Genomic DNA, 71,026 nt, shown 5'->3' with positions numbered 1-71,026 from the left:
TTTTGGCGCTGGCTCTTCCCCTCCCACTTCGCTCCCTGCAAACCGAAGCTGCTTCCTTTGAAGGTCATCGCACTAGAGACATAAATAATCTATTCGCCAACATTTGTTTTCCCCTTCCAAAGAGCTCTTCCCAAATTCTAATAAGCCAGAGAGAGAAACACTTTTTGGGATGTAAATGCGCATACATAAATGCAGTGTATGTGGACCATTTTTTAAATGCCGTGGGCAAAACTGTTCTGAATATATTCATCCAGTTGTAAGGGAAGAGGCATTTGAGGTAGCGGACACAATTCCACACTTTGTCCAAGTTTCCAACCAGATGGAGTGGTGAAAATGAAAGCCTGGTTTTTGGGGAGGGGGTGAGGTTTTTTACTTTTCCCTCCCACAACCCCTGCCAACATTTGGGTTGGAAATCAGCACTAAATTAAAGAGGGCAAAAGAAATTAATTCTGCAGGGAGTTTTTTCTTTTATTCTGGCAAGATGACATTCTTTTATTCTGGCTTTACATATGCTGGGATGGCATCATCATCACAGTGCATGTATATCCCACCTTTTTTCCTCTTGCAAGGAACTCAAGGTGGCCAACAGAGCCCCATTTTATCCTCACAACAACAACCCTGTGAGGTAGGTTAGGCTGAGAGTCTGTGACTGGCCTGAAGTCATCCAGTTGGCTCCATGGCTGAGCGGGGACTCGAGCCTGGACCTCTCAGGTCTCCAGTCCTACACTCTAACCAGTCACCCTACAGGAAGTGGTCTGCATTCATATAACACAACACAGCAATGCTGGTGCAAACAAAGAAGTCATTGTCATCCGAACCGGGCCACCATGGGTTATTCAAGGGTTAAACAACCTTCCTACAACCCTCTATACACCTGCTAGGAAACCGTCTAAAGATCTGCCCAAGCCTACACCGTACCACGGTGACATACAGGCTTAATGCAACATGCAATTCTGGGAGTTGAGCCTTCAGGAATGAGCAAGATGCTGTGGCTTGGCAGGCAATCCTGGGGAAGATGTTGTTTCAGGAAGCAAGTCCAAGACAGCGTGATCTAGTTTTTATTCCAAGGTCTTGAAACTCCAGAAGAGACTGAATAAGAAAGCAGTTTTGTCAAAATATGAAGAGGTTTGATGAGGGCAACTACTAAATCCACACGCACCCGATTAAAGAGTAGCGGCTTTTATTTTGCCCAGTAAACCTTGTAACTCCCCTTGAAAATGTGCTAATCATCCGATTGTGCTTAACTTTTGCAATCATGGTACAGCCAGGATTCCTTCCTGTGGTTTTGTTCAGTGACATTTTCCATTTGCCTTCAGTCACTGAATTACATGTGACCCATGGAGACCATCGCCAGCCCATTATGGCATTCCCTAAGAAAGGACCAGTTTGAGTAGATACCTGGAAGCATTGTGGCATTCCTTGGGATATTGTGGAGCAGGAAAATGTCAAGAAAAGGAAAATTAAGGAAATGATCCCGTGACCCCTAGAAATTTTCTGAGAATTCACGGGAAAGTTCAGTTTCCCAGCTGAGAGGGTGGAGACAGCTCTCTGACCTCGGAGCTAGGAGCTACAGCTCCGGCCTTCTTCCACCGTGTCCCTCATGACCAGCGCAGAAAGAACTGCACCAGCTGCTCTCCAGAGTCAGCAAAACAAGCCCCTTTGGGAAAGGGACTGAAGGTGGGGTTTGGTGGAATGGAGGAGGGGGGAGAGTGTAGCGGCCAGGAGAAGAAGCACCCTGCAGGTTCCTTCCATTCCTGTTTGAGATGCCATCACTAGACGGCTTGAAACATCCATTAGTGAAAGTGCAGAGCAGGAGGAGGAGAGTGGAAAGAGCTTCTTGCCTCCACTGCTCCTGAGTTTGGGGGTTCGGCTCCACTCCATGCCCAAAATAGAAATATTTTGATCACAGGACTGGCGCACCATCCCAATGCTAAAAGGATAAAAGGCCGCAGGCTCTTTTAGCTTCAGAAGAACCTCTTTCTCTTTGCCGGCCTATTTTCATCTGTGAAATGGGGGAATTCCGTGAAGCTTTCGGGGGCCACATGTCATGGAATGGCCGCTGCCAAAAAGATATGGGGCAGGGCTCAAAAACTGAGTTAGGTTCAAAAATCCTGGTCCAGCCACTCACCACAGCACAGGGTGATTGTGAACATAAAAGGTTGCAGTGAAAGGACCGTGTGCATCTTCCTGAGCGCTGTGGAAAACGGGCAGGCCAAAGACACCATCAGCAATTAGTCTGAAAAGAAGTCTCTCGTTGCTCCACTGAGAGACTATAGCATGCAAGCTGGCTAGAAATGGCAGGTCCGCCGAGATGGTTGATATGCAAGCAGCTGATAAGCAAGGCCCAATCTAAACTGGTATGTCAAGATGCTCCAAGCTCGATAAAGCTTCCTCCCCATTTCGTCAGCCCTGCCTTATTTCTCATTTCACTGATGCAGTGTGGAGTTGGCATCTCCCCCCCACCAGCCCCCCACCCCGCCTAGGGCTCATCATGTGCTCAGATGGGCAAGCGTTTAAAGAAATAGCGTGCTGCCTTGAAAAGGAGTGCCAAGTTTCCTTCACATACGGAGAGGAGTGGGAGAGGGGAGCAGCTTTTTCTTATCATCTTCCGATAAGGAGGCAGTGAGGATGCTGCAAAGAAATATGTGCCTGCTTAAAACTGTGCTGCATGAAGCTGTGCCTCATGTTTTCTATCCTACTCTTTCCCCATGGAGCTTGGGACAACCTCTTTCATATTTAGAAATACTCTTTGAGTGGGACCAAAGAAATTCTGCTGGGACTGACTGGGGTAGGAAAAAAGAAGAATGCTTGGATGCCCCATGAGGCTGGAGTCTCAGGGTACAGCGTAACACCCCCAAGTTCTTCTGCAGTGAATGGAAGCATCCACAGCAGGGTCATAGACACATAGAGCAAGTCAAAAGGGGCCTCCCAGGCCATCTAGTCTGACCCCCGGCTCCAGCTAGCTGTGCTCATGACATGCCTACCATGTGCATGTTCAGCCTACCATGTATCTCCAGCTGGTGGCAATGATGCTGAGTGGATGGAGACCCACTGAAGGGGCCATGCGCATAGACCCTCAAAGACTGGGCCTCCAGTAGGTTCTATTCAGAGGAAAACTTCCTCTGAAGCCCAGGGATCCCCATTGGCACTCATGGCTGCTTGTCTTTGACAGCCCTGTCTCATTAATGAATTGGTCCAAGTCCTTCTGAAAGCAACCCGGCCAGCATATCTTGTGTCAGCAGACTTCAGAAATTAATTCCATCTCAGCAGGACTGGCTCCAGAAAGTGGCCAGGCTGAGCTACTGCCAGGGCCTCAAACCAGTGCTATTTATATCCTGCCTTTCCTCCAAGGAGCTCCCTGCCTCCTGCCTCTGGGAATCTGGGTTCAAGACTGCCACTTGGCCACGAAAATCACTGGGACGCCTAGCCTAATCTACCCCACAGGGTGCTTGTGAGGATAAAACAGAGAGGAGGCACACCTCGTGAGATGCTGCAGGGCCCTTACAAGAGGAAATGAGGTGGGCTATACCTGCAGTGAGTGAGTAATGAATTAGCAAGCTGATGCCTGCAGTTCAGTAGTTCACCACACTGGACACAGACCCTGCATGCTAGCGGCATCTGCTGGTTAAAGAGAGTAGCACCACAGTTCATGCAGGGTCTCCTCACACATCCTCCTCAGATGCCTGGTAACTAAGCAGTGCTTTGTACTGGGAAAAGATCTTCCCTTATCCTTTGCAGAGATGCAGTAAATTTCCTCATCTCCAGAGGAATCTGACAGAACGGAACAAAGCCAGGGCATGAAATCGTCTGGAACCACAGTGAACGAGAGTGCTGTGTGTGGATATCTGGCCACTCAGGAACATTTCCTTTCTGTTTCAGAACTTACTAACTGTGGTACATGGCTTGGAGATGACAGACCTGGAAAATTTGTGTCATCCCTGGTCACACAAGGGTTAACCCTCCCCCCCCCTCCGGTTCTCATCCGTCAAGGCACCTGTCTCTTATGGAAGATGCATGCCACTTCATTATTGACTCAGGCCACCCTCTGCATAAAAACAGCCCCAGGCCATCCGGTCGCAAAACATTGCTAAAAATTCAATCAGCGTTTAGCCGATGCTTAATTCGTTGTCATGAGCAGGTCAAGGTTCACTGGCCTGTCAGAAAAGGTTTCATTAGCAAGATATGAACTGCCCTGTAATCACACCATTAATTGAAAGAAAACTGGCGCAGCTGCAAAAGCTGGTTGGACAAAATCAGTATGCAGCACTGAGACCAGTGACTTTTTACCAAACGAAAAAGCAATCACCATGAAAAAGGTTCCCCACCGCTGTACCATTCCTTCCCTTTAAAGAGAACATTGACATTTGTATTTTATTTATTATATTTATATCTCACCTTTTTTCTTTCCAAGGAGCTCAAGGCAGCTTGCATGATTCTCCTCCTCTTCTCAATCCTATCCTCACAACAACAACCCTGCGAAGTAGGTTGGGCTGAGAGTCTGTGTCTGAAAGTCACCCAGTGAGCTCCATGAGAGTGGAGACTAGAGCCCGGTTCTGCCAGTTTTCCAGCCCAGCACTCACACCACACAGGCTCAACATGAGTTCGTACATCCCAGGTGCCTCACCTTTCCACCCAGAAGGAGCCCTCGAGTCAACTTAGAAACTTACCTCGGAACAAGTGCAACCGTGGAGGAAGTCAGCAGTGGCAGACCATGTTTGGCCCTTGGACTGCTGCTGCCCCTTCCTCTTCCACATGGTTGCCACCACTGGCTTGCAGACAGCCAGAGAGCAAGGAGGCCGAAGCACCTCCAGATCCTCCTTCCGTCACCACCAGAGCAAGGGGCAGGTAAACCTTCGGCCAGGGTGCAAGACTGAAGAGCAGGAGCAAGCCCAGGGGCCTCTTGTCCTTGGGGACCTGCAGGGATGTGGCCCTTGGCCAGCGCCCAACCCTGCTCTCCTGGAAACCAACCCAGGTTCTTGCCTTGCTCTTCTTCCTCTCTGTTGGTGCAGCACCCAATCTTTGAAGGGCTTGAGCACCATCTGTCCATCCACCAACTTTGGTCACCCTTCCTACAACTCCACCATCATGGCCGCCGGCTGCTTCACTGCATGGCTCCTCAGTCACGCCACTTGCTGGATTGACAGCAGAGACCCAGGGGCAAAGGGGTGTCCTGGCATGTCCTGCGTCTCCCTCTCAGCACCATCCTGGCCTGGGCCAGGCAGAGAGGCTGGTGGGCAAGAAGGTGGCAAGGCTGGGCAGCTCCACCTTCTTCTCAGGGAGCACTGCTGGAGGGCGCCCTCGGCTGAGGCCCAGCCATGCAATCACGTGTAGCTCATAGCATGCAGTTTGATTTGCCGTGAGCGGAGCCGGCTGGTGCCGGAGGTCAGACTAGATGGCCCGGGAGGCCCCTTCTGACTCGCTCTGCTTCTATGTTTCTATGATTAACAGGGAAGTGAGAGACAGAGATCAAGAGGCCTAAATTATTGGGAGGGGGAACTGTTCAATTATTGATCTATGATGGAATAACGGAAGCAGAAATGAGTCTTGCTCCTTCCCTGCCTGCTCCTAAGTACACACTGAAAGCATATTTTAACTCACCGGACATTTTTTGATTAGGGGCTCCAGGTGATCCCTTTTAGCTCTGGCAGTTGTGTGCTGCTGCTGTTCTTATTTTATTGATTGCATTCCAGTCTGATTTGCTCTTGTATCTTCCTCTTTCAGAGCCTGCACTGCACTGAGAATACTCAGGTAAGGAAAGAAGTGATCTAAATACTGGGGAATGAATTTTAAAAAGTGGGTGAGTGAGTAAGGATTGAAAGCTTGACATTTCATGGCTCCAGCCCTTTCTTCAGGGCAACTGAAAATCTAAGAAGGCATCAGCCACATGTAAGTGGCCCATCTCTTGCATGTCAAGGCAGAAGGAAATATTAACTAATGTTAGGGTGGGGCAACCAAAAGATGTACCTGATATTTGCACTGGCAAATGTGTATTGAACTTAACATTTAGTGCAGCCTTCCCTAACCTGGCACCCTCCAGATGTTGAACAGCAACTCTCAGCATTCTTGCCCTTGGCCATACTAGCTGGGACCTTGGACTTCTCAAGTCTAAAACATTCGGAGAGCATCCAATAGTTTGATCTAATCCCTAGGTGATTTGCAGTAAGCACAATTAAAAGACTTTCCCTCTTCTCCCTTGAATTAGCTTACTGAAAATTAGAAGTGGACAAGAAAGCTGGGTAGATTTGTGTGTGAGCTCATTTCTTTCACTCGCTGGCAGAGCTGGAAAAATTTCTGCCTGAAACACTGGAAAAGCACTGCCACTCACTATCAGCTATATTGGGTTGGATGCACCAGTGACTTAGTATAAGCTAGTGCTCCTGGAATTAATTCCTCAGCTGAGATTTGCCCAGGGCCTTCCTATTTCAGAATTCTAAGTCTATGCCTGCCCACCCTCTTAGGTATTGCTTTGAACCAAGCTCCACTTGGTGGGCCTCAAGACAGTAGAAAGCCAAAGCAGATGCCACCAGCTTGATGTCCATCAACCTTTTAGACAGTACGGCGATGGAACCAATAACCTAGGGAGGTCATGTGCTCTCTTACACTGGAGGCATTGAAGATGCAGCTGGACAGCCATCGGAGAGGGATGGTTTAACTGGGAGTCCTGTACTGAGCAGGGAGATGGACCCAATGGCCTTCTTGGCCCCTTCCAACTCTACTGGACTAAGTTTCTCCGAGTCTATGACCCTAACCTGAACTTAAATGAGTCCCTCCAATTGTGATTCACAACATAACAAACCAGCTCAGCTCTAAAGCACTGAGGCATTTCTCCTTCCCACTACTACATAATGGACCCAGCAACTCAACAGTAAGAATTTGTGTTTATTCCTAATGATGCTGCCAAATGAAAAAGGAGGTCTCTCTGCAGATATGCTAGCAGGATGAGAACTGCAATTTATAGCTCATTCTTATTGAAGTTTAAGCCAGGCTCCTCCTCTAAGCCGCTTAGGAGCAGCATTCAGCTAGAAATTTGAAGGCTGCCCCCTGAGATCTTGACCTTCCTCTTTGTGACAGCCTTTGAGGTACCAATAGAGTGATTCTTGTCCCCTGTCAGTCTTCTGTTCTCACTGAGAGACCATGCCCAGTTCTCTCAGTCTCTCCTCATAGGGCAGTATTTCCAAATCTGAGAACATTTTTGCTCCCTTCCTCTGGACCCTTCCTGATTTTTCTGCTTCTCCCTTAAATCTTGGTGCCCAGAACTGGACACAGTATTATGGAATCTTCTTCCCACTGCTATCAGCACTGTCATCTTTTCAGGAGTGGGTTAAGACTGTTTAAGCATTTAATGACATATGATGGGAAATGCCTGCCATTTTAACAGGTCTAGTTTGTATTGATTTTTTTTACTTGTTTAAATTGTTACAACATTACAATAATAAACTTTTATGCCATGTTTGAATGCATCTGTATTTGATGCTGCATTTTTATCAGCGAATCTGTGTTTGACAAGTTGTTATGAACCACCCAGAGAGCTCTGGCTACCTGGAAGCGGAGAAGTGTAAGAAAGTAACTGAATGAATAATAAATGCTGGACTCTTCAGGTGCTACCAAAGGTCCAGCAGGGAGCCAACAAATAAACTAAGATAGTGGAATAAGGCTGTGAGGCAAAGGGAAAAATGCTTCAGTGCTGGCAAACAATTGCAGTTGGCCTGACCTTCTGAAAGCTCCCATTCTGCTCCCTCAGCATCTCCAAGTAGCCAATGTCCTTGCTGGCTGTGGATGATGGAAACTGCACTCTAGACGACCACACAATGGGGCAAGAAGGCGGCAGCGAACACTGAGCATGATGACTCACCTTGGCAGAAGGCGACTTCCTACCTTCCTAGTGAAGATCTCCTGAAGGATGAACTCCTTGTATCTTTGACCAATAATGAGATCTGTTCGACCAATGAATCAAATGGCTACTAGGTCCGGGAAGGATTGCGATTGCTGATGGTTCTGTGCTACCTCCAGGCAGCGGTTCCAGGCACCAGCTGCTGGGGCACACGGGCAGAAGGGGACAGTTGCCCTCGTGCCTTGCGTGTGGGTCCCCACAGCCCCTCGACCTGCTCCAGCATCGGGGCTTTCCTGATGCCCTAAGAGCAGTGGGGCCAGTGAACTGCCGTCCTCCGCATGGTCCTTCCACACAAGATCCTGACACCCCCAGTGGCCGCCATGCTTTCTTCACCAGTCCTTTTCCACCCTCAGGCTGCCATTTCCTTGCAGAGCAGCATGCATGGAAATAGTCGGGTGCAAAAGGGCCCCTGCTTTGCAGAAGGGGGAATCTCAGCAGGGGTTTCTTGCCCAGTGGTTTGAAACTGCAAAAAATCTCTCTTGCACACAGTTATTCAAATGCAAAAACCAATGTTTTTCTTAGCACAAAGAGGGCGCCACGTGAGGGTTCCTTTTCTAGCTCACCTCCTGTTTCCTCTTTCTTCCACTTGAGTTGCAATAGGAACCATCCTTCTCCAATTGGCAATGATGATGCCATCGCCTTTTGTTTGACCTTGCCAGGGATTCCCAAGCCTTGTGGGTAAATAAAACTATTGCTTTGGGAAGACTGCCAGGCTTGGGTGGCTCGGTCTAACCAGGATAGGTTAGGGGCTGCTGGGAGGAAAGAACCATTTCTGCCTATTCTTGCATTGTCTTGCCCCATAAATGTTTCTCTGTCCATGTCTTTTGCCACCCATGTGGTTTGAGGCCATTCTCAGTCCAGAACTCGTAAGTCTCAAATGCACACAGAACATTGCACAAGCATGTCCAGGCCATAACGTAACATGAGAAAAAAAAATCCAGTGGCACAATTGCATATTTATTTTGCAACACATGGAATAACTCATATACCGATTGCATCTTTTGGACAGATGCATGCAAGATTGTCTTAGCAGTTAAGTTCAGAAAGGACGTGTCTATGGCATGCCATTCCTGTTAGGCTGCAACATAATTCATTCCCATGTGATGGCTCTTGAGTGCCCTCCTATGGCTTGAGGCACTGCAGCCGAATTTTCATCAGAGGTTTGGCAGAGTACGTTTCTATTTGTTCTGGTATGACTAAAAGAGCCAGAGTGATGCAGCAGCTAAGAACATAAGAACCTCCCTTTATACAGAACATATCCATCTAGTCCAGTGTTGGCCACTCCAACTGGCAGAAAACTTCCAGTCTCTGACAGGAGACTTTCCCATCACTATCTTTTCCCAATAAGATAGACATATACCAGGAACTGAGCTTGGTAAGGGCTTTGCCACGGAGCTACACACCTTCCCATAGGAACGAAGCTACAGGTCAGGAAGTTCCCAGTTCAAATCCTGCTTCAGTAAAGATCACTGGGTCACCATCCTCTCTCTCTTTCTCCATCTCACTCTCTCACTTACTCTTTGTCCCAGTCCTGCCATCTACCCTATCTCAGAAGACACATATAGCTGCAGATTTTGAAATGATGACCATAGCTTTAATATGACTGCAACTCATCTCCCTATCACAGGGAAGACTGTGGCCAGTTAACCTGCTCTTTCATCTGCATGGTACTGAAGTCAAAAATTACCTAACTGCACCACTGAGTATGCATGAGATTACAGCCTTATTTTTCAATAAGTTGGATTCTTATGCTAAATTCTAACATCCGCTCTTATTGTGAACAAGTTTATTTTCCTCTGCAAAAGGTGTAATATGACCTTGGACTTTATTGTTCTAATGTAGGGGTGGGCAATTTCAGGCCCACCAGAGGCTTTGGAATACAACTCCCATCATCCCTAGCCAGCTTGGAACATGAGGATGATGGGAGCTTCCACCCCAAGCTCCTGGAGAACCAGTTGCCCACCCCTGTTCTAATGGGCTAGTGGGACTGCAGGTTTTTGTTATTCAAGAACTGCATTGTTGCAATCCTGAGAATCCTCCACTAAGTGTCAGCATTTGCTTTTTGGAAGCATGAACTGCAGCAAAAAAAGTCCCCAAGTAAAGCAATTCCAACTGAGAAAGCACAACACATTTGCATTGCCTGTGTGTCTTTGCATGCTTCCGTGTTGGTTTATTCCAACAGCTGCAACTGCATAATACACAGGATTGCAGCGCTCCTGCTTCTGGATTTGCCATCGCAGTGAGATGTCATGAGGGCTCTTCCGCCAAGCTAACGCTTCCCTTTTAAAAATTTATTACAAGCTGCCTCACGAATGTGTCTTGGCTGGCCATTCATTTTATCTGCTCCATTTTTAATCCCTTCAGGCTGCACACTTTTACAAAGTAATAACTCCAGCTTTAAAAAACCCAGTGTTTCCAAAACCTATTACTGGGGCTTGAGTCAACCTTTAAATAGTGGGTCCATTGGATGCCTGCTTGAGTGACAGTGTTTATAATAGTGCCTGGCATGTATAAATTGCTTTTAGAGGGCCCAGATGATAGAGCAACCTGATTCCTTGCATCATTCTTGTCTAAATGACTGATTCGTGTATTAGAAGAATGGAGGAAGAGTCCTGCTGGAGTAGAACAGAAGCCAACTCCATCCAGCATCCTGTTTCCACAAGCACCAAGCACTTGCCCTGGGAAGCCCAAAGAGGACCAGGGCAACCTCAGCCATCTCCTACTGTCAGCTCCCAGTGTCCAGGAGAGGCTGGTGAATCAATGCCTAAGGGACAGGGTATCCACTCCAGCTTTTAGCCTAAACTTTTAAGGAGCCATTCATGGTGTTGAGCCCTAAACCCAGCCACAAATAGGTAACTAGATACCTGTTGACTAAAACAATCAGTTCTGAAATGAAGCTGTTGGCCCCAAATCAAAGATCATAAAGTCAAGGCTGTAGGTTCTCAGAAGCTGTGGGGCAGATTGCTGCTTTCACTATAATTTTCACTGAAAGTTTTTATCTTTTAGTATATGGGGAAGGACTATGAGCCTCCAACCATCCACAGCAACAGTGCTTAACCCCTTTCAGCCTGAGAGCCTAATTCTATTTGGAGAAGCACCCTGAAGCTACATGCTAAGGGTGGGTGGGACCAAAGGCAAAAGGGGTGGAGCTAAACACACTGGAGCCTAGTTTAGCCAAAAAATCTTATTGACAGTGACTCAACCTTGGAAAAGGCATTTCAACCTTTTGGATGGGAGAGAAGAAAGCACAAAAGCTGGGGAGACACCCAGTGTCCATGGTTGGGAGGAAGGGAAATGGGGAGGTGGTGTGGCCATTCCAGAGACCTGGAGGGGCTGCCTTGCACCCCACAAGAGCCAGTTCTGGCTCCATGCCTGAGGTTCTGCACCCTTGCTCTACAGGCTTAATCAGCAGTAAGTCTTATTAAACTCGGTGGAACTCACATCTGCACCAAGATTGCACTCCACATTATTCTGCAGGGCTGGAGTTACATAGAATTGTCTCTATGGTATAAAAGCTTGGATGCAATTATTACTCACTAGGCTTAGGGTTAGCATTCAAGATTAGACCTGCATTTGCTTTTCAGCTCACAAGGCGCACACAAATTTTTCTCTCCAATGCAATGTAACCGTTTAGAATCACAGATGGCAGAGTCGAAGCAGGTCAGAATGAGGACTGCACTCGGCCTCAAAATGCCAGATGAGCAGCACTGTAGCCCCCGGTGTCAGGGGCAGTGTACACATGCTGGGGTTTGGTCTGAACTCTACCTGTGCCGCTGAATGCAGTTTTATGAGAAGATTCAGCACCCTGGAGAGCTCCTTAAAGGGCCAGAGAAAACTGGAATGGATGCATCACCTTGCGGATATCAAAGGCCACCACTGCAGACCAGTATTAAAAAGAGCCACCCTGCTGACCTCTGCTGTATACTTAGCATTGACTAGCATGCCAAGAAGCCATGTGTCCACTCCCCAGAGAGCAGTCCTCTGTTTGAGGGGCTATTTTCACTCCAGTTCTGATCCAGCTGAAGGATGAAGAAACGCAAGAAAAGGAAGTGGGAGCTGCTTTCGCTTGCCCATTTCACTTGCCCATTGCACCTGAACAATGCAAGGGTCACCTGGTCTTCAGGTGAGATGTGCAGTATTGCTTTTGAAAGTATGATCAGTATTTCCCCATCTGCATCTAGACCCATCCATTAGGATTTAGCTGAGAGTCTGTGACTGGACCAAAGTCACATCAATTTCAATTTCCGTGGCCAAGTGGGGACTAGAACCCAGGCCTACTGAGCCTCATGTTCTTAACCACACCACCACACCGATTCTCTATAGGTGTGAAGCACTGTCCTCTCATACAGGCACACCCAATGTCAGGAGTGCGACAGACCTCACAACTGGTAGCAGTTGCTCCGTCTGGCCATCTAGATTTAACCCTGGGGAGGGGAGGAGGATGGTGTGCCAGTTGAAACTGACGTAACTCCACAGCCCCAGCCACCCTCCCCAGTGTTCCAAGGCTTGTATCCTCTGAAACCGACACTGCCTTCTCCACTCTCTTGTACGCCATCCCTTCGTACACGCTCGGGTGCCCTTAGAAAAGAGGACCCTTTCCTTTGAGTGTAAGAAACTTAGCCTGTGCAAAGATCTCCTTTTTCTCCTGGGATCCCAGGGCCCAGAAATCTTTGGTGCCTAGCATGGCCCCTGTATAGATCACTGACTGCTAAGGCTTCCTCTCTCTTCTAGCATTTCCAGTTCATAAAATGGTGATTGCTTTCCTCAACATCTAGGCTATCCATGTCTCAAAGGATGAGGAAACAACACCAGCACGAAAGTCAGCCAGGTCGAAACCTGCCTGGGGTCAGCCAGGAGTCCAACTTCCAGACCGGGGTGGGCGAAACGAAGTAGAAACTCAATCACCTCGAATAATCCTGAGAGGGGATCACATTTCAGCATGAAAGGACGTGAAGGCTTGGCATGAAACATTTGGGGGGCAGAAAGAGAGAGCCCAACCGTATAATGCTGTAATGGCAGATTATGGAAATCATGCATTCAACCTTTTCTTTTCCAGATTGGTTTATGGTGAGTGATGGGCGCACACACGTCCACTCACCTGTCCTAAGGGATCTTGTGACCCTCCCCCAGGGACCAGACCGGCCCTCTGGCTCTAGCAAATAGTCCAGTGCCCTCCGTCGCACCCCTCCCACTCACGGCTTGCAAGGGAAGGCTGGGGCGGGACGACGCCTATTTGTGACCCTGGCGGAGACAGCAGAGTCACTCCTATTTAGAAGCAGATCACAACTGACTCTGTGCAGCCCCGCGAAGGACCCCCTGCCAGGAATTCACAGTTAGGCATTTGCAAGCTATGGCCCAGTCTAGCAGGCACAACCAAAGATTCAATTAGAGGCCCTGCCACACATCCTCATTTGTGCTGCCAATATCTCTGGAAGGACCCCCATGCACACACAACTTGCCTCCAATCCCCCATGGATGTGGCCAAATTGAAGGAGACAACCCTTCCCACCTCACTGGCTACCCCAAAACATCCACTTGGTGATTGCCCAAGGACAGTGTCCTCATCAGTGCCGGGCTCTGGGATCATGTGTGCTTCCCCACCGTTTATTTACCTAGGAAAATGCAGTGGTGGTGATGATGCTTCCTTTGCATTGGTGTGCCTAACATTAACCAAGCACTGCACACGCGTTGCTCCCCAAAAGGCCATCTCCAGCATGCATACAAATAGACACGATGACACAAGAGGAAAGGTGGGCGAGAAAGGAAGAGAGGGACAAGCACACTTTGGTCCCTGTTCTTAGGGCTGTTCTCCTAAGGATAAGCTTGCATGGAACGAGTTCGGGGAAAGAGGAGCAAGATGGCAGCTAGTCCCTCAGTAGAGCCTACGCAGGGGAACCCGCTGGGCAGAACGTGGAACGAGTTGCATGAGAAATGCTGTGGGCAAATTATGATCTTGGCAAGTAGTTAGAAAAGTTGGGTTTCGTTTTGCTTTGTTTCTCAGTGAGCATTACAATATGCACCACGTTGCATTCCTTAATTTGATTTTGAAATCTAATCACTAGAAACATAGGAAAAAAAGGTTTTAATTGGATGATCCTCTTGCATTGCAGGGGTGGAAGAGCTCAGTCCACAGGCAAACCCAGCCTGCCGGGGATCCCTATCTGGCCTTTCCCAGCCCACTCTTTCCCCCAACCACTGATTGTTTGGCAATTTCCCAAGTTTTGTGCAGCTGTTGTCCGTTTCTAATGTTTAGCCTGGAGATGAGATTATTGGGACCAACAGTAGCATCCTTCAAACATCGGAAGGGATGTCATGGAAGGAAAGATGGTAAGGATTTATTCTCTGCTGCCCCTTTGGGAAGATGAGAAGGATGAGTGGGCACAGCAGGGACATGGGTTCCAGCCCAAGATGAGGCAAGACTTTCTTAAGGGTAAGAGCTCAAAAAGGGAGCAGGCCTGCTTTGGCAGGTGGTGGGCTCGCCTTCACTGGATATGCATAGGCAGAGGCTGAGTCAGCCTCTGGTAGAGACACTGGAGCTCATGAAGTGCAGAACCTTCATCGACCAGAAGGTTGGACATGTGAGATCTCTCCCAGCTCTGCGATTCCTTGGGTCTGAAGTCAGTCACAAGGACTCAGAGCAGCAGCTCCGGTGCCGCTATTCCAGCGACATCTTTTTCTTCTTGGGCAAGCAATCCCAGCCCAGTGGGGATTACCTAGTGAACAGGATGATATTGCAACTTCAGGAAGCCGTCACATTTGGTTTTGAGCCAATTCTGAGCAAGGGCAATGCTTCTGGCCCTCACTCAGAATGGGAGAAAATGTTTCTAACCATCTTTTCTCACCCCCAAAAAAGAATCACCTAAAGGAAAGATCATGCACATATGCACAGCTGGTGGGGGGCAATGACTGACTTTTCCTCCCAACAAGAGGTGCTTGGTGGCTGCTTCTCTGAAGAGGCTTTTTGAGGGTTCTGGGAAGGAGCTGAAAAGTCTCTGTGTGTGAAACTTTGGGATCTAGGTGATCTGTTAGATTAATCAAACCTACCAAACTTAACACTTCGCATGCATTCCCATTGTTATCTCTGCAACAACCCCCAAGATAAACTGGTATTATTATCATCCATTTTGCAGATGGGGGACTGCAGCAAAGAGAGGGAGGGAGAGAGAAGTGTAAGAAAGCAGCAGGGAGCTGAGATTCAAAGTTGGGAGTTTGCTGATTTGTAATTTAGCCTGCAGCCATATACACACTTCCCCGGGGAGCAAGCACCCTTGAACTCAATGGGCCACCTGTAAAATAGACACAAGCAGAACTGCACCATTAAGCTCTCTATCACTCTGCTCCATCAGCCCTCTAGCCCAGAAGTGGAAACAAAAACATGATGCCATTTCTCGCCATGGCACCAGCGACAAATCTTCCCCCTGGAATCTAGCCAGAATGCCTTGTTTTGTTGGGATGATAGACAGCAAAAGAATGTGCAATATTAGAAAGCCGCTCGGTATTAAACACAGTACTGCTCTCGCTCCTGGAATTCACTGGCTGGTTAATGGCCGCATCCGCTCGTTGTTTGGGGCACAGCTCATTCTCCTGTCCGAGCTCCTCTGAAATGAATAGAAACAGTACAAGACCACAGCGTTCTCCCCACATACCAATCTCCTTCTCCCCCTCCTTCTCCCCCCTTCCACTCCCCGCTGCCTCTCTCTCCACATATCAATGCTCCCCTGCCGGGCCATGCCACAATTAATCAAGCTTTCTAGGTTTTAGGAAAGTGCTGGACCCCAATAAATTGGTTTGTCCTGGCTTCAATCCAGGCCTGATAATTTCACAGTCTCATGTATTCGTGCTGGACATTGTGAAGAGGGAGGCAAGGCAACATGAATCAAAGCAACCGTTGTTGGATGACGGGTTCCTTAAGACCAAAAAAGCCACTCTGGAGAAAGCGTTGCTGACTGCGGCCATCTATTGGTCTTCTCAGGACAATTGTGTATGAGTGTTATCATCCTGAAACAAGTTTTTATATCCTTGCTTGCCACCAGTTATTTATTTAATTTCTATACCACCCAATAGCCAAAGCTCTCTGAGCTGCATTTCAAGAGTCGGAGTACCTAAGGTTGATCAGCGCCAACAACACTGGAAGTTTCAAATCCCGACAAGAGTTGTTGTGACGTGCCATCCAGGCGTCTTCAAGGTCAGGCCCCCTCCAGAATCCCCTGTCCTTGACAGTCTGGCTCAGCACGTGTAAACTCAAGGCTTTGCGAAGCTGATCACAGGTGGTCCTCCTCCTCTTCTGCCTTCAACTGCCTGGCATGATTGTCTTCTCCAGTTGGTTGCACCTTCTCTTGCCGTGCCCAAGGTACGTCGGCCTCCATTTCATCATGTCTGCTTCCAGAGCAAGTTCTAACTTGAACTGATCCAAGACCACCTGGTTAGTCCATAGTCAGTCAAGGTTTCCTCTTGAAAAGGCCATTTTAGGGTGCAGTCCTTTGCATCTTCAGAGAGAAGGAATTCTTGCATGTCCCAGCTCTCCATCCCCAACCATGTTGGCTGGGGCGTGCTGGGAGTTCTCTCTAAGCTTGCATAAGACTGTGCCTGTAGGGGGCAATCCTCTTCATGTCATGATAAGAAATATGGCCTGCAACTCCCAGTATACCCAGTCAGCCATACTGGCCTTGCTGTAGGCATATTTCTAGCTCAACATGCATAGAAGCAGGCTCTCAGTTACAAAAGTTTGGCCCAGACTCAATCAGCTCCAAGTTCCATTGTATGTTCTTTTAAAACAACTCCACAGCAGGTTAACAGGTTTTAATTCCAAGTAAGATATTATAAAAACATAGAAGCAGAGTGAGTCAGAAGGGGTCTCCTGGGCCATCTAGTCTGACCCCTGGCTCTAGCCGGCTCCGCTCACGACATGCCTACCATGTGCATGTCTAGCCTATCCTTGAAGACCCTCACTGATGGGGCTTCAACCACCTCCCGTTGAAGCCCATTCCATACCCTCGGGGTCCTAACCATCAGGAAGTTATCAATGTTATCTTCAGAGGATATCATTTATCACAGAGACTGGCATGATCAAACTGGGTGTAAGCTAGGGGAGACTCTTACTGAAGAAGAGAAGTGCTGAGACATGGATTCTCACTGATCCCAAGTGGGCTTTCTCTGGTACCACATTCCATGGTGCTGGAATGGTGACCTATTAAGCCATATATGGCTCAGGACTGCAGCATCTGACTAAGCACCTCCCCTGGCACGAATGTGTTCCTACCGTCTACACTGTGCCCATCATCTGACACTGGCCTTCAAGGGAGGCTTTGCAGCCATGGGGAGGGCCTTCCCATGGGTCCACCCCAGGCAGGAGACAGTCTCCGTGGTGACGCCACCTGGCTGCAGCGTTGTTAGGTTTTGGAGCCAGGTTAAGACCTTCCCCTTTTCTCAGGTATTTGGCTGCATACAGCGAGGCTTTAATCAGGTTCTGGATTTCTCTTCTTGTTTAAACATTGTTTAGATATCTCTCTATGTGTGACCTGTCCACCTATCTATTTATGTGTAAATTGTCTTTGTACTATGCATACTGCATCTCTATAGGCTTTTAGTCTTAGTGAACTGCTTCAGCTATTGGGTGGTAGTGAAATGCAGTCACTGAAAAGATAAATGAGCTGTATTTATATCTGAAATGGAGTCAAACAGCAGCCCCTCATACCCAATAATTCTCCCTTTGGTTGGAAATTTGCCGGCATTCCCAGGACTTTTCTGACCTGATGGATTTCTCTCTCTTTCTGCTATGATTCCATTAAAGCCGGTCATTGAACCACTTTTACCTAAGGCCCAAATCCCATCTCAGCCAGAAGTTAGGGAGAAAGATGCTGATCTGATCCTCAAAGAGAAAAACCTTCCGAACCTTCTCCACACTCAAGGTAAAATATAGGAGAGATTAAAAAATTTCACAGATCTGTTGTACTCCCAGTGTGCCTACAATCAAAAGACCAAAAAGAATCAGAACATGGATATAATTTTAAAAGATGAGGAAGATAAAATTAAGTCCATGAAGGTGGCCTTGGGCTGGGGAATAAAAAAAAAGAATAGGAATATGAGGGTTTGGACATTTTTGGAAAGGAACCCACCTCCCATTAATGAGGCAGAGTACAATTTTATTTTACCTGCCCTTAATCCAATGTTGGGGGGGGGGGGAGTAGATGTAAAAACTGGTCCTAGAGCCAGAAGAACTGGCTGAATCTATGTCCAGAGTCAAAAGTCAGCTGGACAAGGGGGTCTTTGGGGTTTGGGCATCACCAAACAGAAATATGCATGTGAATTAAGGAGGAGAAATCAATCAGAGTGAAAGAATGGACTGAATAATTATACCACAGGCAGGTATATCAATCCTGAACAGGAATTGTTGAGCTGGGCTATAGGGATGAACTGGAAGAGTGTGTTTCGGAGATGGGAAGTCTACATCCCTCTGGTTACATTTTGGCAGCAGGAGAGTTTGACGGATAACTGGTGATTATTCAGTCTGTAATTCCAACTACAGGTGTCTGGGGAAAGGGAAGGATGAATAACAGTACAGCGGTTTGGAGATGAACTCCTATAGATGAAGTTGCAGCATCAGAAAGGGCCTCCTGGCCATGATGCCTGTAAGCCCTAACCATGGAAGCTCCTGGCCAGCTGTCATGTTCTCTCACCTTGCTTATTCCTCTGGATGGGCCTTTTGGTCAGAACAGCTGGGGCATTTCAGAGGGGAAGGGAAGGAGGCTGGAGGGCTCCCAGGGAGCTCTGAAGGCTCTTCCTAACCCTCTCACCAGAATACCAGTTTCCCCCTCCTTAAGGCCACCTTCCCAACTGCAGAGAGTGGCTGCCATGGCCCTGTCCTACCTGCCCAGTGAGGGAGGGGGGCCTGACCGCCTTCTTCCTGAGGGACCAGCATCCAGGGTTGTGCAGAGCCATACCAAAGGGATGGGGCCGAAAAACCAAGCAACCCCTGGTGTGCCAGGAGAGGCACTTCAGCCTTTGGGACGGGGTGGCACAGAGCGGCCCACAAGACAGGAAACCATCAAACCGTCGGTGGCCAGGGAAAATGAGGTTGGGCCAGGGGAGGGAGCACGGTGACCCCCGGGGGACCTTGCAGAGTCATTGGGAGCCCACGGAGGCTGGATTGGGGTTCCGTGCCCTGCGCTGATGTCATCACCGTCCAGTCTTAACCATCCCGGACTCTTTGCAGTACAATCCTGTGCATGCCTAGACAGAAAAAGGCTTGCTGTCCTGCAAGGTGCAGCCCCTTTTCCATCTAAAAATGCTTCAGGGTGCACCTAGAGTGAAATGCTCAAGGACAGGTCAAAACAGCAACTGAAACCCACCACTGTCGACCTTCTGATGAGAAAATTGAAGTCCACCTTTTGTATCCCTCGGGGGTGAGGGGAGGAGATGGGCTGTCACTCATCAGCTGCATATTAATCAGCAGTGCTCCTAAGAGCGAACACACGTTGCAACTTAGGAGAATCTCTGCATCTCAGAAGCTGGATTTCTACACTCTTGTTCGGCGAGAAGCCAGAAAGCGATAAATGCAGAGTGTCTCCAAGAACCATCTGTGCAAAGCTGAGTGAAGCTCAAAATGGGCCCAGGTTGTGGGGAGGAAATATTTGAAGATACTTTGCACCAGAACACACATTTTATTGTGATGTGTGGGAACGGTGCAGTGGACGCTGAGAAGCACCTGTTACGTCACTCAGTTCTGCTCCCGTGGATTTTAATTGCCCTGTACAGTATCTCGCTTGTGCTTGGTTCAATTAATGGTTTAACTTCCTGTGATACAAGCTGTACACTGTTCATTTTTATTGTCCTCTCTTGGGGTCAAGAGGGGAGGGGGCTTCCTGACCTAGCAACAGCGTTAAGCTCTCCCATGCCCCTTTTACCAAATGAAGGAGGAAGGGCGGGGGATAAACTGTCAGTTGTTTCCCTCCAGACAATGACGCCTTTTTAATATCTTCTCACCCTTTTTTCTCAGATCATTGCTCAAGCATTCTTTGCTGATCTCTTCTTATTAGTTCCAAGGGGCACATCAAGCCCAGAAATGTGAAAGGCTGACCAAGCATATAATGGAGACAGGAGTTTAAATCAAGTCCTCCCAGAATGTCAAGGTGACCCTGAAAACTTCCCACAAAACGGGCAATAAGGAATGGAGAGGGTGTCCATACCAGGATGTGTTGAAACCAGCAATTCTTATACAGAGCATCCTTGCTTTGGCATGGGGGGTGCTGAAGTTTTGGCACCCCTGGTTGGATCCCAAGGATCAAACAGAGGTGGGGCAGTATATTTTAGAGAGCAAAAGGCCGCCTATAGGAGGCGTTACTGTTTGTAGCATCTATACTCATGCCATGTTTGGAGAAGGCATGGATGACTCTGTCAATGTTCATTTTGCTAGGTTTTTCATTTTGCCAGTCTGAAGTTTTGTTTATCCTGCTCTTGGACAAGTTTTCCATCTTAAGTTTGAGGTTTGTTTTTCCTTTTTTAATGTCCATGAACATGCATGCTCATCTTTGTGCACAGCTGTCCTTCTAGATGAGGTTTGTTTTGTATACAAAGCATCTTTAAATGCTATGTTTGTATGCTTTTTTAAATAAGAGAATCCAATGCAACATCTAAGAATGGCACAGTTTGAAGGATGATCAGGTTTTTGGTTTGCTACCTGGTTTGATAATGTGAGATTTTCCCCTTTTCGGATATTCACATGGAAGGAATGCCCCAAGGGAGCATCTGCCCCAACCTTCATTGCCCCCTATGGGGAGTCACTTCAATGTCTGCAGTGCCTAAACAGGCAAATGGGATTAGGAAGTGATCCATTAGGGCTGGAGCCCCACAGATTTCTTTGGGAGCCCCACATCTCTGAGTGGACACCTGCCCCCCTCCCCTGCTGTCCCTGGATACTTGTTAAAATAAAGACCTCAGGATTTCTTCTGCCCCGTAGATTATCTGGCTCTTGGTCCATATGTGGGTCACCTCCTGCCTCCATTTAAACCTTTCTGCTGATGGCGTTTTTGTGGGGCAATCAAATGTTCTTCCCTGTCCATATATCCCCTTTTACAAATAGAAGGGTCCTTAAAAAGGAGAGTACTTAAAGAGAGATTTTAGGGCATATGGAAATTAGCATGTGTAAACTTTTGATTTTTTCCCAGCTTTCTCTATTTAGGCCTAAGCCCCAGATCTTGTCAGTACCTAACAATGACTGAAAGCACTTTGGGGGCACAATGCCCCAGAGCACTTCTGGAGTAGTGCTCCATGGTTATTGGGCCATAATCCCTGCAGGTAGCTGAGGGTCAAGGAATATTGTAGTCCGGCAGTATCTGAAGGGCCACAAATCGCCCAGTTCCGTAGAGAGCTTGCGATAGACACATAACAAGCACGCACGTGGGGTTACTTTGATGGAAAAACCTCTGTGCTGCAAGCAAAACCTTCTGGCATAGTCCTATTGCTCCAGCTGTCCACAGGTTTGGGGTGTCAGTGGACAAACGTGGAATTTGCAGAGAATATTGTGGGTTCACTTGCGAATGGTCTGTTACCGGGTCTTGCCCATTCGTGCCATGGCGACAAGGGGAATCCTGTCCAGGCACATGGAACTTGCCCAAGAACCGAAGTCCAGGGCAGAAATGGGGCCTGACCTCTAAGCCACAAACCCGCCCGTCTGAACCCCAGCAAAGGCAGTGCCGGAGGTGCCGTTCGCTCCGCAGACCATCCGCCGCCTGGCTTAAAAAATAAGAAAAGGCACTGGTGGCAAAGCCATCGCCAGGACGGAGCTTGGCAAGTGCGAGGGGAGGTCTCCGGCTGCGCGGGGCCGCCGTTTCGAAACGGCGCGGGTCTTCCGCGTGTGCGCTTCGGCGCGCGCACCGCCGCCTTGCGTCTTGGCAGCCCGGGATGCGCACGTTGCCCTGGGGCGAGACAAAAGAAGCTTCGGGGCGCGCTTTGGCCCTCGTGTGCCTCTGGCGCACGCACCGCCCCCCCCCCCCACCCGCCCTCCGCCCGGGCCTCCCCCAGCCCCCAAGAATGTGAGAAACTCCGCCCGGTGCTACCTCCGTGTCGAGCGCCATTTGCGTGCCAAGGCGCAGAAGCGCGGGTGGGCGGCGCATCCGCTCGACCGCCCGGCCGCGCCTGCAATTCCGCTCCGCCAGCCGCGGCCGTCGGGGCGCATGATCCGCGCAGCAGGTGTCCCCCGGGCGCCCCCCCCCCCACGCCGCCTCCACCCCTGCTTTGGGCCCTCCCGTCTCTGGCAACGCCAGGAGCTGTTGGCAAGAGCTCGCCGCCCTTCCAGCGCGCTTATTCTTGGAATCGGGCGAGAGCCGCGCCTTCTCCCTCCCACCCCCTCCGTTTTCCCCGCTATATATTCCCCGCACTGCCCATGCGGGCAACGTGAGGAGGCGTAACTCGCCCCTTGAAGGACCCGGGAGCAGCCCGCGTGTGCAGAGCGCAGCCTTCCTCGCCCTCGGAGAGCTGCGCAGCCCGCGCCTCCCTGCGCCCGCGGACGCCCGCGCCCCACGCCTCGCACCCCTCGGCCCCGCGGGAGCCGCGCACGCCGTGCCGAGCGCAGGGCAGGAGCGGCGCGCTTGGAACCGGTCAGGTAGGTCCGTGCGGAACGGTGCGCTTGCCCTGCCTCTCCTGCCCGTGGGCCAGGCCGGGCCGCTTGGCCACCGGGGGAGGTTGCGGGGAGCCTGCGCTGGGCGAGGGAACCTTTGCACGCCGCCGTTCCACGCGCGTCCCTGTTCCCGAGGGGGCCCGCTCAGGTCAAGAGGACATGTTCCGGGCAGATGCGTCCTTGCGGCCGCAGTCCGTCGGCTTAGAAGATTTGCAGACGGGCAGCCGGTCAGGCAGCCAAAACCGCTGCCTTGCTGCTCCTTAAAAAACCAGCCTTTTCTTCTGGCAAAACCTTTCATGGGTTCAAGCCCGCTTCGTCGGACGTGTCCATGCAGAGTGAATTTCTGGCTGGTCATGTCTCCTCCGAAGTTCCCCGCACTGAGCTGAGTGGGCATTACTCAGGTTTGCAGCCTTACATTATAATCGCAATCCCACCCACGGACAGCCCCACGCTCGCGGCTCACAAAGACGTTCCCCATTCCCTGGCACCTCCTGCCGAACCCTGCGCCCACCAGATCACCCGTGGACCCTTCTAGCTGCAGGGCTCCCATTTCTTCTGAGACAAACTAGCCAAACTGCCCATGTGAGTTGAGCATTGCTTCCCGAAGGTGAGTGCCGCTTGCTTGCTTCCTTCATGGTGGAACTGTTCTCCTTTGAACATTTCTGTGATGCATTTACTAATAAATCTTGCACTTACCTGGGAGCCCCTTCTGCGTTTTTCAATTAAAAATGAGTAACTGTATTTACGCAACAATAACAATGCTGATAATAAATCAATCTGTGGTTGCCTTCTCACCATGTAAATTTGGAGCACCTTCGGGCTGCAGACCTGTGTGCGCCTCCTTGGAAGGAAGACCAGTGGAAGGAGCGGTCCACGCTTCTGCATAGAGATGGCTAGGATGTGGCTGTAGGCGTTTTAATGTGATCATATGGACCGTTTGTCCAGATAAAGAGAAAGGTGCCCACTGTGGCTTTTCAACCCACTCTGCTTAGGAATTTGTTCATCCTAATCCTAGATGTATGGACACTAGTAGCAATGAGTTGAAGGTGTGGGAAAGCCCCCTTGTACATGACATGTGCTACAGACTATGGATTTGCATGTTCCAGAGATAGGCCTTGGCTTAAAAACCCAAGAAACAACAAACCAACCTGGCTCCATGGTGGAGTTCTTTGGCCCATGGCTGCAGTCTATCTTACATTCAGTCTTTTGTTCTGCAAGCCCAAGGATATTTGGTGAGCCTGGTTGCACAAACTCAATGGCAAAGGAAAGGAATTCATAACATAAACCCTACCAAGTCCTTCGGAAACAACTCCTGGACAGAATCCAGCACAAATTTAAGCTTTGGAGGTTAGCGTGGGAGATGGACAACCCTGGCTCAAAGGGAATAGTTGGATACATATTTGCAATTTAGTTGTATATGCATCTTTGTAATTCACATTTGCATCTTTTGACGGGAAGATTCCTTGTTCTACCCAAAACAGCTTTCAATCAAAAGCCAGCTTGCTCTTTTGCTTCTTGTTGTTGTTGTTGTTGTTGTTGTTTAAATAATAATGGTCAAGCTTTCGTCTTAGTAATCTTGTAATGGGATGCATTTCTGAAAGAAAACATAGACAAAGGGATAAGCGATTGAACAGCTTTGCCTCTTCAGCATGTTTGTTTGGGGATTTGTTTTTTGGTGTAATGTTTGGCTTAAATTATCTAATAAGAACGTGTCACTGAAAGAAGATAGCAAATAGCCTAAAGTGTGGTTTCTGTCCTAAATTGTAGGCAAAGCTTTTTTTCTTTTCCATCTCTCCATAGAAATGTAGATTGGTCATTCTATTCTTATTTACTCATCATGACCAATTAGAACCTGTTTCTGTGTTGCTTTCGCAACACAACGCAAAGTGCTCTACCATTCATTTCTCATTTATTCTCAGAGCGAGCCATTAAATTAGGAAGGTTTAACTAGTCCAAATCCACTCCCAAGTATTACACAATCCCTCCTATGGATGACAGCAAGCAGTTTGCCCTCAGTAGCACCCTGTCCCAAGGCCCATTGGGATGGGAAGGGCACATCGTCCAGTGCTTTGTGTGCCAAAGAGCCCAGGTCCAGCCCGTTTGTGCCCAGAGAGGGCCGACTGGGAAAAAGTCTCATCAGAAACCCAGAGGGAACAGCAGCCCTGCAGTGCTGGCTCATCAGGGACGCAAGGGACCTGCAGTCCTGTCTGGTAGAACGTAGGTTCTTATGCCCCTCCTGGTCATCTCAATTCGTTGCAATGTTAACTGAGCCTTATGTGTGCATCTGTGGACTGATGGGATGCTGGCTAGTGACGCTTTGGTAAGCACCACCCTCTGCTTCCTGCCGTGCTCCCTGGCACCCCTGGATGCTTTCTGGTGCCTCGCAGCCTATGTAGAAAAGTGGTGTGATTTGTTTTTGACATTCTTAATAAATAGAGTTGTAAAAAGTGCCGATGCTTTTTGAAAGACCCTCGTATTTGCTCCATTGTTTCTTAAAGTGCGTTTACCCACATGGCATTCTCCAGGTGTCTGTGCTACAGCTGCCATCAAACTTGACCAACTTGCTAGGCCTGAAAGGATTTCTAGTCCGAAAATCTAGAAGGGAACAGGCTGGGGAAGACTGTCTTGAAGCATATCCTTCCTGAACGCTTCTGATGTTGGGGCTTTTGCAATATCCATAGCGGTTTAGCAACGGCCTCCAGTCCTGCATTGACTCTTGCCTCCAGTCCTGCCACACCCTGCTTAGCATCTCGTCCTTGGCAGTTCCTGACCTTCCCTTTGTCTCGGCTCCTGCCTGCCTCGTGGGTCAGTCTAAGTGCGGCCAATAATGAATCCAACCCTTGCTTTTCTCATATGCCATGGATGGGCAATCTGTGCCTCTCCTGACATTCTGGCCTGCAATTCCATGGCTCCCCCACCACTGGCTATCCTGGCTGGGGCTGTTGGGAGCAGTGCACCAAAGCGTTGGGACACCCCAAGTGGGGCATGGCCGTCGTGCGCCATATTGGTCTGCCTTGTGCGCTGTCATTTCCAACATTTCTAATCCAATTTTTTGGAAGCGGATGTTTGCCTCTGGTTTTAACTATTGTGTAATTTTAAACAGCCTCGTAGTGATGCTAAAAAGGGCAACACCCTGGGAACAATGGCATTCACAAATTAACACAGGAATTAAAGAAGCTGTTGCTCAGAGGAAAAATTAAAACATGCTTCTTATTTTTCCAAACAAAAAAGTCTATTTATAGTCAGACTGGAAACTTCCAATTAAAAAAAGAATCCGCAATGGACATACGCAGGATTATGTTTTGGAAATGCTTTTTTTTTCACCTCATTCCAGCCCTTAAGTGGCTTATTTTAGGAGAATAGGATTAGAGGATGCATCGAAATCATAAAACAAAGCAAACAGATTGTCTTCGTTTAAAAAATGTAGGTGTTGCTCAAGGAATGAGCATTCCATTTGTTTTCTCTTTCTCTCTCAGATTAAAGAGAGAAATTCTTTACAATGTACACAAGCCGGCTATGGAATTAACTACCGTGAGATGTTCTGATGACCACCAAATTGGATGGTTTCCAAGGTGGTTTATACCAAACTGTGGCAGATCAGGGTATTGGGGGGACCACTGGTCTCAGACAGCATGCTTCTCTATGCCAGCTGCTGGGGAACATGGGTAAGAGGGTGCTATTGCATTCATGTCCTACTTATGGGTTTCCCATTGGCGTCTGGTTGGCTACTGTGTGCACTGAATGCAGGATTGGACAAGCCTTTGGTCTCTTTCATCTCGACTCCTCTTCGTTCTTAGGTGTGGCTGCTGCCCAGCACATTGCGAGAGCTGCTTATCCCGCACGCCAGGATCCTCTGCCACATGCAGGGATTCCCACGGCACCCGAGCCCATGTAGCAAGACTTTGCAGGAGTTGCAAAACTGCCGCATTAGCAAAAGATCTCTCCAGATTTGCCTCTTGTTCTGCAGTTTTGCTAATCTGAGCCTATCTGCCTTGGAAGAGGGCACTGCCAAGGGCCTGGCCCATCTGAAGTAACCACAAGGTCTTGTTCTCCCACAGCTCTTGCGTCCTCTCCAGTGAAGGAGGTTCACTTTCCGTTGATTACCCAGCCAAGATGAGGAGAAGGTGGAGGCTGGAGAACTTCCGATTGATTTTTTTCTCTGTGCTCTGCCTCCTCTTCAACGAGGGCACGAACACGGAGCAAGGAAAATGTAAGTAAATCCTTCCCTGTTCCCGATCTTGTCAAATTCGGTGGCATCACTTTCCCTCCTGGGTAGAAACGGTCCTCTCTGGGTTCCGTGTGTTCTGTGCTCACACAGAGCCTGGTGCACACATGAACGCATGGACTTCTGCCCATTGGCCACCAAGCTGAAAGGGGTTCCTAGGGCCAGCAGGAGGAGCAGAGCTCAGGCAACAGTGGTGAGGAGGGAGATCAGGAGATGAGCATCTGGGTGTCCCTGCGATGGAGTACATGTGCGTGCGACAGTGATGCAATGGTGAGCATTGCAATGAGGCATTCTTCCACGTAGTCCCATAACTGTGCCACCAAGGAGCTTCTAAGAATGCAAGCATCTGTGTTGGCCTGGGTGAAAGGGAGAATGTGTGCATGAGAAAGAATAGTTTATTAGGAGTTGCTGATTGCCAGTGCACTGAAAATGGAAAGTGCCAGGTAAATGCCCATTCTGGACCAAGCTCCCCCACCTGCCACAAAAAATTCTTGGCACTATGACAGAAAAGGTTCACCACTTTGGCTGTGTTCGGACAACTCAATAGCCTACACTCAAGTGTTTAGTGTGGGTCATCATTGAACTGTGGAGTCACAACAAGCCAAGATAACAAGCCATCACTTGGTAACCCAACCTATGAAGAGGACCCATAGTTATTTTCCATGGTTGTTAACCTTGGCTGGGTTCAGAGAACATCGTAACTTGCATGTCAATGCCAACTCTCAGTTCCAGGACAACCTGCACTCAACCTTTAAGTGTAGGCTATTGTCTGAATCCAGCCAATACATTACTTCTGAGAAAATCTGTTCTTCCCAAAACCATCTACTGTGTGAATAGCAGCTAAGTTCAGATGGAACAGTGAAGCTTGAAGGACCTGGGAGATGTTACCCATCTTCCTTCTGGTCAGAAAGTCCCAGTGCTTTGTCCCTTTGAGCCCTGGCACCACTACAAGACAGTCTCTCTGATTCCTGGCAAACGATGACAAGGTCCACCTCTCAGATCTCTCCCTCAAAGGAAAAGGGGCAGGCTCTGGGAGCAGAACACCAGCTCTGGTTCCGATTTCCTGAGGCCAATTGCAGAGCTGTTGCTGCAGTTGCCGGCACCCCCATCAACGCCGCTGATTGCAATCCAGCAGCGGCCAGGGATGGAATATTTTCCTCAAAAGAAATGCTCTGAAATGCAATGGAAAAATCTTCTGGAAATTTTTCCACTGCTATATTTTTCCATGGAAAAATCTTTCTGCTTTTAGAACTAGTTCCATCATAAAATTAATTAATAACATCATGAATAAGATATAGGCCAAGTTGAGCAACCGGGATGGGTACGATGCCAGTCATACATGAAATCAAAGCTGAAAAGAACTTTTTCAGGTGACTATCCCTAAGAGGCAAATTTAATTGTGTGTGCAGCTCTTCAGAAAAAACATAGAACATAGAAAACACAGAAAACAGAGCGAGTCAGAAGGGGTCTCCTGGGCCATCTAGTCTGACCTCTGGCACCAGCCGGCTCCGCTCACGACATGCCCACCATGTGGACGTCCAGCCTATCCTTGAACACCCGCACTGATGGGGCCTCCATGACCTTTCGTGGAAGCCCATTCCACATCCTCGGGGTCCCGACTGTCAGGAAGTGCTTCTTGGCATCCAAACGAAACCTTGGCTCCCTGAGCTTTGCTCCGTTGGAGCACATCCTGCCTTCCTCTGCATATTCAGGCAATATGTGTGGTGATGCCTTTGAAAATAAACCTTCCAACTTCTAGAAAACAATTCAAACTAGGACAGCCAGATCTGGGCATATTAGGCCAGTACTTCTCCATCAGTGCTGATGATCAGACCTTTTCTGGCCTGATTCAAAGTGCTGGTATTAACATGCAAGGCCGAAATGGCTTTGGGGCAGGTTACCTGAGGGATTGTCTCTTCCCATTCATACCTGCTCAGGTGCTAAGGCTGGCCTCAGTGCTCCTTCTGTAGGAGATCCTGCAGGTGAAGGCCTTATTTTCCCAGAACATTTCCCAGAAATTGTAGCTTACCTCCACAAGTTGCCTCTTTGGAGATGCATCAGACTGGCAGCTGTTCCAAAATGGACATGGGGCTTGAGGTGGCTCCCAACCAAAAAGAGGACAGGTGAGGATGCATACTTCATATAAAATCCGAATATGCTAATGTTTGTGTGTAGATGCGAATTTAGAATAAATGCATGCCAATCCTAATTTAAATGGAAATACAATGCATAATTTAGATGGATATAGAATGCACCTCACTGTAGCATGGAAGACTGAGATCATCCGCTCGTCCTTTAGCCTAAAGAAACAACCTATGAATAAACCACAGTTCCTGGGATGACACTCAACAATACTCTGTGGATTAAATAACTCAGAGTTCCAAACCCAACAACAAACCATGGTTTCTCTTTCTGAGTTGTTTGTGTTTGACAAACCATCAAACCGTGGCTTGTTAACACAGTGATATTTGTGCATCATGACAGCCCAGTGCAATATCCCAACAACCCAAGTGTGAACCCGGCCAGTAAAAGGTGTCCTGGCTACATTCGAGGCATGAAGTGCTGTGTGGCATTTGGCTCATGTCCCTTATCCATCCATCCATTCACAGCTTTTCCTCTCCGTTGCAGATTCAGAGACATATTGCGTGTTCCAAGATAAAAAGTACCGTGTAGGCGAACGATGGCATCCGTACCTGGAACCCTATGGAATTGTTTACTGTGTTAACTGTCTTTGCTCAGAGGTATGGCTCTTGATACGGCTTCCTTCATTTTCGGCACTGATGCACTGGAAGGTCATCATAAGTCAGAGAAACCCACCCCGTGAGATGCCGGCTAGGCAAAAAGACGTGGTCCTTCTCACTTTTGGAAGCATCCGTCCAAGAGTGCCCTGCATCCCCTTTCTGCACATTTCTAGCACCAGCGGAATTCAGGAATGGGATGCCTGAGAACAGGGCATTGCAAAGCCAGAGGTGGCCATGTTGGAGGGGAGTTTGGCTCCATGCCGCTTGCCTGGATCTAACCCCCTCTGTATCCCTTCCTGCAACCTGGAGCTAAAGTAGCAATTTCCCCCTCCCAACGATTTTAAACATGTGGGACATTCCAGAGAAGAAGAAAAGAAGGTGGCAGGACTTTGGAAGACATGACTAGTCTTCTACGCCAACTTCCTCCTCAAATCCAGTTTGGTTTACTCATCTACCTCTGATAGAAGGCACATGGAAACGACTTCTATCAAAGATCTTAATGCTAAGCATTAGCCAAAATGAATACCCTCAAATTTTGCTGTTGTTGGTGAATTTATGAGTCAGTGTTTGGCCCATGTAGGCAGTTAAACCAGAGCAGAACAGGAAGATGTGTTCTAGAACCTTTTATTCAATCACAGAATGTATGCAGCCATATCCATGCCATGGACAGCAGCCTTCCAGATAGGCCAACACTTGCCTTTATGATAATTGTGGGTTGAGGCTTCAAGGAAGCAGTTTGTTTAATGCCAGCCAGTGAGTTGATGACTCAGAGGAGAGTTGAACAGTTCATTCTGAGCTCTCGTCTTTGGCTTGGGAACTAAATACATGCAGAGCGCATACGTGCAGTGTGCACCGTATCCAATGCGAAGGGAGAAGAGGTTTAGAATAGCTTGCAAGCTGATGTAAAATCTCTGCACCTCCACAAAAACTTGGAAGGCTGTGTAAGGAAAGCTTGGGAAGAGGGATTCATGCCCACTCATGGAATCCTGCCAAAAACTCGCATGCATAAGCATTTGGCAGACTTGGTTCTCCATCCACAGAATGCAAGGTTGTCATGAGGTCAAAGGAGGTGACCTTAGGAGAGTGCTGAAATACTCAAGTGTTTGTGGAAAAGAAAACTGACCCTTTTCCTTGTCACCTTCTTTCCCCCAGAATGGGAATGTGCTATGCAACCGCATAAGGTGCCCGAACTTGCACTGTCCCAGCCCGATCCATGTGCCACAGCTGTGCTGTCCACGATGCCCAGGTAACGTCTGTCTCAGTACTGCCCGGCTCCCTGAAATGTGTCCTGCTAAGATGCCAGAGCAGAGCAAACAGACAAATTCCCTGTCTAAGAATAACAATGAACGCTTTCATGCAGCAAACCTTGTTATACACTCCATTTATGACAAGAGAGGCCCGTGTGCTCAGGGGATGGTTGGACGGGGGCGGCGTGGAGGGGACCCCAACCCCAACCCCGCCACCAGCTCCGGCCTTCACTGCCGCTGCCTCTGAGGCCTCCGTTCATTTTATTGGAGCAAGCTGGGAGCTGACACCCTTTCAGACGTTCTGCTACCCTCCTCTATGAATGCAACACTCCGTTTTTTATTTATCCGGTGCTAAAAATGGCCTCTTTGTGGTGCTTTGGCTGGCACAATGTTTGTCTTGGGTGTTGGATTTCAAAATCTGAAAGCTGGAATTCTTTCCTTTTCTTTTAATGGCATAATTTGGAGAGGGAAGTACGTGACCATGCAAATGTACTGGCCCCTAAATATGGGCAGGAGCGTCTCTGGACCATAAGGAAGAAAGTATTCTGTAATTAACTTATCAGGCAAGGCATGCAAGCAGCCAGACCTTATGGAAAATCTTCAGTCTTTGGGCATATTGCTTCCAATACTCCAGACTACGAATGGGGGTTTCTGACCCACATCATTTTAGTGGGTGTTCATTCTGTCCATTATGTGAAGTTTTCCCACCCATCTGTATTTTTAAAGCATAGATCGACATTATTTTCAGCCTATCTTCACGTGTTTGAGTACACATTCTTTCCTGAGCCATCTGATCTCCCGCTAACCCTGTTACCCCACACTGATCACTCTGCAAAACACCCCCGAGCTTTGCGTATCAGATGGGTGGAGAGCACGAGGACAGAGGAAAGCATTAAGAACAGAAGAAAAGCCCTTCTGGATCAGACCCGGCGTCCATCCAGCCCAGCCGTCTGTTTGCACAGACACCCACTGCAAGCAGAACGTGGGTGCAACAGCACCCTCACCCCCATGTTGCCCAGCAACAGGTGTGCACAAGCACACTGGCCCTGATCCAGAGGTAGCTTAAAGCCCTCCACGCACAGCCTTCCTGAGAGGAGGCCAAGGCCATTGCTGAGTGAGGAGAGAGCCAGGGAATACCGAGATCTGCGGGGCTTCCTTCTCACAGAGGGCTGGACCGAGAGGCCAGTGAACAAGCAAGCTACAATTCCAACGGGGCTGCTGACTGTGGACCCCCGAAGGGCTGGCGGCTCTTCCGCAGCCCCACTACACCAGTTCTTGAGGCAAGCCTCCCCTTGTATTCGTGTTGCTCACACCCAACAGAAATTGAGAGGAGACACCATCACAAGGGTTTGGCTGTCCAACAAGTTTCTGCTCTGGTTATGGGCATTGCCCAGGCCTCTCGCTTTCCTATGGCTCTTTAAAACAGACTTGGCTGGGACAGCCTTTCAGAGAGAGGAAACCTTCAAATAGAGGGCTGTAAAGCAGGGTACATGCCCCCCCACCCCAGCGCAGGGGTGACTGATTCCGCTTCCACTGCGTGCTTGTGCAAAGAGAGCAAGGGAACTGGGAATGAGGCCAGGGGATCCTGGTGGTGGCATGTGGGCCTTGACCAGGGTGCAGCAAAGCCAGCCCCTGGTGCTGTTTCTAGTGAAAAGTGCCCTGCATGAGCAGGCAATAATTCTGTGGCCAGCAGTATGTCTTTCCAGCACCTTTTGCCCAACCAGGCTTGGGTTTCCAAGGTGTCTGTTTTGTTCTTTCGGAGTGGCGCAAAGGCATCGGCTCTCTGGGCAGCCTGCTCCCTCGAAGCACTTCTCCTTTCAGCCTCACATGTGCAATTTAAAACAGAGCTATGAAAAATGCCTCTTTGATGGCTCACACGCGGGCTTTCATAGAGCATTTGCTTTATGCCACCGCATTTTGGTTCAAAAAGGAAAGGAAAACACCGGAAATTAAGCCATATGCCCAGAGCCACAAACGCGTTGAAGAGGGGCAAAGTCTCACCCAAGAAACCCGAAGAAACCCGAGCATCAGAAGTGAAACTTTACCATTAACCTGATACAGTGGGAAAGCAGGCGGATCAAGTACCACCCCACTGATTTAATCACTTCGAGCCGTGGGTGATCTCGCACGTGCTACTGGCCGGCTGTGTTGGAGAAGAAGTCGTTGGCTCGGGCTGGCTTTTGCGAGCTTAGCAGAGCCCTTGAAGTTTCTTTCAAACAGCATTGGGTAGCATAATGTGTTTGACACCTGCCTCCCAAGGTTGAGCGCACATATGGATGCACTTAGCGTCCACATTCGCAGTTACTTGGTGGTGGATTCCTTCCCAATCCCTTCTCGCCGCTTTCAACCACTGCTCCAAGGTAACATGGTGAGCTGAGTTTGGAAAGAAAATCTTGAGCCCTCGCCCAAATCGCTTTCTATTTTATTTAAATATTAAATTACAGTCCACTGAAGGATTTGGGGCTGAAACGGCTGAAGTCCAATTGATCTACAGATGGATTCTCAGTTTTCCTCAAAGTACATTTAAGTCCTTGGAAAGCTTCCCGCTCTCTTTGAAAATAACATCACCCAATAGTTCTGACATTAATTCTTTCTAAAAAGAAAGAAAAAAGTCTTGTGTTAAATAAGAAGTAGAAGTATTCTGTGCCAGGGAAATCTATGGCCCTGGTTTTCATAAAATGCCTCCTTTCATTGTTTGAAAAATTGCAGCTTTAATGTTCTTAGCATTTACAATTTTAATCAGATTAATATTGAAATTTGCAGCTTCTGGCCTCCGTGCCCTACTCCAGATAGTGCGCTACTATCAGTGTGTTGTTGCATCTCCATTTGGCAAAGTTTGGATCTGGGGAAACTCAAAGCTTGCTTCTGTACCGGGAACCCAAACCACATTCAGGCTGCAGGAGCAAATGATGCTTTGATGATTAATGGGATGCCAGCCGAGAAAGAGGCCACAGCTGAGTGGCAGAGCCCCTGCTTTGCACACAGGAGATCCCAGGTTCGATTCCCAGCATCTGGAGATGCTTCTGGTGGAGATGCTCCTGCCAGCAGCCCTGAGAGCTAGATGAACCACTCCTGACCTCATCTAAGAGAGCTTCCTCAGTTCCCAGACCTCTCGGTGCTTGGGCGGAAGCTGAAGAGCCAGGATGTGAGTCGTGTAGCCCTTCTTCTTGGCTGTCCATGTTCATCGGAGTGTTGCCAGCATGTGCTCCAAGGAGGCACAGATCAGCACTTTGGACCTAGGCTGGAAAGAGCTAGTGAGGAGTAGCAGAGTGCCGGGCTGCTTGGGGGCTCCGGGTTCAAAGCTTCACTCAGCCCCAAGGTCCTCTGGGTGACCTTGGTCAAGCACTCGGTTTAACCTGCCTCGCAAACTGTTGCAAGGATAAAATGGTGTAAGGAGCATGTGAGCTTCTGGGGCTCTGTTTCAATTCAGTTTCCCCCCAGTTAGGATTCCGCCTTTCATGCTTGTATGTTTGATCACTGACAAGTGACGGAAGGACTGATTCATGAGAAAAGAAGGGATCCAAGACGAGATAAGAACGGGCCATTTCTGGCATTAGGTAGGTGCTGGTCACCCGTTCGGACATGCAAGCCATTGCCCGATGATGCAGACAGTGATGGGGGTGGGGGGTGAGAGAGATGGGGGAGAGAGGGAGAGAGAACAAGAATGCAGCCTGCAGACTTCAGATGTCCTCAGTGGCTGGTCTGGATGCCATCCCTTCTAATGGAACACGCTCTTGGAGGCGCATGGCTTCCGCCCATGGAAGGTCTCAGGAAGCCCCTTTCATGTGGTCCTGTCAGCAGCGATGGCCAGGCGCCTGCTCGGCACATGTGTCAGCCTTCCGCCAGTCGGTCCTGGCCTCCGTGGGCTGGAATCAGCGGAATTCTGTGCAAACCACATGAGTGACTCAGTCTTTCCCTTCCCCATGTGCTGGTCCATGTGCACAGGGCCCTGTTTCAAAGCACACGCCCCCCTCCCCCCAAATTCTCCAACCTGTTTTGTGTGCATTTAGCTCACAGGATCCTTTTGTGCCTGCCTGCAACTGAATCCCCCTCCCCTCCCACCACCATCTGATGCTCACAACAGCCCTCTGAGGTAGGGTGGGCTGAGAGGGAAGGATGGACATAAAGTCCTCTAACAGGCTTTTGGGCTGAGTGGAGATTCAAACCTGAGCCTCCCTCCCTTGAAATGTGACCTTCGGGGTGAGATGCCCCAGTACCTTCCCTAGTACCCTCCAGATGTCCTGCAAAGCCCATCAGCCCCAGCCAGGCTGCTCTAGGGTTAGAGCATTCAGTTCCTCGATTTGGTCCCCAAGATCTTCAGACTGGTGTGGAAAAACATGAGATCCGTGGCTGCCGATCCGTGTTGACAATATCAGGTTAGATAACGATGGTCTGACTTAATGCAAAGCCATTTCCTGCATCTCTTCTGTCCTCTCTTCCCCTGAATTCTTTGTCCCTTTCCAAAAATTGTAGCAGCCAAGCATTTCTAAATATAGCCAGTTTTCCACATTTCCGTGATGGATTGTGCAGCTGTTATTAAAAGCACGGGCATTGTGTAAAACAGGCTGCTTCAAAACAGGCTGGCGGCTAAGATTGGCCGTGCTGCTTGTTCGTTTGGCATTAGAAATGTACGTCCTTGGGAGGCAGAGTTCTTTAAAGATGCACACACATCCCTTAAATTTGCCCCACATTTTGTCCGGAGGGCTTCAGATCTTTTCACTACCCAGCACCACCCCGACATGCATACCACTGCCAAATGACTAGATTGCCACTGGCTCAGGTTGGGGACTTTTGGGTTCTGGTATCAATACAACAGGGACCACAAGGTACACTTCACAAGCCTGGAATCCTCCTGCCCTTGGCTTTGGCACAAACTAAAATGACTGCTCACCGACTTCGTTTTGCAACATCTGCCCCAACGGACAGCAAACGTCCAGTGTGAACCAGCCTGGAGTCCTCCAGCAGTTTGGACTCAAATTCCCAGCATCCCTTGCCTTTGGTTGGGCAGGCTGAGGCTGATGGGGAATTCCAAGCTGGACTGGTATGGAGAGCAGCAGCTGGGAAACGCGGCTGTGCTCCAGGGATGCAACATGTGGCATGTTCTACACATTGCGCCACTCAGAGGTGCAGACTTTTCCTTGTCCTCTTTCTTCAGGGTTGTTCAAAGGGTTGTTCTTTCTGCAGGCTTGGGGGACCAAGCATGCCAAAATCAAGGGTTTACACTAAGACCTGAGAAAGTTGCCATTGTGATCATGTGCCTACAATCTGAAACTTCTCACTCCTTCGGTTGAGGGCCCAGCTTGACAGATGAAACAACAACAACAGCCAATCCGTCCAACATTCCTCAGTAGCTTAATAATTCTGGAAAGTTTTTTTTACATGGTATTGTGCTACAGATGTGAATGGACTGCAGCCATGCATGAATTGTGCAGGTCAAGGAAGACACTGTGCCTCCAAACCCTTGTGCATTCCTCACATGCCAATTGCTCATGTTCCAGCAAACAAACACTTTGTTGATCATTCCATTTTCCATAATACTTTTTTTGACCAAAAACTGGCTGTGGATGAAAGGGAACATCTTAATGTTCCCAGGACTAATGTTACCGATTCCATACCAAGTAGGCTGACCACTTCGGCCTAAGTCCTAGGCTGAGCGTGCTTACTTGTGAGTAGCCACACAGAGGATGGTTAGTTTGAATGCTGTTTGAAAAGGCTGCTGAGTGATTTAGTGCTACTGACTTGTGAACAGACAGACAGATGCTTCTCCTGCTTATTTCTAAGGAGATGTAAAATTGGCAAGAACCACATTTTGGACTTGCCTGTTTTCCCTTTGACAGCACCTGCAGATGGAAAACCGCCTCCAAGTCCTTTCCCAGGTTAAAATTCAGCACTTGGAGCGAAAGGGAAGCACGTTTCACGTGGATTTTTGTAGCATGGAGCCAGGGTGAACATCGGCAACCACTTGGGCTTAACCCAACCAGCTAAGGGGTGTGACGTCTTTCTGCCCAGCACTCGAGCACAACTCTGAACATCCACCGGCTCCACTGTGGGGCTGATGCTGCCTCTCATGTGTCCGTGACACATTTGACACATCATTGCTGTCTCATCCTTCAGCCTTCCCTGTCTGCAGCTCTGCAGATGATCGGACTACGACTCCCAGTTGCCTTACAGCTCCTGCACATGGACGTGCTGGCTGAAGCAGACAGGAGTTGGAATCAAACATCTGGGGGGCACCAGGGTGCCATGCAACATGGTAGCGTGGCCATTGCACTGCGTGGCAGGTGGAAGACGGCCTCAGCCCCATATCCAGTGGTCAGCAAGGACTGGGGTTGTGGTTATCCCTGGGGGCTCTCCTTCCATCCCTTTCTTCTCTCTCATTCCCCTGCATTGAACTCCAAGGACCTTGGGACGGGGACCTGACCTTTCGCAGTCTGTAAACTCCAGGCAAGAAATGTTGCTTGCATCACTTTGCCCGCTTTAGGACAGCGGAGGAAACGAGGACAGACGAAATGCTTACAGCAACAGCATTAGATCCCCCAACAAGGCTTTGCATTGAGGGCCCGGGCTGCACCAGTGCCGGCATGTTCCTCATGTTGCCTTGTCCTCTTGGTGGCCATGTCTCCCTCAGCCCCTCCTGGCCGCCAGGCAACCTGTTCCAGAACAGGAAAGACCAGCTTCCAACGTGCATTTCCCATCCTCAAGAACACTCCACCTGCAAAGTCAAGGAGATATGGGTTGCACAGATCGTTCTGCTGTTCACATTAAAGCCATCGGTGCCTGAATGAAGCTGCCTGAAACTGCCATCGGTGGAAAATGTTAGATAAGTGCTGTGATTGATAAATAACTGTTTTCCATGAACCCATGGATGGGGATTATGGATTCTGTTAAATCCATTCCGTCTGTGTTTTGCAGACTGCCAGGCATCTTTCCTTCCATGGTCTGCTCATGGATGGTTTGTATGAGACTTTCATTTGCTTGCTGAGGAACATAAATGCGCATGGCACAAAGGCACGCTTAGGGATGGATGCAATCGCAAAGTTATTTATTATTTATTTATTTGTTTAAAGTTTTTATATGCCGTCCCCTTGCTATATAGCCTTGGGACGGCTCACAGAAATAAATAAATGTAATACAAACACAACTACAATTACAATTAAAACCTGGAAACACCCTGGCTGCACAATTAAAACCAATAAATATTAGACATTATTAAAATATTGTTTGAATAAAAAGGTCTCAGCCTGGCGCTGAAAAACAAATAACGACGGCACCAGGCAGACCTCTCTGGGGCAGAACAGTTTTAAAAGCCCCATCTGTTGAGGCCCCATTGGTGAGGGTGCTCAAGGATAGGCTGGGCATGCACATAGCAGGCACGTCATGAGTGGAGCCGGCCGGAGCCAGGGGTCAGACTAGATGGCCCAGGAGGTCCCTCCTGACTCACTCTGTTTCTTTGTTTCTAAAGCATGGTCCTCTGGCAGGGACTGCAGCACAACCACCCTGCCTGGAAGCAGGGAAGAGCAAAGCGGGGTGCTGTAAGGGGAAGGAAACAGCACCTGTGCTTGCTTTCCCTCCTCGCTCCCAATCCCTTTCCCTTCTGTGTTGTCACTTTTAAATTATAAACCTGCGGGCAGCAGCTGCCTTAATATTAATCTCCAGTAGCCATTCCGGGAACCTTTTCCAGCTGGAGCATTTTAAATATTTTCTTTCTTTTTCTTATTCCATTCTCCACATTATTACCACGTTACATGGTTTTTTTCTTTCGCTAATCGCTTCCCTGTCCTTTCCACCCATCTTTTCCAGATGATTCACTATTTTCCATGGGCAGTAAGGTCACGGGGAAGTCCTGCGAATACAATGGCACAACCTACCACCATGGGGAGATGTTTGTGGCAGAGGGCCTCTTCCAAAACCGGCAAGCCAACCAGTGCGCCCAGTGCAGTTGCTCTGTAAGTAACACGATTGTACGTGTGTGTGTGTGTGTGTGTGTGTGTGTGTGAGAGAGAGAGAGAGAGAGAGAGACTGGGAGACAAGCCTCCTGGCCCTTTCCTAAGGTCCAGCTCCACCTCGCATCAGAGATGTGGGCATTGCTCCTTCCAGCCTGCTCCCGGCTCTGGAGGGCCGCTGGCCGAGATGCCGAGAACGGGCTCACTGAGGAAGGGGCTCGCTGACCAGCTGCTTTTGCTCCTCCTCCTCCCCCCTGTCTTAGCTCCACTTGCTCGCTTCGTGAGCAGAAAGCCAGGGAGCAAGGACAAGGGCAGCATCTTTGGCTCATCCTTCTCCCCACCACCTGTGGGCAGAGCAAAGGCAAATGAACACTGGGAGTTTATGAATAGCCACAGCAATGGAGGAGGAGTTATGAACAGCCTTTATAAATATATTTATAAATATCTTCACTGGGCTTTTGAACCAATAAGATTCTGTATTTTCAAAGAGAGCACCTCAAAAAGGGAGGCTTGCTCAGCTAAGGGCGGTCAGTTCTTTAAGTTTGGGTGTATCTGGCATTCATATACATAAATTGCAAATTTTAGTAAGTTACTATCAAGCAGTGAACCAAAACACTTCTCCTGCATCTGCAGCAGTCAGAGTCAGTATATACAGCAATTCCCAGTTTGGAAAGGATTATGGTGTGTCTTCCTGCCATGCACCTGTAAAAGATGAGGTGCTCAGCAGAAAAAAGAGTATCTGAACCATGGGGGTTCAAAGCAGACTTAGAAGTGCTAAGCGCTCAAAGCCTCGGGTCTGGATAGATACATCTGTCACTTCCACTTACTCTGTCATTCAGTTTTTTGCTTATAATCTCAAGCTCTTTTGATTCTGTTTATGAAGACGTTGCAAATTTTGTTACGTTCTCGTCAAAAACCTGAGCACAGCAAAACCAGCTCCCATCCCTGCTCTGAGGGAAGCTTATCTGCCTGTTCTGATCTGGCTGAGAAACCCTCCGAGGAATGTCAGGATTCCTGAAATAGAGTTTGAAAGCCGTGCAGGCAGGGTATTTGGGGAGCTTTGGCTTGTCCTTCGTGTCCTGGCATTGCAGCGATGCCTCCTCTTCCTTTGAATCTGGGTTACTGAAAGGGCAATGACATGAGAGTACGTTGCTCACACACACAACAGATCATGTTTAATCTTCATTGCCATTAAAGAACGCTTCGTAAAAGGTAAAGAGTGCACTTGAGGATTCCTTGGTGCCATGGCAACCGTCTCCTGTATGAATCAACGTGTCTGTATCATGCACTAATGCTCTTAGTTCTCTCTCTCTCTCTCTCTCTCTCTCTCTCTCTCTCCCCCCCCCCCCCTCTCAATCTCTGATGGCAGGAAGGAAATGTGTACTGTGGCTTAAAGACATGCCCCAAATTAACTTGTTCCTCTCCGGTTTCGGCGCCTGATTCATGCTGTCCAGTATGTAGAGGTAAGAGCTTTCCTTCTGTAGAACTAGTGCCTCGATGGAGAACTTGGCAATTAAGCGTGGCGTTCGCTCAGCCAGAGTACGTGTAGCTGTCTCGGATCCCCCTCTGGGTACATCCTTTCCTCTGCACTGCCTACGGTTGCATGGCTTCCCGACCCTGGTGCACCTCACCCGCCCCCCATTCCAGGCAGTTCAGATGTCTCCCCTACGGCTTAATTGCCGGTGGTGAGCCATGGTGCAAACTCTGGGTATTTTTGGTATTTTGGCCTGAGCCCTTTTGGCCTGCATGTGATTCTGAAAGTTTCTGCGAAATGGAATTTGGCCCTTGGGCTGAAAGGGCTTCTGGACCCTGAATTGGAATGATATTATTTTGTTCCAGGCTCAGGTTCATAAATCAACAGCAGCAGCAAGGCAGCCGTTGCATTTTGAAGGTCAGCATCCTGTCAGGTGTCCTGTCCTGGAAACCATTAAGGGCCAAACTACACCTGACTGGGAGTCCCATGACTGGAACTTCCAATGCCTTTTTCTTGTATAAAAGCAAACTTGTGGCAAGGAAGAAAAGCTAAAAATGCACAAGTTGGGTAAAAATATTGAACATGGGATGGAAACTTTCCCATGTGGTCATTTCTCCAGGTTTCTGATCCAAACATTTACAGTGATTGACTTAGAAAACGGTAAATGAAGAGTCATGATACCATTTCATAAGCGTCCATGTAACAAAGGGGACATTTTCATTTCCCTCATAAAAGAAGGATGAAGCCAACCAACAGCAGGACATTGGAAGAAATGGCAGAATTTAGATGCTTTCATCGGGCAAACTCAGTTTGAATAATAGAAATAGTTGGATAGTCATCCCAGTTCAGTACACATACAGGCATCACAAACAATAGATTCTACCCCCCTCCCCACCAAAAAACCATGCCTAATTCAAAGTTTTGGCAGTCTCCCTGTTGAAAATGCAGGGGACCTTTGGCCCTGATTTAGCTGGACTCTTGTCATGTTCTTAAGTAAATATTAGTGGAAAGCTGCCCAGCACAATGCAGTGTGGTGGTGCAGGCAGAGAGGAGAGATGCTAACACATATAAAAGAGGCTGAGGTTCACCCTCATTCACGATCCATGTTTTCCATTGGATAAAATAAACAGTTTTTATCTCTCTGCTCATGAACTGCTATTTTTAGCTTCTAAGGGATGTTGGCATGTAATTTAACCGTATATGGCAAGTTGGATTTTGCAATGAAGAGCCACCGTTTGTCTATGCCACACCCCGTCAGGGTTTTCAAAACCTGGAGCTTGGAAACAGAGTTCTCATCACTTTATTCAAATCATTGTTCCAAGTAACCAAAAAGTATTAGCACCGTGAAAATAAGTGTTGTTTCAACCTTTGGTTTGGCATGGCTCTGATGGAGCGGTTTGCTTACATGAAATGTTAGCAAAGCGTTTGTTATTTGATATGTCGGTCAGTCTGAAGTGCCTGGAAGTCTGAATTCTGTTTGCAACATGCTTGCACAATTTTTGCCATGTTCTTGGGTTTAAGATTTAGCCCTAGCATTTTCAGCGAAATGAAATGAGTTTAGATGCTTCACCGGTGGATGGATTGGGCTGTTATATAAATGTGCAGGGAGGAGGAGGAGAGAATGAGATTGTGTGACTTTTGTCGTGACCCGAGGCTCAGTGAGGAGTCATGAATTGGTGGAAGAACCAAAGTGATCCAGGCTGCTGCTGTCACCCACAAAAACGCAGGCCCTGACTGCAGCCCTGAAGGTGGTCACCCAATGGAGTTGTTGTCAGTTGCGAAGCCACGTCCAAGCCATCGCAACCCCATGGACAGCATTTCTCCAGGCCTCCACCATCCCCCGGAGTCCACTTAAGCACCTGTAAAACAAGGTTTGGGCTTGTTTCAGGAGAAGAGACATTTTGGCAGGTGTAGCTTGCCTGAAAAGCTGTGCCTGCCAACATTCTCTCTTCTACCCAGCCACTTAGAGGATGAAGCCCTCTCTCTTTGTACCTGGCCACCCCAAAGCCCAGGAGCACCAGAATCCGTTCCTGCAAAGGACTTAGCATGCCAGGTGTCCCCCACCTCAGTGTCCGTGTACCTCAGCAGCGTGCACAGCAGCTGGGAACTAACAGAAAGACAGTGGAGTGCTCAGTTCCAGGGCTAAAGGACTTAAAATACCATCACTCCTCGGGAGGAGAGTAGAGAGAGAGGAAAGATAAAGGAGCTCAATTGGAACTGGGATGCCTTTGGCACAAGCAGCCATCTCTTATGATCTGTCCAAGGTCCTGTAAGCCTTTTCTTTGAACTAACACTGCTCTCCAGACCTTGGAAAGGACTGAATCCCTGAATATTCAGCCATTCCAAAGCAAGGAATGCCACACAGGGGAAGAAAGGGAAGAACGGCCTTGCCCCCGTGCCATTCCTTCATCACCCCATCTTTTTGAAGGTTCTTCATGGGACTTTGCATGCTGAAACATAGTGTTCTGGAGCATGTCCATGGGCACAAAAGAATGTCTTTTTTCAGAAAATTGCCTCTACAAGGATGGGGAGTGGAATGCAAATGAAGAAAGGGCAAAGCTAGCATCTTCTTCCTTCTCACATGTTTGCTGTACACAGATACAGGATGCCTGAACTGGGTGTGGGCATATTAAGTGATCTCCTCTTGGATTATGGCTCCAGACTGTTTGCCTCAATTGGAGGTGTAGAACTCCTCTGAGCTGGAAAGCCAAATTCCATTACCGGGAAGCTGTGATGGGTTGGCGTGAAAGAAAAAGGGTTGAAGCCAGTGCCAGATTTGGCCCCTGGCTGAAAGCTCTGCTCCCCTGGCCAAAATTATTCCTATTCTCAGCAGCCATCCAAACTATTAAGCAATATGGCTTTCGTACATAGTTTCTTACATCCTTCTCCCATTTATCTTACATCCTTCTCCCACACAGGGCTGCTTTGACGTTGTTGATATCACTAGCTTTGTGGTTCATGGCCCTTGAACTAATGTGTGAATCTAAACTTAGTTATCTACCAACTTTAGCACTTCCAGGATGTTTCAGGACAATTTGCAGCTGAGAAAATCCCCACCACCCATTTTAAAATACATATTTTGAGGAACAAATAAAACTATCCTGAAGCATGCACATTTATCTGTCTTTAAATAGGACTTTTTGTGCAAGTTTAGATTCATGTGTTGTTGTCTACAAAAATTGCAGATCACTGCAAAAACAGAATGTGGTCTAAAAGTGTTGTGCCCCCTTCCTAGAAGTGAATAAACATGCTGCACTTGTGGATGTTTGCTCTGCTATCCCCTGGTGGGCGTGAGGTCAACACTGACCCCTGTAATACGTCATGTTTGTCTCTTGTATACAGGTGAGGGGGAGCTTTCATGGGACAACTCAGACGGTGACATCTTTCGGCAGCCATCCAACAGAGAAGCTGTAAGTCAAGCCCTTGATCTCATCAAAAAGAAAATAACATTCCCCAGGGCTGCTAACAAAGTCTTCAAAAAAAGTTCATTGCTCTGTGTGTGTGTTTTTAACCCTGTTTCAATCTGAGAACGGGACAAAAAAAATTCGCAGCAGCAAAAGGAATATTTGTCATGAAGACGTCCTCTAGAAGTCGAGGAGTCAACCAAATTAACTGGAGACTCCAGTGGCACGTTGCTGAGCCCAGTGACTTGACATTTGAAGAGGACTGCTTCGTTTCTCCTCTTTGGCAGCTTCTCTTTGGCACGCTTTGGTTTCAGCCATCCATTTAGGCAGTAGTTTCTCTATTCACAGCCCATGAAGAGTTGAAATGCAAACAAAAACTAGAGTATATTTCACAGTCCTGTCTTCAGGGCAAAAGAAAGGGTAAGGAACATCCTTTGTTTAAGAAAAGTAATTAGTGGCAAAGGAAATGTAGACGATTGCTTATTTCTGTGGTTAGGGTAGAGTGTCTTGCCAATCCAAACAGCGGCTGCATCCATTTCTGCGGCCACTGATTCAGCAAAGGTTTTGGAGACTCTTTTTGGGGTGTAGTGTTGGAAAACTTAAGAAGAGCCCTACCGGGTCTGCTCAAAGGTCCATCAGGTCCGGCTTCCTCCTCTTCAGACTAGCCAACCAGACTCTTCAAGATGGATGTCACAAGGGCCGAGCATCCTCCAAGACTGGCCGACATAGACACGGCACCTCTGATGCTGGGGCATTTAGCCCCCAGAACCTCCAGCCACCAATGCCCTCAGCTGTCCCATCTTGATTGAGGTGGACTCTGAGTGAAGGGGCCATCCGAGAAAGCAGGCAAAGGTTCAGTTCAGAGGTTTCAGCCTGGTGGGCCATCAGACTAACTCAGGAGTGGCCATGAAGGATGAGGCCTTTAATGGCATGTCTGGGCCTGGTGGCTGTGTGTTTCCTCCTCTCCTTTAAAATGTACACCTCTCAGTTCCAATTGCTTGGGCATGAGAGTCCCTCCCCACCTTCTGGCTTCCCATGGGCATCCATTAGGCCATAGGAAGCTGGTTTAGATAGACCTGTGCTTTGGTCCAGCATGGCCCTTCTTATCTCCATCCCCAAGATGTGCTGGACTACAGTTCCCATCATGTTGACTGGAGCTGATAGGATGGGTGTTGAAGTCCAACACATCTAGAAGTCACCAAGTGGGAGAAAGCTGAAGTAGCCTCTCTTCCTTTGGAAAATGCCCCTGCCTCCTGCCCCACCGCAACTTATATTTGGAGCAGAGTCCTTCCCAAGGGGGAGGGAGGGGGTATCCAGTTCAGACCAAGGAACTGAACTTGCCTCTGCATTGATTTTGGTGTCTGCATTATGAAACCAGGCTGTCAGGCTTTCAGTCCAGCATAACTGATTGTTATAACAGTGCAATTTGGAGCGAAGGATCAGTGTTTTGAAATCGAAGAGCAAAACCTAACAAAAGCAAACAAATGCTGACAAGCGTGCATGCGTGTGCGTGAGCGTGTTTTCATTGCTCAAGATAATGGACATAATCCAAAACAGACTTAAGTGAGCTGTACCATTGGAATCAATGGGCTTAAGCATGTTTAACTCTGCAAGAGAAGGAAATTCAAGCCACTAGCTAAACTGACAGGGGGTGGGGGGTGCCTTACAGATCCCAGATGTGACGGCAAGGCCGGGATTAGCATCTTGAGGCAGCTGCTAGAACCCCTGCCCAGCGCCAGCGGAGAGTGCTGCTGATCCCTGCCCCGGACTTTCCCAAATGAGCTTTTACTGGCTTCTCTTCACCACCATCAGTTTTTCCAGCTATGCTCCAGAAAACGACTCACTTTCCAGCCTTATTTCATTCTTCATTCATTTGTTTATTGTTTCTACCCAGTATGTTACTGACCAATGGCCCAAGCCCTGTGGGCCGTTCAGAACAATCAAACCATAGAACACACTGGAATGCAATCAGCACACTAGAGATTCTTTACAAGTTCAAAACTACGATATAAAACCCAAGTAAAAACGGGCACCTAAAAATACACAATGAGGTTTCGGGCCCTTGCCCAGCATTTACGGCATTTGCAACGCCAGCACCAGGTGTGCCTGCCTGGGGGATCCCTGAGGGGTGAGGAGAGCACCATCCCTATGCAAACATGGCAGCCCCTGTGGGGCGCTGGTAGAGGTAAGAGACCTGCCCCTCTGCCCATGCCGTCTCCTGGCTCTCTCAGCCCCCAGCAAGGCAGTGAGGGCTGGACACATGTTCAGGCCAAGTGCACTATCAGCTCACCGAAATGGGAGGCTTATCCACTCGTCCACTGTAAACAAAAATGGGCTGGGAAACAAAATGGTTGCCTTCTGCCAACCCCAGAACTTCAGAGACGATTGTGGGATGCAGTTCTCGGGGCAAGTATGGCTGGCAGTCTCTTGGTATATGTAGGGTGGCCGGGTATCTCCCTTCACTATTTGAGGCAGTCTTCTTTTTGATGGGCTGCTTGCTCCAACACTGGATTAAGGTCAGAGAACTATAATAAAAGAAACCCTCACCAAAATGAGGAGAAAGGGAGATACAGATTTGCAAAATATTTGCATGTGCTACTTTCAAAGCAGTTGTGCACATTTAGAAGGAGCTGCTGTAATTTATGGGTGCTATTGAGGTACCATGTGCCACAGGGCAGCTGCCAGGCCCCAGCTGGGACTGTTTTCTTTAAACCAAATTTGAACTGCTCCTTGCAAGAGGGAAAAGACAGGATATATAAATGCATCATCATCATCACAGTAGCAATAGTAATAATAAATTCCCACAATATGTTTATCTGAGTTGGCAACACCAGTGCTGGTTTTGCCTGCATATTGTGAGGATTGGGTAGGAATAGACTGGAATGAATAGATCTGAAAATAGAAGGGCATTCGGACTGGAAGTCCATCATATGAAGCTTTGCTGATCTGTACCCAACCATCAAATGCATGGAACAGACAGTGGAGAAGGCCAAGAGGGACATGGACACATGTCAATAAATATAAATAATTAACTGTCAGAACTGGGAGAGGCTTAAAATCAGGTAGCTACCTGAAAATGTTTAATTGGATAATGGTCAGTCTTTCCCTCTTGGCTTTCTTTTTAGGTTTTTTTCTGTTATACCTCCATGCACCCATAATTATTCATTTATTACATTTATATCCTCTTTTTCCCCGCCCAAGAAATTCAAGGCAGCATACAGTACCTTCCACTTCTCCATCTGATCCTCATAACAACAACCTTGTGAAGTAGCTTAGGATGAGAATGAGTGACCGGCCCACAGTTGCTGAGCGCATTCATGGCTTGAACGGGACTGGAACCCAGATCTTGAGAGTCCCTCCCAGTCCACCGTTCTCACCATGATGCCCCGCTGACTCCTTTCATTGTCCACTGCATGCATTTGGCTCTATCCTGACAAAGCTTCTGCTGCCACCAATACTTTAACCTTCAGGATGCTACAAGTTCTTTGTTGGTTTTCCTGTCATCAAACTACCCCTTTGGATACTGCTCTCCTTTTAGGATGTATACCTGGCAACAGAGGCTCCGGAAGAAAAGTCATACAAAAGCCTTCCCAAATGCCTTTGTTCTCATGAGGATCTTCCATTCCCTCTCTCCCTGTCTACCCTTCAGAGGCACTCCCCACATCGCTTCCATTATGAGGGACCACCCAACAATCCCAGGCAAACGGCCAACATCCCACGATTCGCTGGTGGAAGGAGCAACAGAGGAGCCCTCCCGGACCTGCAGCAGGGCTCCGGGACCATAGTACAGATTGTGCTCAACAACAAGCATAAGCACGGGCGAGGTAGAGGAATATCTCATTGTTTTTCACATTGCTCTTCTGATTATAGAACTTTAGAGGACTGTCTCCTATCTGAAGGGCTGAGAGAGGAGCGCATTCCATTTTGAATGGTTATGGGTTGGACATAAGAAGTCTAGACCTCGTGGTGGTGGGGAAAGCTGAATATCTTTGTAAGCAAAATCTTTGCACCAAACCCGATGTAATCTCTGGAGATCTCTGCTTGAAGGTGCTTCCAGGCAAGGATTTTATGAGCCGGCCTTATTCATGGAATTTTATGGGGTGGGGGATCCAGACGTAACCCTCCCATTCCTTCTGCTCACAGTTTAAGAAAGATGCCTACTTTCTTTCTTGTTCTCCTTCAAAGCAGGAGTGCCAAACATGGGTTCCCAAAACCACTGCTACCACCAGCTCTGTTTTCCACTGTACCCCCCCCCCCCGCACATCATCTCTCACCTTCTCTGGAGGTCACTGGGATGTGGAGCCCTGGGCTTGCTCCCTGAAGTCGAGCCACAATCCTGCAACTGGTTCCATCAAAGACTCTCAGGTTCTAATGAGGATTTCAGGGCCCCGTAGAGCAGGGGCTGAGCACCCCAACAGACTCATAAATTTCCAGCAGCAGGACTGTGTGAGCTGGCCTTGAAGGGCCGCAAAGCATAACCTCCAGAGGACTAGAAAGATCTGGATGCCGAAAAAGCGGTTCTGCACAAAGCCAACAGTCCGTGGGCTCTCACAAGTAGCCCACGACATATTGAAAGCCTTTGATTTATGGCCAACTAATCTTTTAAGGTATTAACTAACTGAAGGAATGTTGGCTATGGAGTCTTTATTATCCACCTGAACAATCATGGAATAACATTTGGCTCGAGCCAATGTTTCATGTTGGATCTCAAAGCAAGAAGTCCCCGCCTGCTGTAGTGTCTCCGACCCCCAGTTCACTTGCAGAGATATCATCAAAGCAATTTCTAACTGATTTGCTTCGGTACATAAAAAGCCTTCAAATTAATAGCACATTTCCCATGTGCAATCCCACAACGGGGGCAGTTTTCAGGGGCTTGGGCACCGCTTTGTGGAAAGTCCAAGAGCCTTTGCTTTGTTTTGTTTTGTCTTGTTTCCCCCTGAATGGAAACAAGAATGCTGACAGGGCCTTTTTTCTTATTTTCAATGCAATTAGTATGAGTGTTGTTAATTAACTGGAGTGGTAACTTCAAAAGGTCAGAGGCAGGGCTATCATAGAGTTTGAGATTCTTATGGCCCTTTGTAAGGCTCAACTGCCCCAGGCTGAGAAGGACATGCCAGCAACCCTCCTTCTCCCAATTTGGGAGTTCCTGAGAAATTGACACACACTCCTCATGGTTTGCAGGCGAGTTTCTTAAAAAGAAAATCCCCAAGTTGCAACAGTAGCAAAATAATAGAGTTAGAAAGGCTGTATAAGGCCATGGGGTCCAACCCCCTGCTCAGTACAGGGCTCCCACTTAAACCATCCCTCTCAAATGGCTGTCCAGTTGCATCTTGAAGGCCCCCACTGTGGGAGAGCCCACCACCTCCCTAGGACTTTTATTCCATTGCTGTACTGCTCTCATAGTCCAGAAGTTCTCCCTGATATATAGCCGGAATCTGGCTTCCTGTCACTCAAGCCCATTATTCCATGTTCTGCACTCTGGGATGATCAAGAAGAGATCTGCCCTTCCTTTTTGTGGCAAGCTTTCAAGTACTTGAAGAGCGTGATCACATCTCCCCGCAGTCTTCTCCAGACTAAACATGCCCAATCTTTCCATCTCTTCTCACTGGGCTTTGTTTTCACTCTCCAGGTCATCCTCATTTCCTTCCTCTGAACCCTTTCCAGCTTGCCTGCATCTTTCTCAAGCTGCTGAACTTAGCTTGAGTTGGGAAGCTAACTAATGTCAAAAAAAGACTCAAAGGGGATTTATCTAAAGTCTGCCTGGGAGTCACATCTCCTGACTTAGGATTAAGTGCAAAGGTTGACTCTGACTAGTCAGTAACGCTGGCCCAAACTGGAGAACATCGATTTTCTGTTTACATCCCCTAAGAGTACATGACTAGGTGAGCTCTAGCTTCCAAATTCTGAGCCAACTCCCATACATACACACTCCCACCCATGTGGCATGAGATACGCTCATCCTTGCTTGTGAATTGTTGCTTTTAACCTTTGGTGTGTTTTCCTTATTCATTCCCAGTAGCCGTAGGAAAACACTCCACGCATGCCTAGAAAACTGATTTTTTTTCTTTTCCACTGTGAAAAGCCTTAGTGTACAAAGCATGCTCCAAGCCTTGGGCTGTTGTGGCTGTTTTTCTAACACCAGTCCTCTCTGTAGAGTCAGAAAATGCCACAAAAGGTAGCAGCGGGTCTCCACCGGGCCCACAGCAAAAAAAAAAATTGTTGCAGTGGCCACTTGCTAGCTCACTGCTTTCCCCCAGGGAAGAGAGGATGCGGCGTCTCCATGGGTGAGAAACTCCCATACAAGACACGGTTTTGTTGTCACACATTTGGCTGCAAACGACACCACTCCAGATTCCTGGCATTCCAAATCAGCAGCCATGAAGTTCACTGCAGATGTTTAGAAAGGCCCTGAGGGTACATTTGCATGGCAGCCGGCCCAATTTGTTTCTCCGTCTCGCTTGGCAGATTTCTCCCAGCTAGGTGTGCGTAGCCGCAGCACCAGCTCTCGGTTGTCGTGGAAATCTGGCAGATAACAACAGCAGCAGCAGTCCTCTGCACATCTCTCTGGGAGGACTTCCATGGGGTTCACTCCTGATTTGCTTGCATAGAATCACGCTGCTAGAACTTGAGTGCATCTGTGGCATTCTGGCTTGGATCCACAAGAAGTCCACGCATGCGAATCTCAGCAACTCCGCATTAAACATGAGCACTGAGCGTGGCAATTCAGATCTGCATCAAGAGAGCCTCAAAAGAGCCTGGAGGGGTGGGGGATTCTGACTGGAAGAAATCTTCAGTGTTCCTAATTTCAGTTTGCCTTTCGTCATGAAATCTTTAACCATATCTGGCAGGCAGGCATAAACTCAGAGGCAGGAAAACACGAGCCTAGAACCCTGCACCCTTGCTTTTGTCTTCATCCAAAATCCCACGTATCCCTGATATGTACAGAAAATGCACGTGCACAAGAACGTGTCCCTTCTGAGCTGCGCACAGCCAGGGCCTTGTGGCCAGGTTGATGGTGTGTGTGCCCCGGCACATACAACTGGGGGCAAGATTTGGGCTGCTGGGTACATGCTGCGCACATCTAAGGTCTCCTTTTCCTTCCCCCTTTCCCTCCCCCTCTCTCATTGGTCATCAGTGTGTGTTTCGAATGGAAAAACCTACTCCCACGGGGAATCCTGGCATCCCACGCTCCGATCCTATGGAATTGTGGAGTGCGTGCTGTGTACTTGCAATGTCACCAAGCAGGAGTGCAAAAAGGTGTCTTGCCCTGAGCAGTATCCTTGCACGCAGCCAAAGAAGATCGAAGGGAAATGCTGCAAAGTCTGCCCAGGTAGGAATTGGCAAGGATTTAGAGGGGATGTTCCATGACTCAGGCTGAGCCTCCTGAGCAACGAAGCTCTGCCGGTTTCCCCAGGGCGAGCCCCATAACGCCGTGGGCCTTACACCTGAGTAAGTATGTATAGCTTTGCACTGCCGTGGTTGGCGCATGGAAAAATAACCGCCCTGTGGTTCTTTGCTGGTTTAAATTTTGTTTCAGCCACTAGGGTGGAACTTCATGCAGTTTTAGACAAAAGGAAGTTGCGTCATTCCAAGCTTTCTCCAGCCGGCCATGGCAAGGCAGCCATCCGTTGTGTCCACCTGCAAGGTCCTGGCTGCATTGCCATGTGGAGCAAAGACGCCAAGAGGGTTGCTTCCTCCCACCTGCTGGGCCATGGCAAGCCAGCCTGACTTGCTTGCTTGCCCTCACTAGCCAGGTTCCGGATCACATCAGCCCAGGTGGGCCGGCATGTTGGGAGTGGCTTATTGGATAATTTGGCTTGCTGCCGCTCCCCACAAGCCATGCCCCCCAAGTTCACAGGATGTGGCAACCTGCAGGGACAAGAGTCATTGAGTGGGTCTTGCTGGGACAGGCAGCGGGCAAGTGAAGCGCCATGGCTTATTCCTTCTCCTGCAGTCACGCGCACCCCGGGAGAGGGACACCCAGAGAGCAGGCGACCGGCCCTGCATTGCCTCTCTCTGCATTTTGCCATTGCCTTTCCCCCACTGGAACGATGGTATTATAAGCACAGAAGATTTAATTTGTGGGCAGTGCGATTTGCCATGTGTTCCTTGGAGAAGAGGGGAGGGGACGGCTCGATCGATCCATCTGTCAAGGAGGTGACACTTTATTCCCTCTTGCAGAAGAAATCGAAAGCCATACTGCCGACAGGAAGGTCTATTTCTGCGGTGAAGAGACCCTTCCAGTCTATGAAGCTGTGCTCACGGAGGAGGGGGGAACCCTCCGAAAAATAGCTGTGGAAAGAAATCAGGCATCACGGGTGGAGATCCACGTGTGGACCATCCGGGAGGGTAAGCTGAGTGCATTCTCCTTCTGTCATCAGTCCGGGCAGAGATGGCGAGACAGCTGTGTTTGGGGGCAATCCGATACAGAATAGGTATTCATGTATTTATTCCTGGATGTATAGCCCATTTTTTTCCCACGAACTCGCAGCTTACATCCTTCTCTTCCTCCTGCTCTCAATCTTAGCCCAACAACCCTGTGGGATAGGTTTTGAAAGTCTGTGACTGACCCAAAGTCACACAGCTGGATCCAGGCTGAGTGGGGACTCGAACCCAGGTCACCTGCGTCCCTGACCCATCCTCTTCACTGCTGCACTGCACTGGCTTTCACAGCCCTGCTCAGATTTTTTCAAATGTAATTAAGAAAGAACATCCTACAGGACATCTCTGGCCACAGGGTTGCTGCTTAAAAAGATATGACATAAAAGGAAAGAGGAATGCGGAGGGAAGAGCAGGGGATAATTCTTTTAGGAGGGCTGCTGGCATGATGCCTGGCAGTCTGACTCTCATGCGGAGGGCTATGCTGACCCAGATTCGGGGTAGAGATCAGGGAAAGTTTCCTCGCTGTCAGAGCAATGTGACACTGGAACCAGCTGCCTAGGGAGGTGGTGGGCTCTCCCACACTGGAGACATTCGAAAAGTACCTGGACAGCCACCTGGGTGGGATGGTGCAACTTGGTGTCCTGAAAGAGCAGGGGGTTGGACCCAGTGGCCTTCTGGGCCCCTTCCAGCTCTACTAGGCTCTGAGGAAGGGCTGGGCATTAAATCATTAGATCCCTTCACTTGCCATCAGCATTTAGGGAAAGTTAAGGCACGCTGAAAATCCAGATGATGCTTTGCATGCCGCAAAGTTGCGATTCCCCTGCAAAGTTGTTGTTCCCCTGCACAATCAAGGAATGTGAGACCCGGAGCCAGGAGACATGGTGCAGGCCCTCTCCCAACCTGCTCTTCTGCATTGCCGCAGGTATCCTGAGCCATTTTGATACAGAGACGGTATCCAAGGAGGCGTTCATGGAACTGCCCCACTTCAAGCAGATGACGAGGACCACTCTGAGTAAGTCCACCCTACTTATCGTGATCGCTCAGCATCAGAATATTTTCTATGAAACCACCTTGCCTACCCACACCTGTGCTAGCATCTTCAATCCACAGGAATTTCTGCTGGTTTTGTGGGAATTAGTCCTAGGGAAGTCTGCATAGGACAGCAGCCCTAATCTACTAAGGGTGCCAATTTCTGTGTGTTGGACACAAAGGAGCTTTCCATCTCCTCCATCCCTGGGCAATGGTTGCTGCACATCTCTGCAAATGCCTACTCAGAAATTAGCCCCACTGAATTCAGTGGGACTGGCATCCAGGTAAGGGTCTCTAGGATTGCACGGCGATTGCAGTAAATGCACCGTTGTCCTCAGATGTTTGTGTTCTGGAATGTAACACTGAATCCTCTGGAGCAGCACTTTCAACAAACGAAACAGATCTTTTATTCCAGCACAGCCACTGGGGTTGCAGCCAGTGTTAATCTAACATTTCACTGGATTTATTCTGTGTTGGACTAACACTTGGAACATATTCTGACCTTCATGTCATGAGTGTGAATCACACCACTGTTTGTATGGTCAATTATACTAGGAAAACAACCCCTTGTTTCATTTTGACCAGTTTGTTTACATGGCCAGTGAGCAAATCAAGAGCTGAGGTCTACTGGGAGTTCAGAAGTACTGCCAAGCTCAGGCACTCTTAGCCCATCTCTCATCAGCTCCAAAAATCTCTGAGATGAAGAGATGGGTGGAATGCACAGTTCCTCGGACCCAAGTGGAAACCTGACCTGAGGTATTTTGCAAGGGCTCCGTCACCCAACAGCTCCTCGCTGGCTTGCCAGAGGCCATTGCTCTTAAATTACGAACTTGGAATTTTTCGCAGTGTAAGCCAAACCTTAGAGTGACCCTTCAGAGATGCCTTCAAGTGAGCATGATATGAAAAGGAATGTCTCCCTCGTGGTCTCAAGATTCACCGTAGAGCATTCCGTGTGCTCAGCCTGAGTTGAGTGTGGGTCGTGGGTGGTTGTGAAACATCAACTGTGGGTTGTGGTTGAGAGGTGGCTTATCAGATCATCTGAACCCCGCTGAAATAAACCCCTGCACTGAACAGCCCACAGTTCATGACTCAGCAACAAGCCATGGGCTCTCTTCATGTGTCGTTCTTGCTTCAGCCATGCCTTGTTAGCACAGCTGGGTTCAGACCACATGATAACCTACATTTCACCAACAACCCACAATTTACCAGTTATCCCCATTCAAGTCTTACTGAACCTGCATGTGTGTGTCTGAACCCAGTTTATGTGGGCTGCCTTTAAGCCCCCTGCAGAAACTGCAGCTAGTGATGTCCCTCGGTCATCTTGTCACACCTGCCACCTCTTTGCTACCAGGCCAGGTTTAAGATTCTGTTACTGGGGAATAACATCCTCATCTGCTTGAGAACAGGTTGTTTGAGAAGGCACTCTCTCCCTTACTGCTGCATCAGTGGAGAAGGTGCATCTGTCTATTCCACAGTGGACCGGATTCTATTCACAGTTTACTCAGAGTAGAACTTTTCTTGTACTGCAGGGGTTGAAACTATGAGCCTGGCAGCCAAATCTACCTCCATCCCTCAGTCCTGAACCAGCCCTTCAGGGTGTGTCAAATAGCCATGCCCTCTCTAGTGGCCCAGTCCCTTTTCTCCCGGGTTTTTACCCCATTTTGAAGGACTGAACTGCCACTTTTCCTAGGACTCAGTTCCCAGCAGTAGGGGCTTCAAGCTAAAATATGAGAAAAGGATCCAGTGGAGAGAAGGAGAATCTTGTAAGGCACCTGGAGTTCCTTGTAAAAGGAAGAGAGGTGTGGTATAAGTGTAAAGTAGCAATAATAACAACTCAGTGCGCATGTAATACACTTAACTAGTTAAGGATGCAGGCTGAAAAGGTGATGAAGCTCTGAAGGGAGAAAGAGCAGCCCACCGCCTCGAAATTACAAGCGCACCCTGCATTTCCTCTGCAATACTCCGTGACTGACTTCAGATTTCCATGCTACGCGATAGTGAGGCATTGGGATGATTCAGAATTCACAGTTGTTTTTGGCCAGATGTTTGCAACTTTGATCCCGCGAAAGAATACAGACCCGGACGGAATGGTGCCCTCTTTGCTCATGGCCACTTTATGTTATAGTCTTCCAGTTACAGACCTGGCCTGTATGAACCAGCAAGACCCAAACGGGGCGGAGGGTGCTGTTTATTTGTTTGCTTGTTTTTGCGGCGGGGGGGCATCAGTCTCTTAAGGAAACCATGCAAGCATGAATGGCATCTTCTCCTCAATTTGGAACCAGATGTCGTGTCTTTGTTGTCCTCTCTGCTTGGAAGCTGATTTTCCCCTGCTTTTTTGTTTGTCTGTTTTAGGCCAGTGGAAAATATTCAGCGAGGGAGAAGCTCAGATAAATCAAATGTGCAAAAGCCGAGTATGCAGGACTGAACTGGAAGATCTGGTAAAGGTTTTGTATCTTGAGAAGTCTGAAAAAGACCACTGTTAAGAGAGCACTGGAGAGGGAAATGTGAGAAAAGCGGGACAGACACGGATCTGCCACTGGACTGTGGACGTGTTTTGCTTGTCTTTCCAGTGCCCTAAAAACCAAACTTATAACGCCAATATTCATCTCATTGCTGCTTTGTGCATAGATCTGTGTCAGGCCTTTAAATATCTCCCTGAATGACTAGGAGGTTCTGTATTGCTGACTGGAGAGGAAGGACGGGTTCTCATTTCACTTCAAAGGGTCCTTGCTTCAAGGCTTTGGAAAGGTTCACTTTGGCAAGTGTCTGATCAGGAGAAGGCCAAGTGGATGGACCGAAGTCAGCAACGACAGAGTCTCCTCTCCTGAATGCAAGTTTTGAATGACTCGTGTGGATTGTTGTGTTCCTCACTGGAAAAGAAAACACAAAGACAACTCTGTTGGAGAGCTGGAAAATGTAAAGTTAGGTTTCAGACTGATGACACACGGCATACTATCATGTGTAATTGTGCCTTTACGCCTTCCCACCCACCCTTTTCTTTTAAGCAAAGTAGGTTTGGGAGCTGTTACAAATAGACAAGGAGGAGAATAGCATAACCTTCATGAAGATAGAGCTGGAATCCCTTAGAGGGGAAATTACTGTGGAAGGTGTCCTGGGCTGAAAAACAGCTGATGGCGGAAGGGTTAAGCTGTCCCTTTCCCCCCACGCTGTCCCCACTCTAAATCTCCTTCACTTTCCAAAGCAACGTCGCCTTTGGAAAACTAGCAAAAGGCAGCCTCGCACGCACTAGCATGGAATGTGTACTTGGCCCCCGAACAGCCGAATTAGCCACCTTCGTTCTTTTTTTCCTGTCCCCGCCCCCTCCCCCCGCAGAGTTTGGGAGAAAGGCTCATTTTTACTGGCTTGCACGTTTCTGTGCTGTCGATACATCCTGGGAAAGAAATGTGAACAGCTAGGACAGTGCAGCTAGCCCAGAGCTGTATTCCGGTGGTCCCTCGTTCCGCAGGCCTCGCTCTCGCAGGGCTGCCTTTACGTAGCCACATCGCGGGAGCACGGAATGGCCCTTTATGGTTGCAATTCTCTGCTGCAGTGAATGCGAGCTATTATACCGCTCACACAATTAGCCACTGCAGGATGTTTTATGGAATAAAATAGCAGGCATGGGTCTCATAGGGGAGGGGCTGCCGCCCTTTGCATGGAGCACATTCCCTGATCTAGATGGGGACTGAAGCAGAGGAGTAAAGCTCTTGCGCTGCTCCTCTCTGCTATTTTAAGGACAGCTGCTCACACACTCGCAAGCTGGTCAGCCTTCACTGCAAGAGTCGCAGCCTGCACCCGCACCTACCCTTTTAACTAGGCCAGCTGCAGCATCGTGCATCGGTGGATACGTATCTGTAGCATCGCAGTGGTACTATTGGCACACATCGTTCTGCTCGGGGAGGAGCTGAGAGGAGGTGCTTTGGCCCATGTGGTGCCCAACAAACTTATAAGAGGAGGCGAGAAGGAGGGACGGAGGGGGAGAACAAGGACACATTAAGGCAGGACCCTTGGCTCCATGATGGAGCACACCCTAAAAAACACCGGCCGCAGCACTGGCTCCAAGGTTTCGAGGCCCTCTGGGCAAGACTCCTCCATGAGCACCTCCCTCAGGTGCAAGGGTGGGGTGGAGGGGACCCACAGCAGGTCGGAGGGGGCTCCCAGGAAGGATGCTTGATCTCTGAAGGGTCACGGTCCCTCCCTCTGCCTCCCAAGAGTTTTGCTTTTGCAGATGCAGGGCTGGCACCTGGGTTGTCAATCCAGACTGTTGCTCTCGGGAGAATATAGCTGCACATGTTTCTACAAGTGTGGGTCGCTCGCACCCAAGTTTCCTTTCTCCTCTTCATTCCCTGTCCCTTTCCCCTTGAATGTCATGTTTTTAGACAGTAAGCCCGCAGGCAGGAGCTGCCTTATAAGCCGCCCTGGGACCTTTCTGGCTGGAGAGTAGGGTATGAATGTGATTAAAAAATCATTCATTCATAATAAACAGGCTAATAGGAAATAACTTCCAGAAGCTCGCATTGCTTCAACTCAGAAAGAGATGCCCTCCTTTTTCATTCATTACTCCACAGAAATTCAAACAAACCGATCAAGCTCATTTAATTGCATAATAAAAAAAAAACCAGTTTGCATAATCTTGGGAAAGGGCGTGGCTTGGATGGGGCGTGGCTTTGAAGTGTGGCTCTGCCTATCGTGAGGGGACCCCCACTTCTACATTTGCCGCTGCCCCACTGCTCAAGTGACTGCTTCTCTCTCTCTCTCTCTCTCTTTTTTTTTTTTTTTTGCACATTTTTTATTAAGATTTTAAACTAAAAACTAAAAAAATCAATCCTCAATTACATCGGACATACTGGGTCAGCCCCCTATAACATATCTTTTTAACATTCTATAATCACATTCAAATCGATTTATAAAAATTTAAAGACATCTTTAAATCTAAGCCAAGTCCCGTTTCGCTAGCCAATCATAAAAAAAGTCCCACGTTTGATAGAAGTCAGTATCTTCTCAAGTGACTGCTTCTCACTGACCGTGTCCCCAGCTGCTCTTCCTCCGCTTCCTCTTTCCCATCACTGCTAGCACTGCCTCACTTCCCAGGTGAAGGGCCGGTGAGGAAGCACCTGGGGCCACCTGCTCAACCTCCTCACCTGCAGCACTCTGGACAAGAGGCAAATACGAGCAAGGAGGCTGCAGTGGTGGAGAAGAGGGACCTGTCCAGGGGACCTTTGCTGAGCTGTGGGCTCCTGGCTGTGGTCCAACCATCCCCTTGGTGGTGGTGTGTGTGGGGGGGGTCCTGTCCAAAGCCATGGAAAGCTACTGTAGAAAAGGCTCGACTTGTTGGGCCAGTGGTTCGGCCCAGTGGAACACCAGGACACAGCAATGGCTTCTGCATATCAGGTGCTCCCTGGGCTATTAAGAAGTAGCTTTCGCAAGCCCAGTGCAGGATGCTAATTCGACGCCATGGAGTCCAGTCTACAGGGCTGTGCTTTCCAAGTGCACATCTCTCCCAGGGTAACTTAGTGAGCATCTAAGATCCAGATTTAGTAGGCAAGGCAGTGCACCGCCTTCTGAAAATGCACCACTGAGCGGAGAGATGGGGTGGAAGATTGTTGGAAAATGTACACTCCCTGTTATTATATCTACTATTTTTGAAAGAAAGATGAACTTCCTTTTGTGTTTGTGGTAAGACAGGCGGGATGTAAGGTCATGTATTTATTTGTATCATAACAACTTTTTAAGAAAAAGGAGAAGCCAGTCTAGTGAATTTGCTTAAGATTAACGAATACACCCCATAGCTGGTTGGGTTGGGTTGAGCAGTCCTTTACCCACCCTGCTCTTCCCAAGATGCATACTTGTAACGATTATTTATGTACTTGTTCTTTCATTTTTATAAGATAATAAACTTGAAGGTGTTCTAAACAGGAAGGTTTCCCTTTCTTGGACTGGAAGGAATGTGTGTTTCATTGTCTTCCTGTTTCATTTGCATGAAAATGAAAAGCTTGTTGCTTTTATATCCCAAGGAACCCAAGGTGGTGTGTGAGCTCCTCCTCCTCTGTTCTGTCCTCAGAACAACCCTGTGAGGTAGGGTAGGCTGAAAGTCAGTGACCAGTCCCAAGAGACCTAAACCCCAGTTCAGCGCTGTATCTGCCATACCAGGCTGGCTCTCCATGCTTACGAACATAGGAAAAGTGGCTTTTATTTGGGGGCATGTGATTTTGATCCTAGAGGTAGTGTCCTGCCAATGCCACTGGTAGCTGTTGATCATCTTGCTTTTGACATCTTTGCATCATCTGCATAGCTCTACATGGACCTCACATGTCAACTCACCTTTGCTCAGCAGCCAGATGGGTGACCACATGCGGGAAGCCAAACACGGCTGCACTCAATGGCCTTAGAGGCCCCTCTCAGCTCTAATTCTGTTCTGTTCTAAGTCACTTGTCTTGGGGCGAAAACTTCACTTTCCCATTAACCCAGAACATGAGCCTGAGACCATCAAGATGAGAACCACCACACCTTCACCACCCCGTTAAAGGCGAAACACAGTGTTTCAGAGGGCATAGATTTTGGCCGATTTGCATAGTGCGAGCAGTAGCACGGTGGTGGTGCTAAAACTCTCCCGTCTTCCCCTTCTCCTGCAGCAAACCTTTGCAGAGTCCCTCCATTTCACCCAGTCCCAGTCCTCACGACATCCTTGGAGGCTTGGGGGCATCGACACCGAGGCCGTGCAAGAGGGGATGAGAGCACACCAACTCTGGGCTGCAGAGCGGCGACTCAAAAGCCTGCTTTTCAAGCTGCTGGGTACAAGCATCCCTGCGGGTGGAAGGTTTATGTGCCAGGCCTGGCCTGCGTTGTAATTTTAGGATCAGGATTCCTTCCCCCCACCTGTGCAGTGTAATGTGTTTCTCCTTCATCATAAACCAGTCTGCAAAAAGAGCCTTTATACTTAAATCTGACACATTTGCTCTTTTATGTTTTGGGGCAGATCTTTTTCTTACTCAAGGGGAAATTGCACAAGGACTTCATACAGGTGCAATAGTTTTTTGGACCAAAGCAGCCCAGAGTGGGTCCATTTATTAATGGGTTAAAAGGACAAGGTTTCCTAGAGCCAAAGTAGTGCCTATGCCACTCACCCAGAGGGTAGCTGAAGGTTAGATTTTTATTTATGATTTATGACTGGGATCACCACGCACTGGGAGGGGAGACAGAAACACACACAAGGGGTATTTAAAAGGAAGGAAGCCTCCACTGATGCCAGTGGAATGTTATTTTTCTCTTTATAACAAGCCCACCTCTTCAGGGGCTGGAACGGGGCTGGGGGAACTGTACTAGTGGGGGTTTAAAGGGAAATGTGTACAGGTGTGTCTCTGGGTTGGATTTTGCTTCTGCTCTGTGGTTTTGCAATTCTCAGCACAATCCAACACATTTCTGCTAATCTTGTAGAGCTCAGAGGATTGCAACTTTCTTCCTGAATCGAACCACAGGCAGCCCTTTGGAAAGCCGTGTGTGCTTGTTTGGGAAGGGGTTGTGTTCCAATTCATCTTCAATATCCCACAAGCAAACACTTGAGCCTTTCTCAGCATCTTTTCCCTTTCCTGAAAGCAAAGACGCAACCTGATTAGTGTGTCTAGAACACGCACACCCAAAGACAGACGTGAAACCAGAGAAATACTACCAAAGGCAGCATTAAAAAGCAATACATCTCCTGAATCAGTGAAGCCCGGTGTTGCCGGGCGATGCTTGCATCCACGGCAGCTGTAAATGGAGTGTGGCCAACAATGCAATCAGCTCCCTGCCCTGGCTAATGAGCCCCTTTCCTTTATTACATTTTTATAGACCTTTAAAAGCAACCTAGCAAGGATTGTACGGTCCGTCTGTCTCCCCAGACCTCCCTTTCCAAGTACCAGCAGCCCTAACACCTTTCCTGGAGACCTGAATCGTGTTTAATGAGGATGAGGGGTGAGGGTTGGCTGGTAGAACATGAAAACCCAGGAAAGCAACCCATGCTGCACTTCCCCACCCCTCCTCCTCCTCCTCCTCCTCCCCCCACCTTCCCAAAAAGAGAGAAATTGAGAGGAGGAGGCAACTCTCTGGCCAATTCAACACAGTTAAAAGCAATGCCTCCACTGGCCCATCCCTTCCCTCCCCTTCCCTTCCCTCCCTTCCCTTCTCCCCGACTGCATCATTCCATAAATGTTTGCCTGAAAACCAAATGCAGAAGATGCCACCCACAGAAGGGAACTGACCCTCTTGCCTGCACTCGAATCTCCCACGCACCAGCATTTCCACACAGGTTCCCTGCAGCATGCAGCTGTCCTTTCTCTTCATTTGACAGAGCAGATTCCAAAAGGAGAAGAATGGGAAGGCCAGATTTCTTTTCCCCCAGTTGCAAACCCTGAACTACTCTGAGGCACTCCAACAGCAACGGATTTGAGATAAACATCTGCATTCTTTTCATGCCATGCTCAGTTCTGCGCAGTGGATAATTTTGCCCATCCAGGGCTGGATGGCTCAGGTTCAGGGTGAGGACAGACAGAATCATTTGACACGGGGCAGAATAAATTCTCCCACAGCAGCACATCCCAGCTTCACAGCTTGACTTGGCCACGTATGTAGCTGTGATCCTGGGCCAGGCAATCGCCCTTGCACTCGCCCTTCAGGCAGGCTGCCCACCACCAAAACTTATTATTTATTACATTTATATGCCCCCTTTCCTTATTACAAGGAACCCAGGCTGCTTACACAATCCACCTCCTTCTCTCTATTTCTATCCTTACACCAACAAGGAGGCGGGTGGGGAGGAAAGGTGTTTGGGTGGGCAGGGATGGGGACAGGGTCAGGAGGAGAGAGAGAGAGAGCCCCAGAAATAATTTTTCCTTGTTCTTCCCCAACCTCCTTCCTTGCCCTCCAAAGCAACGTCCCAGGATGGGCTTAAAGGCCTGTCCAGGGAAATTCAACATAGGCGGAGTGCATTTTCTGACTGCCTTTTTCTGACTTGCCAACTGCGGCCCAGGAGAGCAGAGAAATCTTAGAAGCTGGGCAGCGCAAGCACTGGCTGGCCCTTTGTTACAAAGCTCTGCCCCCGAAAATCAGGGCATATTTCCCGAGACTCTTTGTCACGGCTTTTGCACCTTGGTTCCTTTGCTGTGTGGCTGGTTTGTAAATTAGTAAAACAAACAAAGAAAATAAATCTCTAAAAATATGAAGGCTTGTCTCAAGAAGGGTGTTTCAGACAGGAACAGCTGAAATTGTTGGCCGGCACTGTGTGTTGAAAATAGCCGTTCCTCTCCGAACACCCTTGTACATTCCAGAAAATCAGCTCCCCTTACACTAAACAAAAGCAAGTTATTTAAATTGGCCCTTCTTCGCTTATATTTGTTTCCTTTCCTCCACAAAAATGAAGCATAATTGGGCTGCTTCGGTCTTGTGTATCTTTGGCGGCATCTATCCTTCTCGGAGGAATGTCCAAATCCAATGGCAAAACAGAAAGAAATCCTGGACGGGCCTTTTTGTTTTGATTTGTTTCTGAAGCTATAACTATGAAAACAGTCTGAAGAGAACGCATGCTGAGAGGCTGCAAATAAAGGGAAGAGTTCAAAATGCCAAGGCGCACAACACACCACATGATTAGACAGAGAAAAGTCCTACATTTCCCAGCATTCCCCAACTAGCATGCTAGGGAATGCTGGGAGCGGTCTTTTTTATGTGTATATATATGCATACTGTTGCTCCCAAGGGGGGCAGTCCTGTCACTCCGAGACCTAAAGGATCCAGCAGCGAGTCTCCTCCCAGAAGGGCAAAGAGAGAGCTCCAGCCACAGAAGAGGTGGTCCAAATGCATCATGGGAATGCATCCTGCCAGCCGTCACAGAAAGCGGTGCAATGGATTCCCCTCCTGCGTTTCAAACTCCAGCCTCAGATAGCAGGGTGGATTCTGGGCAGACCAGTGGAATGGACCTACTAGATTCAGGGCCCACATCCACGCTGGCAGGGAGGGAGGTCAGATGAGTTCAGGGGCCCACACAGCCTGCTTGGGCAGAGAGGCAGCAAGATCCCAGCATTCCTGTTCGCCTGCTGGAAGGGCTTAGATCTAGGGCAGGAGCGGGCAGCCTTGCAGCCCTGTGGGCACAGCCTGGCAGTGGAGAAACTGGTCTCGACGCAACCATTCCCAGGCTGACATGGTTGGACAGACTCGGAAGACCAGGCTTTCATTGAAGTCAGGTAGCTTTTGATCAGTCCAGTAAAAAAAGAAGGAAGAGCCTTCTCATTAAAAGGAAGAAAGGAGCAGAGGGTCTTGGAGGCCCACTGGGGGCTGTGGACACCATGGCTGGCTGGCTAGTCCATAAGACTGCTGCCCAGCCCAACTGGAAGGAAGCTGCAGAAACGCAGAAAGTGGGCTTTAGCCGGAACGATGAAGGAGCTGTCTGTGGTCCTGAACCCTAAGCCCCTTTATTAGGCTCAGCAGCACGGACTGCGCATGAAAAGTTCAAAGGGTAGTCTGGAGTGGATATTCTTTCCCAGTAACATAGAAGGCATTAAACATACATCCATATGTGCCCTCCCACCCCTTGAGATCGGCAGCAGAGGCCCTTCTCTGGGAGCCCTCCGTGAAGTTCATTAGGAGGGTGAGTACCCAGAGGAGGGCTTTCTCTGTGGTGTGGCCCACCTATGGAATGCGCTCCCCAGAGAGGTCCGCCTGGCGCCATCGTTATTTGCTTTTCGGCGCCAGGCCAAGACCTTTTTATTTAAACAGCATTTTAATTGTTGATTTCATTTATTGATTTTAACAACTTTGGCCAGGATGTCTCCAATTGCATTTTATTGTATTAATGCTATTTATTTATTTGGAAGCCGCCCTGAGGCCTAGGCGAATGGGGCGGCGTACAAGTCCGCTAAATAAATAAATAAACTGCCTTTGGCAAGCAGATTTCTGCTTATGGAAACTGGTGGAAATGCCTTTCTGATTCATCAGAGATCTCCGCACTGATGGTAACCGGCCCGACCAGTCAGTGGATCCTCCGTTGCCAGTTTCTCCAAAGGTTTTTCTTGAAGAAACAGACCTGAGCTCAGGCTCAGCACCTCAGTAAGGGCTGGCACTGAATGGACTAGCTAAGTCTTGCCTGGCCATTCATGATCCCTGCATGAGCCAGGGATGCGGATGCTCGATTGTCTTGGGTGATGCCGGTCTGGAAGTGTGGTGCCAGTGCCTCCTTCGGGCCCTTCCTCCCCACACTGCTGGAGCAAAGCTTGCACAGCAGCAGTTGTGGGCAGCTTTGAAGCCCATCTCCTTCACTGTCCTAGGTACCTCTTGTCGGGCGTCCTACATAAGCCTGTCTCCTCCACGGCACCCCCTGGCTGATGCTGACTCCTTCTCCTAGAAGCTGTCATAGCGAGATAATATGATGCCAGACCACTGTTCTCCTTGCAGTGCCTACCTGACCACCCCTTTGGAAGCACTGTGTCGCAGTCTGGAGTGTTAGACTCCGACTCCAGAGGTACAGGGACCCCTCTTGTCCATGAAGCTCACTGGGTGACTTTGGGCAGTCCCAAACTCTCAGCCTCACCTGCCCACTGCCCAAGAGCAGGTGGGCTAGGAGGCCAGGGCATCAGCTGTCCCGCCTCACCACCATGTCGGCCCAGGCCAGAGCGAGGGGCAGAGACCATGCGGGCTGCCCAGCCGCCCAGCCCTCCGGAGGTCTACAGGCTGCCCACTGCTGGGACGGAGCTGTGTCTAGCCACTCAGGCTGCCTGGAGCCCCTCCTTTCGGCTGAAAGAGACAGCGGCTCCTCCAGAGCGAGGGAGAGGCTGTTCCTGCACTGTTGGTGCAAGACTGCCATCTAGCAACTTGACCAAGAACAGAGCCCGGAAGGCCAGGCTGTTCTTCCAAAGGCAGATCCAGCTGTTCAGTCAGTCACCTCCTTTTCCTTCCCAGCCTTGCATGTAGGGCCATCTTCCTCACTGGGAGCTAGCTTGATGGAACAGAGTAGGATGCAGGTCCGCATTCACAGGGCGGCTTGCAGGGCTCCCCCTCAAGCATCAGGAGCACTTCCGTAAGAGGCTGGGCTGCTTCCCTGCACCTCCCAAGTGTGGGGGCTGGAGCGAGGGGAGGGCTGCTGCCTTCCACGCAGAAGAGCCTCTGTCATCCTGAGGAACACGCCTGTCTCTGACCCTTGACCGCTCCAGCTGCCAGCCCATGTCCGCTGTCCTGGACTAGATGGACCCGGGTCTGCCATGGTAGAAGGCGGCTCCCAAGGGTCCCAAGATGCTGGTCTATGTCACAGCACAGACATGATCTTCCATGCAAGTCTCTGATCCAGAACATGAAGATAACAGCACTGGACTACCTTGCAGGGTTATTGTAATGCCGAGGAACAAGAAGTGCTTTGAGCACTTGACAAGTGTTATTTTAGAGCAGCCTACTTCCACCTGTCATCCCAACCATTCACCCTGCTGCTTGAGCCTGGTGGACATCGTAGTCCCAAATATCCAGAGGGCCCCCAGTTTGTTTGATTATTGAAAGCTTTTCTATCCCATCCCCTACAAATGCCTCAGGACGGCTTACCATAAAGTATTTACTGTAGGTCTTCTGTAAAGCTAATGGGTTACCTGTTTAAAACCAAGACTCCCCATCCTTTGTAAACGGCGGCAGAGGCCCTTCTCCGGGAGCCCTCCGTGAAAGACATTAGGAGGGTGAGTACCTGGAGGGCCTTCTCTGCGGTGGCGCCCCACCTGTGGAATGCACTCCCCAGAGAGGTTCGCCTGGCGCCATTGTTATTTGCTTTTCGGCGCCAGGCCAAGACCTTTTTTATTTAAAAGTTATTTTAATTGTTAATTGTTGACCATTGGGTTTTTATATTGTGCCAAGATGTCTCTGGATTTTTAAGGTTAATTGTGTGTATTGTTGTTGTTTTGTAAGCCACCCCGAGGCTCTTTGCGAATGGGGTGGCATAGAAATGTTTTTAAATAAATAAATAAATAATAAACGAAAGCAAAGTGGCATACTGTATTGTTCCCTATGTCATGCATTGCCAGACATCCTCCCGGGTGGAGAGGACACACCTACATCTCTGAATATGCTTCCCATGTCCATAGAACCTGCCAAAGCAATACTTTAGCTGCTTGTCATGTTCTCTTTACTGTGGCCGGTTGCTGCGACAACCATGGTGAGAATGATAGGGCGAGGAGCAGAAACGTGAAGTCATTCCAACTCAGCCGTGAGACTTCTTCTCCAGTCAGCATGATCCTGGCTTAGTGGGTGGTTTGGCTTATCCAGGCTGGCCTTGAATGCCACCATTCCTCTCTCTTCAGTCCGACTGCTCTTCGGCTCCTTTTTCTAGCCCTCGCTCTGCCTCTCATGGCTGCGTTCCAATCAGGACTGCCTCACGCACTTAACGAAGAGAAGTCGTGTCAGGAAGCTCTTTGGGCTTTCTCGGTCCCTCTTCACTGATGGATCAGGATCATCGGGACTGTATCTTCAGACGCAGCATGTGCCCAAGTGAGCCCCAGAATAAATAAAGCCAAGATGAAGTTGTAGATTTGCCCTTTGAGCAACAACAAAGTTCTTACAGTATCCTCAGTTCGCCTAAGCTCAAGAAACTGCTTCACTGCACAAGACAAGTGTGAGCTGGCCGATTTGGCTGCTGCTAAAGTTTTCTGCAGGGACGTCGGGCAGATCTCATTGCCAGTGTCCACTAGCCTTGCTGAAACAAACAAAGCCGCTGGTTCAGTGAGAATTCTGTGCCCTTTGGGGGAACACTCGACTTTTCCACTAGAGGTCCCAAAACAACTATTTAGACTCCAGACAGCCCTATCCGCTGGCCCTTCCTCTTGTGAAGTTATAGACTGTATGCTCTCTGAGGCAGGGACTTCTTTGTTTATCACATGCTGTGCAGACAACAATACCGCCTCCTAAACGATGCTCTGGTGCTCTCCTCCTGGGGCAAGTTTGCCCTTCATAGCTATTTTCTTCCTGCGGCATTGTCTCGCTTCACCAATGAGCAAGCCTGAGCCAGCAGCTGCTTCGTGGGGAAACTTGATTCTGTTTTAATGTTTGCCCTGTTTTGGCAGCCTCAGCAGCATCAGGGTGCCTCATTATGAAACTGCCTGGAGAGAGCCAGTCGAAACAAAGGGAAGCCATGCGATGGATGGGTTAAAATGTGCAGACCTCCGCATAATGCCAGCTTGCCGGAGTGCACCAAAGAGTCAGAAGTAGAATAATGCTGCCGTAATGCAACTTGTCACTCACCGAAGGCAGCAATGGGGGTGGGGGGGATACTTTCTCCAGCGTGTCCCCTTCTTCTTTCCACTCTGGGCTCTGAAGAGTTAAGTGGAAGGGGCATCGGTGGGTTGATGTGGGAAGACGCACAAGCCATCTCGTGCCCGGCTACTCGCCTTTTCACTTCTTCAGCACACAAGTAGTCCACCCTGGTTTCCTCCTGCCAGCAATTTCTCTCCCTGATCATACACCCAGCGCAACCCAGATTTTTGGATTCAGCAATTCTTTTCTCAGGTTTCAGCAAGCCATTGACAGCCTGAGCTATTTTGGGGGACGTTTTTTCGCGACTGCGGATGCAGCTTAACGAAAACGCAGGCAGCATGCTAAAAAACTGCAGCTATTTGCCTTGCACGTTGTGTTCATTTCTCTTTATTTCTCCATTTTCCTGCACTGAGCCCATAAAGGACAATCTCTCTTGCAAGCAAAACCCCCAGAGCCTGGTTAGCGGGACTGAAGGCTCCCAGACACGGATTGCCTGCCAGCCGCAGCACGGTAAGAACATGGACATTTTTGTCTAGCCTTGCATGGCAGTTTTCACCGAGCTTGTCATTTCCCCCCCTCCCTTCGCATCCATCACTTCCAGATCAGATCTGTTGGCATGGCAGGCAGTCTCTGGCTTCCAGTCTCCATTTTCATCAGCCGATAGCCTTCTCCGTCTTGCTAAGGAGCACGTCAGGCTCACAGTGCCTTTATCCATTCTGGAAATCGGTGATGCACACCCCCCGGCCCTTCAGCTCCCGCTTTCCCAGAAGACGCATGCCATGTTTTTGTTACTGCTGTTGCCACTGGCATTTTAGATGCCGTAATAGAATTGACTCCACTTTGCCTGCCTGTGTCCCTTTAGAGAAGAAGGGCAGTTTTCTCTTGCCTTGGCAAATGCATTTGAAGCAGCTCTTCCAGAGTAGAATCCACTGTTTTCAGATGCTCAGGCGGGAAGGTAGGCTGTTGCTGATGTAGCCCAAGGTTTCCTTAAAGCCTTTGAATGACTCTTCCCAGCACCATCTGTTAATTAAAAAGAGAGAGCTTGAGTAGCTCTGAAAGGGAAATACAGCCACGCCACTTTGGAGCCTTTTCGGACATTATGCACTGGCATCCCCAGGTTTGCTGGCAAGTGAGCGCGCTGAGGCCAGGACTCTGTAGCCAATGAACCTGAGTTTGCCCCCAGGGTGTTGCATTTGCACGTTGTGACATCCTGCGTGTGCTGGTCTGAAAAGCTGTAGCTCCACACCTGTCCAAAGCAAGATGCAGCGGTCCTCAAAGGGCAAGAGTCCAAGGACTGCCTCTCCTTACTCCCGACTCCACATGCCGCAGCTCCATGTGAGCTTTCCATGCAAAGTGTCCCTGGGTTCTTCAGGAAGGCTGGGGGAAGACGCATCTCTGGGTCCCCGGAGAGCAGCAGCTGCTCAGCAAATGCGGGCAGCGAGGTGCTGGATGGACGGGCAGCCTGATCTTGCACAGGGCATCTTAGTTGCAGCTCAGTGCACACCTCAAGCGGTGAACACAATGCAGGGCCCTCCCGGAGGCCTCCTCTGCTTCCCAGGCCCTTGAAAACGGGCTGTCTCCAAGCAGGGCTTGCGATGCGTTGAAGAGCAGAGGGTGTTTTTACAGGCTGGGGCTTATGGACAATATTCTTGGGGGAAAGAGCGTTCAGGACACCCGGTGCACTGTGGAAATGACTCTCTTTCCTTCTACGGCCTTAAAATGCAGGAAGGAAAGCCCTTTCTTGGGCATAACGAATGCTCTTTTTCAGGCACCTGAGAATATTTTTTTTTTGTGGGGGAGACGTCCCCTCCCACTCTTCCAGCAACACCTATAAAAACCACTGCTACCTCTGCCACCTGACACTTTAAAAAAATGCTTCAGGAGAGGGAAACTTTGTGCAGGGAAATGGCAGGGCAAGGAAGTTGGCGAGCTTTCTCCCCACCCACGTCTCCTCTGCCTCAAGTTGCCATTCCCGCCACTTCAGCCGCGAATGCACAGGGCTCCAAAACGCAGCTGCGCCTTTGGAATTTGGAGAGGGCAAAGAAAGGCTTGAACGGTCGTATTCCAAGTGAGCTGTCCTGAGACATTTGTGGTGGACGGATTAGAAAAGCTTTTAATTAATTAATTAATTAATTAATAAGTGGTGCGATGGGGAGTGGCGAAAGCACTCCCTCTCCCAAACCTTCCTGCTCTGATTCTCTCATTCCTAAAGGGGTGTCTTCTTCTGAGTTGGACTACAATTCCCATCATCCTCAATGGTGCCTTTTGAACCTTGCCATTTCTGAAATCAGTGGCTACCCTTTGAGGGGAGATTAGGGTTATACCAAAGACAGCAAAATAAAGATAACTTTTAAGGAGAGGCTTGTTGAAGGAGAGAGATAAGATCACATCGGTGTTCTGAGAGGGAGTTCCAGGAATGAGGCAGAAAGACATTTCCTGTCTCTGTGGCTTGTGGATCTCAAGGAGCAGAGCCCACACAGAGGGGTAAACTGCTATCCGTAGGTAGGAGATCAGGGCCACAAGGGCAGTGAGGACTTTGAAGGTCGGGTCTCGCAGTTCGTGACGGACCCAAGAGCAATCTGTGCAGAGCTCGCCATGCGGTGGGAAGAGTTATCCACATGCTGAAAGTTTTTCAGTGGTTGATGCTGGTAAGGACGAGGTTGCCAAAGGACAGCCAAGGAGAGGCACAACAGTGTGTTTCCTCCAGAGGTTTTGGTCCTCGGACACAATGGCTGGGAGGTCTTTGGCACTGAAGTCCAAAACATCTGGGTAGCCCCAGATTGAGGAAGGCTGTTTTGCATTTCAACTCAATGGCTGTACAGGAGGAGGGTCCATAGACTGAAGGTTCCTAACCCTTTTGGACCCATGGCCACGGGCTCATTTGGGAACTTGAGAACCTGGTGTGGGGACCACCAGAAAATGCCTGATCAATTGATCCACGCTTTGGCATCTCCCCACTCCATCTATGCATCTTAGACTGTGGCTTATTCAGCGAAAACTTTTGTTTCATGTCTGTTGGACACGACAACATCTCCTTAATCAGGGATTGTCAAATTTGGCTAATTGCTGGTGGTCTAAAACAGCTAATCCTTCTTTTAAGCATCCAGTTTGGCAATGTTGAGAAGTTGCCTCTTTCTGGGAACAGGTTAATGCATGGATAAATTTTGTACTGGAACAGTCTTTAATATTCACAATTGCACCCTCTTTGAGAGTATGTACCTGCTCATAAAAATCAACAAATGGATTTTCTGTGCACCTTTGATAGCTAAAAGACTGATAATACAATACTGAAAGGATAAGCAATCTCTTCCTATAATGCAGTAGACTGAATACTTTATCATGCTTTCCAGGTAGCATATTGGAATGGTTATTTATTTGGATATTTCATCTATTTTGTTGCACTCTGTGTATAATTACAAGAAAGTTGCATACCTTTCATACAAATCAATGTATGTATTTTTGTTTTTAAAAAGAGAGGGGCCATGTGCCCCTTTAGCTAGCCCCCTGCCCTCAGTTGTAGAGGGTGACATCACTAGTATTGACGTAAGAGTCGCGTCATTTTTGAAATTGAGATGGGAGAGGCACCCTCTTCTCTTTGGCCTGAGGTAAGAAAATGGCTTGGGCCAACCATAGATGCTATTTTCCAGTCACCCCAAGGTTATTTCTTGTTCCCCTGGTGAAAAATTCTGGCCCATTAGCTCTCTGGTGGTCCTGCAAAAACCAGAAGGGAAGTACCTGACTGAACTAAAAGTAGAAAGGCAAGGTGTTCTCAAAGGTCAAAAAGAAACGTCTTTCTTTAAGCCCAGCACTTTTCAGAGACAATGATTTG

General features: G+C 48.8%; 1 protein-coding gene across 4 annotated transcripts; it reads left to right on the top strand.

Annotated features, from left to right (window-relative positions):
* The first annotated feature begins 26,618 nt into the window (after positions 1-26,618).
* CHRDL1 (chordin like 1) lies at positions 26,619-55,433 on the top strand. Of its 4 annotated transcripts, none has more exons than XM_044427470.1 (11): positions 26,619-26,715; positions 29,359-29,471; positions 30,624-30,717; positions 38,519-38,664; positions 40,031-40,124; positions 43,478-43,545; positions 47,189-47,363; positions 50,675-50,869; positions 51,724-51,888; positions 52,844-52,933; positions 55,303-55,433. In XM_044427470.1, exons 1-11 carry the CDS (start codon positions 26,619-26,621, stop codon positions 55,431-55,433), a joined length of 1,368 nt encoding a protein of 455 aa, XP_044283405.1. The 4 variants fall into 4 exon arrangements, with proteins under 4 accessions (XP_044283405.1, XP_044283404.1, XP_044283403.1 ...); XM_044427469.1 differs by having other exon boundaries at positions 51,721-51,888; XM_044427468.1 differs by having other exon boundaries at positions 51,697-51,888.
* The last annotated feature ends 15,593 nt before the right edge of the window (positions 55,434-71,026 follow it).

This window comes from Varanus komodoensis, unplaced genomic scaffold (genome assembly GCF_004798865.1).
Source record: "Varanus komodoensis strain SLA01 unplaced genomic scaffold, ASM479886v1 scaffold18_3, whole genome shotgun sequence".
In the NCBI taxonomy this organism is placed as follows: Eukaryota; Metazoa; Chordata; class Lepidosauria; order Squamata; family Varanidae; genus Varanus; species Varanus komodoensis.
This window is presented reverse-complemented; position numbering and strand designations above follow the sequence as displayed.

What these genes read in the sequence shown, in the direction of transcription:
- CHRDL1 (XM_044427468.1), top strand. Translation starts at nt 26,619, where the DNA reads ATGAGGAGAAGGTGGAGGCTGGAGAACTTCCGATTGATTTTTTTCTCT. An exon ending in GAACACGGAGCAAGGAAAAT is followed by an intron (nt 26,716 to 29,358) that starts GTAAGTAAATCC and finishes TCTCCGTTGCAG; the next exon opens with ATTCAGAGACATATTGCGTG. An exon ending in GTGCTGTCCACGATGCCCAG is followed by an intron (nt 30,718 to 38,518) that starts GTAACGTCTGTC and finishes CATCTTTTCCAG; the next exon opens with ATGATTCACTATTTTCCATG.